Source organism: Physcomitrium patens, chromosome 25 (genome assembly GCF_059467195.1).
Source record: "Physcomitrium patens ecotype Gransden chromosome 25, ASM5946719v1, whole genome shotgun sequence".
NCBI lineage: Eukaryota > Viridiplantae > Streptophyta > Bryopsida > Funariales > Funariaceae > Physcomitrium > Physcomitrium patens.
In genome coordinates this window covers 1,513,873-1,585,961 of record NC_143434.1, presented here as the reverse complement: position 1 = coordinate 1,585,961, position 72,089 = coordinate 1,513,873, and the positions used below count along the sequence as shown (strand labels likewise).

General features: G+C 35.2%; 3 protein-coding genes across 6 annotated transcripts; all 3 read left to right on the top strand.

Annotated features, from left to right (window-relative positions):
- The first annotated feature begins 29,041 nt into the window (after positions 1-29,041).
- LOC112278256 (uncharacterized) lies at positions 29,042-32,363 on the top strand. Of its 2 annotated transcripts, none has more exons than XM_073531859.2 (6): positions 29,042-29,248; positions 29,869-29,983; positions 30,370-30,477; positions 30,786-30,938; positions 31,457-31,662; positions 31,907-32,363. In XM_073531859.2, exons 1-6 carry the CDS (start codon positions 29,061-29,063, stop codon positions 32,097-32,099), a joined length of 963 nt encoding a protein of 320 aa, XP_073387960.2. In that variant the 5' UTR covers positions 29,042-29,060; the 3' UTR covers positions 32,100-32,363. The 2 variants fall into 2 exon arrangements, with proteins under 2 accessions (XP_073387960.2, XP_090103503.1); XM_090247377.1 differs by having other exon boundaries at positions 30,355-30,477.
- A 933-nt stretch (positions 32,364-33,296) lies between these two features.
- LOC112278311 (uncharacterized) lies at positions 33,297-43,860 on the top strand. Its single transcript, XM_073531892.2, has 24 exons — positions 33,297-33,665; positions 34,143-34,444; positions 34,641-34,921; positions 35,241-35,416; positions 35,664-35,834; positions 35,938-36,048; positions 36,225-36,302; positions 36,483-36,676; positions 36,814-36,874; positions 37,146-37,220; positions 37,454-37,531; positions 37,785-37,847; positions 38,063-38,146; positions 38,592-38,767; positions 39,034-39,073; positions 39,413-39,556; positions 40,076-40,195; positions 40,368-40,586; positions 40,735-40,908; positions 41,093-41,317; positions 41,547-42,033; positions 42,344-42,558; positions 42,950-43,100; positions 43,274-43,860. The coding sequence occupies exons 3-24, from the start codon at positions 34,756-34,758 to the stop codon at positions 43,417-43,419; spliced, it is 3,354 nt and encodes a 1,117-aa protein (XP_073387993.1). The 5' UTR covers positions 33,297-33,665; positions 34,143-34,444; positions 34,641-34,755; the 3' UTR covers positions 43,420-43,860.
- Positions 43,861-62,732: 18,872 nt separating this feature from the next.
- Positions 62,733-67,425, top strand: LOC112278521 (synaptotagmin-5). Of its 3 annotated transcripts, none has more exons than XM_024512130.3 (12): positions 62,733-63,091; positions 63,667-64,188; positions 64,295-64,402; positions 64,723-64,773; positions 64,959-65,079; positions 65,278-65,399; positions 65,589-65,690; positions 65,831-65,905; positions 66,067-66,149; positions 66,294-66,489; positions 66,718-66,819; positions 66,964-67,425. In XM_024512130.3, the coding sequence occupies exons 2-12, from the start codon at positions 63,682-63,684 to the stop codon at positions 67,267-67,269; spliced, it is 1,773 nt and encodes a 590-aa protein (XP_024367898.1). In that variant the 5' UTR covers positions 62,733-63,091; positions 63,667-63,681; the 3' UTR covers positions 67,270-67,425. The 3 variants fall into 3 exon arrangements, with proteins under 3 accessions (XP_024367898.1, XP_024367896.1, XP_024367897.1); XM_024512128.3 differs by lacking the exon at positions 62,733-63,091 and adding an exon at positions 63,095-63,200; XM_024512129.3 differs by lacking the exon at positions 62,733-63,091 and adding an exon at positions 63,096-63,463.
- The last annotated feature ends 4,664 nt before the right edge of the window (positions 67,426-72,089 follow it).

The following is a 72,089-nucleotide window of genomic DNA, read 5'->3' as shown; positions in this document are numbered from 1 at the left end:
TATATAAGACAATGAATATTTCAAGCAAAAGACAAATGCCACCTCTTCCTATAAAAGTCAATAATAATCAAGAATTCAAAGTAGAAGAAGTCTTAGATTCTAGGCAGCCCTAAAATAGATTAGAATATCTTATTCATTGGCATGAATATGATATTAGTGAATGCACATAGAAGCCAATAAAAAATCTTGCAAATAAAATAAAGAAAGTTGAGGCTTTTTATCAATAATATTTGTCAAAAGTAAAATAAATAATAGTAAATCTTTGTTATAAAAAAAATAAGATTCAAAGAAGATAGCATTCTATCTTATATTCTTGTTTGTAAATTTTGTGATACTAAAGAGATAGAGAACCAATAACCAATAAATTCAATTTAAGAGCTTTTACTTATTGATTTACTAGATATGACATTGTGATTGTTACAACCTTCAAGACTATATAGTCCACATAAAAATCCTTAAGAATGAAATATTCTTCTTTAAATATGATATATTTTTCTTTAAATATGATAAGATATAATGTGCTTGATATCACGACCTTGGAAGAGACTCTTGATGTTTGGTGATTTTATTAGAGGTAGGAATGACTCTTGATAGTGTTTTAAATATTTTATTTGAAAAATATTATAAATACTTTAACAACGATCAAATAATAAGGTGGTCTTCTTGTCTAGATATGAGACACTATCAATAAATAAGAAGACCTATCAACCATCTTTGAAGAGAACAAAGATTAGAATATGTGGCAAACACAACTTGTTGCATTTTAGATTTCTTCAATATATATATTGATTGCTCCTTCTGGAATTCATCCCTAGAAGGAGAGATAATATATATATATATATATATATATATATATATATATATATATATATATATATATTTATTCTAAGATTTATTTAAATGATTAAATATAAATAAATAAAAATAAATTTATTTTATAATAATTATTAAAAAAACTACTTAGAAGTTTTATAGATGCTACTTTGACTTTACATGCATTTGTAGTTAATTGGTAGGTTAGAAACTTGATCAATAAGTTAACCACATGTTAGTAGCTTATGGAATAAGGTAATTATGAAATGCACATATAAAAAACTTATCTTACAAGTTAAGGTATGTATCTTACAAAGTCAATATATTGTTGTGATGTACTTAAATTAAGTGCATCAAAGTCAATTGGAAGGTGATTAATTTCACTTATAGAAGACAAAGAACAAAATGCTTATAAATTTATAAATTTCAATGAGATTTATGTCACGGACATATACATTTATCTCAATAGTTATTTATATGATTAAGTAGAAGTAGGTAAATATAGAATAATTTCATAAAGTATTTTAGAGAAGCTTCTAAGAAGCTTCATAGATACAGTTTTGACTTTAGATAATTTTGTAGGTTAGAAACTTGGTCAAAAACGTAACCATGTATTGGTAGCTTGTAGAACAAGTTATCTCCATATAGTAGCTTGTGGAACAAGTTATCTCCATATAATAGCTTGTGGAATAAGCCAACTACGTGGCACATACATAGATAACTTACCTTGCAAGATAAGACATGTGGCTAGCAAAGTCAACACATGTTGGAGGTCCTAAAGGACATTGCCACGTAGCTCTTAGTTAGATAGTATATATAGAGGCAAGAATAAAGCCTTCTTTACTCTTGTCAATGCCTTTCTAGTCTTAGTCTTATTTCAAGACTTTCTAGTCTTCTTGTTTTTGGCAATAGCCATTCTGGTTAATATTACATCATCTTTTGAGTGACTTCTAGTTTTCTTCAGTGATAGAAGAGTGGATTGAGGATTCTCTTTCTTCGAGATTCATGTCCTTGACAATTTAGAATAAGAGGTTTTTGGATTGAATGGATTATTTAAATTTGAGAGTATTGTCTTTTAAGATAGATATCTAACTATATAGTAGTTTAAAGTGGGTATTGGGAGAAGATTAGAATGTAGATTTTGGAAGCAAGTAGGATTGCTAGAGTTTTTGGGAGGGGAGATTCAATACTAATTTGGAATTTATATGCCATTACTTATATTTTATTTTTTTATGATGATATTTAGAGGAAAGCTAGATGTAGTTGTGAGCTTTTCAATAAGTCTTAGTATGTAAAAAATAAAGCTATGACAAGGAAGTTCAAAGCAAATTTGTAAGAGGAAGGTTGCTGGATATTTTGAAAAGAAAATTTTAAGAATAATTTGGAATTTTGTATGCTATTTATTAGATTTATTTATTTATTTATTATTCTCAATGAATTAAATATTATCTAAATTGAGTTAATAAAAAATAATTTATAAATATTTTAGTGAAAGGAGGTTAAGATTTGAGATTAGAATTAGAAATTAGGTGCATTTTAATACAATAAAGAAATTAATCTATAAATTGTACCTAACCTTTGGAGTGCTTTTAATATTTGATTTTATTTGAGACAATATTGTGCCTCCTTGTAACCTACTTGTGATCAAGGACTATATGTTCTCATAAGGAGGCTTTACCTTTTGACAAAAATTTGGTACTTCTATCAAGAGTATTTTAAAGGCAATTGAGAATACAAGTAGAACACAATAGAGTTATAGAGCTAAGATATAAACTTAGAATATGAAGATGAGTTTAATAATTAAAAGGAGAGAAGTAAGAGATTTTTGATATTCAAAGATGATGGATGACTTTAGAGAGGCTGGTGCAAGTAGCATTAGCAAAGTAAGTATCAATGATTTGCTCTTGACTTTGAATATGTTCATAGAGAGATAGCAAAATGTACTATGTTTGATGCCATTCACTCCATCAAACCTCTCATATTTGTTCTATAAAACCTTCCAAGCTCTACTACTTGTGATGCCATTTATTCTATTGGATCTAGTGACATCTACTCCAATCCAAGAGACATGTAAGACTCTTTTTAAAGACATCCTTAAGGAGTTGATTAGAAGCATGAGAGAATTAAAACTAAAGGTAAGTGAATTAAAGAAGAACCAAAAGGGTATTTCTTTGTATGTATTAATGGGATCAAAGAGACTTATTAAGAAGTGCATATATTATAATAGTTCCAAGAATGAAACAAAATAATGCTCTAATTATGTTTAAGACTTTAAAATAAGAGTTATATTTTTCAAAGAAAGCACAATTAGGCTCATTGCTATAGAATAACCTTTGGAATTCTATTTTAAAAGAGGAGGTATGAAAAAGCTTATATAAGACTTTGTTGGAAGAGTAAGTAGATTCCATGTGAGAGAGACCAAGTCTTATCTCATTGAGATAGAAATTAAAGGCATAGTTGCTATCTTAAGGCTTCTAAGAGAGGCTTTGGTTAGAGGTGCAAAAGCCATTAGAAAGGCAAGAAGTTAGAATGATTCAATTGATGCTATTAGTATCAAAGTTTTTTTAGGTAATAATAAAAATTTGAAAGAACAAGATGCCATTGTAGAAGAAAAGTGGACTAGATCATCTTAAAAAGATGTGGTGGTATCAAGAATATAAATCTCAACAAAAAAAATCCTCTATACACTCTTGTGTCACTAAAAAGAATTAAAAAATCACTCAAAGATGATATGATATTAAATTTGAATGGTGATTGCCAAAGATAAGAACACTAGAAAGTCTTCAAGCAAGACTAACGACTATAAGGCATTGACAAGAGTAAAGAAGGCTTCAATCTTGCCTCCATATATACTTTTAACTAAGAACTATGTAGGAATGTCTAATATGACTTCTAAAACATGTTGACTTTGGAAGACACATATCTTAACTTCTAAGGAAAGTTTTTTATATGTACACTACATAGTTAGCTTATTCTACAAGCTATCAATACGTAGTTAATTTATTAACCAAGTTTCTATCCTATCAATCAACTACAAATACATGTAAAGTCAAAGTAGCATATATAAAGCTTCTAAGAAGATTTTTTTAAAGAAATTATAAAATTAATCTACTTTTATTTATTTTTATCTACTTCTACTTAAATAAACTTCTATTATAAAATAAGATGAGGGATCTAAAGAGAGAATAGAACCTTTATTATGAGTTGCATAAGATTCCACCTATATGGTCTCTATTGTAGCTAAAAAAAATTATTTTTTGATACATCGTCCTCTTTAGGAACCATTCTTCTCATTTTTTGATTGCATTGCTTCTTTAGATAATATTGAGAAATGTACTTGAATTCTCTATAATATAGGTATAAATCTTCTTAACAAAAATGAATCTTTTTTTGCTTAATAAGAATTTTAAAACATAATATATTAATTTATATTGATTCTTACCTTCATAAATTAATTTTTGAAAACCACAAAGCCATCGTCTCTGCTTGACTTGTTCTTCTCTAATCAAATCTTTATTCTTGATGACTTTTAAATAATAAATTGTTATATGAAATGGCTTGAACAATAAATTATTTTAAAGATTTTGCTTTTGATATTGTCAATAATAAATCTTTAATGTTATCCTTCAATCCATATAAAAATTGATTGATAAGGGCTTTATCATTCCAATCCATGTTGCAAGGAAGATTTTGAAATTTAGTAGCATATATGATAGTTAACTGTGATCTTTATTACAAAAAATAAAGCTTGAACTTTGTTACTCTTTTTTAATCATTTTTTCTAGATGTGGCCATAAATACTTCTAAAAATGAATTCAAATTGTAAAAGAGTCAAGAATCTTTTTCTATTAAAGGTACAAACAAAGAGAGTGTACTTCTAGATAGAAATTCATCTATAAATCCAACTTGAATGAATCCATTGAGGTATTGGAAGAGATACAACTTTGAATAGACCTTGACTTCTTATAAAAATCTTTAAAATTTTGATCTTATTCCATCAAACTTCTTAAGCATACTAATCATTGTCCCTTTTATACTTATAGAAGAAAAATTTCTTAGATTTGGTTGTGAGGTCGATCTACTTGTTTTCTTTAATTGTACAACTCCTTGACATGGACTCTGAACTTCTTCCATAGGTGTAGAATTAATGTTTCTTTAGTTGGTACTAGTAATGCCTAAAATTTCTATCTTAAGAATATTAATAAGTTTGTGAAAATTTTCAATAGTTGTAAATCTATTTTTACTTTTTTCAAGAGTAATATCTATAATTTTTTCTTTCATTTTGAATAATTTGAAAAATCTATAAGTTAAATTAAAAAAAGATAATCCACAACTTCTAATGTCAAATGAATTTTTTTAAAATAAGAATAATTTCTTCTTTTTTAAAAAAAATATTATTAAAAATTAAATAATTCATTTAAAAATAAATAATCTAAAATTTTTAAAATATAAAAATAGAAGTGACGTAATCTACTTATTTTTTAAATATAACAAAAATAATGAACTAGAAATCTTGTCAAACTATCAAAGACATGAACCTCAAAGAACTAAATTGTTAATATATTCTTGTATCACTTAAAAAGACTAAAAAATTACTCAAAGATGATGCAGTACTAAACTAGAATGACTATTGCCAAAGACAATAAGACTAAAAAGACTTGAAATAAGAAGGATTTATTCTTGCTTCTATATATATTCTTAACTAAGAGTTATATGGCAATGTCCTATAGGACCTCCAAAACATGTCGATTTTATAAGATACATATCTTAACTTGCAAGGCAAGTTTTCTATATATGTGCCACATAATGAGGTTTTTTTGTAAACTATTAATACATGGTTAATTTGTCGACTAAGTTTTTAACCTATTGTCAAGGACAAAGACTCGATGAGGAAAAATATACACCAAAAGGCTATCTCGATATAATAAGTCAAAATATAAACAAGTAGGTATATTAAAAGGAAACTGGAATGGCTATTGCCACAAGACAAGAAACTAAAGACTCTTGAACCTGGACTAGAAGCAAGAAAGGAGTTGACAAGAGTGAAGAAGCCTTCACTCTTGTCTCTATATATACTATCTAACTAGGGGCTACGTGGCGACGTTCTATAGGACCTCCAATATGTGTTGACTTTGTAGGACACATGCCTTGACTTACAAGGCAAGTTTTTCTACGTGTGGGCCACATAGTTAGCTTGATCTTCAAGCTAACAACATGTGTGGCACATGGCCAACTTGTTGACCACGTTTCTAATCCAAAAAGTCAATTAAAGACACCTATGAAGTCAAAGCAGCGTCTAGGAAGTTTCTAGGAAGCTTCTATATTAAATATTATATAATTAACTTACTTTTATCTACTTTTACTTACTTCTACCTATTTCTATATGTAATTATTAGCTTACATGATTATGGCTGTGACATTACCCCCCCTTCTAGAGACGAGTTCCACGAGGAGCGGTCATCATATGTTGAGGAAATCTATGATGCGACGAATTGTATTCGCCACATACTCTGATCTCTGTTCTCTTCGAAGATGATTGATAGGGCCTCTCAACCATCGGTAGTGTCCCATACCAGGGCGGGAAGACCACCCAGTTATTTGATCATTATTGAGGCCTTTATAACTTCCTTCGAATAGAATATTCGGAACACCATCAGGAGTTGTTCCTACCTCTAGCAAAATCACCAAACATCGGGAGTCCCTTCCCAAATCATGATACCAAACGCGTTGTATCTCACCATCTGTTCGAGGAAGAACATGTCGTTCTTGAAGATCTTCATCTCGATTGCGTCGTCTTGAAGGTTGTGACAATCATAATGTCTCGTCCGGCAGGTCATCAAACGAAGGTTCTTGGATTGAATCCGCTGGTTGTTGGCTCTCCATCTAATTAGCATCACAAATGTAAAGAAGTTACAAACAAGGATAGGAAATTGAATGTTATCTTGCCTCAATCTTGTCTCTTTTATAAGAGAGATTTTCATCTTGGTTTTGATGGATGTCGATGATGAAAAACTTTGACTTTAGCTGATGTATTTGCTAGATTCCTGGATGGCTCCCATGTGCGTTCACTAATATCATATCCGCGCCAATGAACAAGATATTCCAGCTTATTTCGGCGCCGCCTTGAGTCTAATATCTCTTCCACCTCAAATTCTTCATTATTATCTACTTCTATAGGAGGCGATGGCATTTGTCTTCTTCCTTGTATATCCACTGTCTTATATGGTTTAAGAAGAGATACGTGGAATACAGGATGGATCTTCATTGACTCCGGTAGATGTAACCGATATGCAACTGGGTTGATCTGTTCAGAAACAGAAAAGGGGCCAAGCCTACGATAGTCCAACTTGTCACAAGGTCGAGTAGTCTTGATATTGCGACGAAGTAGCCATACCTTATCACCCACGTTGATTTGTGGTTGCTCCTTACGATATAGATCTGCGTTTATTTTTTGTCGTTCTTGAGCTTCCTTCAATTGTATCTTCATTATTGCATGTAACTCTGACAACCGATTTGCCATATCTTCTGCTGCAGGATTATCAACTTTTGAAAAATCAAAAGTATCAAGTCGTGGATGATAGCCATAATTGGCAAAGAAAGGTGTTTGTTGCGTGGAAGAATGTACAGTATTATTATAAGCAAACTCTGCCAATGGCAGAAGGGTTGTTCAATCATCTTGTTGATAGTTGATAGTACACCTTAAATATTGCTCCAAGACTTGGTTTACGCGCTCTGTTTGTCCATCAGTTTGAGGATGGAAAGCCGAAGATAGCTTTATGTCCACTTTTAAAATCTTGAAAAGGGTCCTCCAAAATCTTGACACAAATTGAGTTCCCCTATCCGATATGATATCTTTAGGTAATCCATGATAGCGATAGATATTATCAATGAAAAGCTTAGCTGTTTCTTCACCTGTGATAGATTTTGTACATGGCACAAAATGTGCCATCTTGGTGAAACGATCTACTATCACAAATATAGAATCATAAGATCTTGAGCTTGGAAGATCTGTGATGAAATCCATAGAAACAGAAGACCATGGTTGTTCTGGTATAGGTAATGGCTGAAGAAGTCCGTAAGGTCGATGACGAGGAATTTTTGATCTTGAACAAATATCACATGATTGTACAAAGTCTTTGACTGACTTCCACATTTGTGGCCACCAAAAATCTCTTGATATGAGTTCCAAAGTCTTATTATATCCAAAGTGCCCTGCTGCTGGAAAGTCATGACGTGCTTGAAGAACACGTAAACGTGCTTCTCCTTCTGGAACATATAGGCGTCCTTCAAAATATAATAGATTATTCTTGAACTCAAACTTAGAAGGATCATGAGACTCGGAAGAATTATTCTCGATATCATAAACAAGAGGGTCTGAGGACATACTGGACTGGATTTGCTTGAGAAAAGTTGAATCAACAGTCAATGTTGATTTCATTGCTCGGAGATGAAATTGCTCCGGTTTCAAGAGGACCGTTCTTTGTTGCTCAAAAGCTGCATCTCCTTCTTTTGGTGCAAAATAAGAACGTCTAGATAGGGCATCGGATAAACCTTGTTGTTTTCCTGGCCGATAAGTGATAATGAACTCGAATCTTGACAAAGACATACTCCAACGAGCTTGACGACGATTCAACATGCGTGCTGACATGAAATACTCGAGGTTCTTGTGATCTGTATACACAGTGACTAGACTAGAAGCGCCTTCTAGATAATGACGCCATTCTTGAAAGGAATCCACGATCGCAAGAAGTTCTTTATCATGGATCTCCTAATTGATCTCGGCTGCTGAGAATTTTCTTGAATGAAAAGCTATTGGATGGAGTTTGTCATCTGTTCCCATTTGTGATAAAACTACACCCAAGGCAAAATCTGATGCATCTGTTTCCATAAAAAATGCCTTGGAAAAGTCAACACGATATAAGACTGGTGCAGAGACAAACGATGTCTTCAAGGCTTCAAATGCTGCTTCCGCTTCTTGATTCCATTGAAATTTATCTTTATTAGTCAAGCGTGTAAGTGGAGCTGCAACTCGTGAAAAATCTTTGATGAAGATCCTATAGTAATTGGCAAATCCCAAGAAACATTGGACATCTCTTACCGTCCTTGGAATCTTCCAATCCACGATTATTTGGACTTTCTTGGAATCCATCATGAGACCATCATTTGAAATGATGTATCCTAAAAAGTCAACTTGAGTAGTGTGAAATACACACTTTTCCATCTTGGCGTACAATCCTGCATCTCTAAGTTTTTGTAATACTTGACGAACATGTATTTCATGTTCTTCGACGTTCTTGGAATAGATCAGGATATCGTCTAGATAGCAGACGACAAAATTGTCTAAGAATTCACGAAATATATCATTCATGAGATGTTAAAAAGCAGCTGGTGCATTCGTGAGTCCAAAGGGCATGACATTATATTCGAAATGTCCATACCTGGTTCGAAACGCAGTCTTCCATTCATCTCCTTCTTTGATCCGTACTAGATTATATGCTCCTCTTAGATCTATTTTTGTATAGATCTTAGCTTGATTCAACTGGTCAAGGAGTCCTGATATCAAAGGTAATGGATACCTGTTCTTGATTGTGATCTTGTTGAGTCCTCGATAATCAACACACATTCGTAAAGATCCATCTTTTTTCTTTACGAATAGAATTGGAGCTCCTGCTGGAGATTTTGAATGGCGTATGAAATTCTTCGCTAAATTCTCGTCAATATATGTCTTGAGTTCAGCCATCTCATCTTGCGATAAACTGTAAATTGGTCCAAATGGTGGCTGAGTTCCTTCCTTGAGGTCGATTGAACAATCATATGGGCGATGCTCAAGAAGAATATCTGCATTTTTTTTCTCAAAAATGTCTTGATACTCCTGATATTGACTTGGAATGCCACTTGAAGTCTTTACGTTTTCAGAAATAGGTGCAGCATAAATAGCAAAAGTTGATCCTTCTTTTGCTGCGTGTATAAATGCTTTTGCACCTATCAGTACGGGTTTTACTGTACTAGACTTATAATTTTTTACTTGGTTCGTAGAACTATTAATAACGCTTTTGGAAAAGTCAAGTTTACGCGAATTCCAATCTATTCGAGGGTTATATTTTTCTAGCCAGGATAAACCTAAAATAACTGGATTAGATGGGGATTTAATTATGTTAAAAGCTATGTAGCTATCATGACCGTCTATTATTACTTTTATAGGATGAGTTTCATGAGTGACATCTCCAGAAGACAAGGGACGACCATCTATGACTTCTACATGTACTGGTTTAGGTTTCTGTACAAAGGGTATTTTACGACTTTTAACAAATTGTTCATCTAAAAAACATGCTGAGGCTCCCGAATCTAATAAAGCAGAGGCTTTGTAATTCTTAGGTCCTAAATATAAGTCTATTATAAAACAAGGAGAGGGTTTTGAGGAGAGGATAGGACCTTCATTAGGAATTGTACAAGGTTCCAGCTGCATGGTCCCTATTATAGCTGGACGAATCCGTTTTCCGACATGTTGTCTTCTTTGACCGTCGTATCCCTCATTTTATAGTTGCGTCGTTTCTTTGGACAATGTTGAGCAGTGTGCTTAGGTTCTCCGCAATATAAACATAATCCTTCTTGACGACGACGAATCTTTTCTTGCTCAGTTAGGGGTTTAAAACGTACCGCGTCAATTTGCATGTCTTCTACTTCCGAATGTACGTTTGGCAAAGATGTTGATGTTGCCATTGAGTAATAACGTTGAGGTTCCCGTGAATGATTCTCAGATCGAAATTCAAAAAGTCGATTATCACATTTTACCGCAAAATCGATTGCTTGACTCAAAGTTTGAGGATCGGGTAAGTTGAGCATCAATTTCTTTACTTCGTATTGCAATCCATAAAGAAATTGACTGATGAGTGCAGCATCATCTCACTTGATGTCAATTGCAAGTTGTCGAAATTGTGAAGCATATACTGTTACTGAGCGATTTCCTTGTCGCAGAATTCGGATCTTATTTGTTGCAACACGAGTTGCATCGTGTTCACCATACATAGATCGAAACTCTGCCAAAAAAGCTTCCAAATTGTCCAATATTGGATTTCGTTGTTCAAAAAAAGACGAAAACCACGATAATGCAGAACCAGAAAGTAGAGTGCCAATAAACCTGACTTGTGATCCTGGAGTTGGATAGCTTTGCGGTTGAAGTTCAATTGCCAATTGTACTTGATTGATGAACCCTCGAAACTTTGATCTCGTACCATCAAATTTCTCAGGTAAGGCAATTCTTGGTTCTCTAGTGCTTATAGAGTGTTGTACAATTGGAGAAGGAACGTGATTTGTTGTAGATGTTGAAGCAGCTCCGATCATCTCTATATCTCCACTTTCTGCTATTCTTGTTCTTTCATGTGTTGGTGAATTGAGTTGATGCATCGCAAGCATTAACTCCCTCATTTGCTCTTGCATTTGTGCCATTGCACTCTTCATTTTAACAAGTTCTGCCATAATGACACTAAGAAGAAAAATTTGTTTGATATTGCTCAAGACAAAAGAAAAGAAAGACTTGATAACAAAGAAGATACTAAGAACAATATCAGTTTAGAAGTGGGTAATCTGCAAACTTCTATTACGCTTATGTCTTGTCAAGAGAAAGGGGTAATCCACTCTTACTCAAGAAAAAACAAAGCTCTGATATTGTAAGTGTACTCTTGTCAATCTGTCAAGGACAAAGACTCGATGAGGAAAAATATACACCAAAAGGCTATCTCGATATAATAAGTCAAAATATAAACAAGTAGGTATATTAAAAGGAAACTGGAATGGCTATTGCCACAAGACAAGAAACTAAAGACTCTTGAACCTGGACTAGAAGCAAGAAAGGAGTTGACAAGAGTGAAGAAGCCTTCACTCTTGTCTCTATATATACTATCTAACTAGGGGCTACGTGGCGACGTTCTATAGGACCTCCAATATGTGTTGACTTTGTAGGACACATGCCTTGACTTACAAGGTAAGTTTTTCTACGTGTGGGCCACATAGTTAGCTTGATCTTCAAGCTAACAACATGTGTGGCACATGGCCAACTTGTTGTCCACGTTTCTAATCCAAAAAGTCAATTAAAGACACCTGTGAAGTCAAAGCAGCATCTAAGAAGTTTCTAGGAAGCTTCTATATTATATATTATATAATTAACTTACTTTTATCTACTTTTACTTACTTCTACCTATTTCTATATGTAATTATTAGCTTACATGATTATGGCTGTGACACCTATCAATCAACTATAAATACATGTAAAGTCAATATAAAGTCTATGAAGCTTTTAGGAAGATTTTTTAAAAAATATTATGAAATAAATTTATTTTCATTTATTTCTACTTAATTTTATAAAAAAGTATTAGAATAAATATATATATCTATGACAAGAAAAACAACCAACATCTAAAAGATATTAGGAGAATTTTTTGTAATTAGTAAGTTCCATTCTTTTTAAATTTTGTGTACTTGTTAATTTCTTGTTGATTGAAGTCTAAATGAAGTTTTGATTAAGATCAATGGTTAAATTAATATCTATTTAAGTTTTCCATAGCTAATTGATTAAGATTTATTTGGAATATTTTTGAGATTATTTAAGATTTGATTATGATTGGTTTAGGATCTAATTAAAGTTTGATTAAAGTTTCATTAGGATTGATTTAGGATTTAAGATTTTATTAAGATTTCATTAGAATTAATTTAAGGTTTAAGATTTTTTTAGAATTTCATTAGGATTTGTCTAGAATTTGGAATTTTGTTAGAATTTAGGATTTGATTAAGATTTTATTACAATATAGGATTTGATTCAAATTTGGTTAAGATTTAGAATTTTATTATAATTTTATTAGGATTTGACTTAAGATTTGATTAAAAATCATTAAGATTTTAATTAGAATTTAATCAAGATTTAATTTTGATTTATTTAGGATTTATTTAAGATTTTTAATTTTAATAATTTTTTAAGATTATTTATTATTTTTTTAAAATTTTTTATTTTTAATATTATTTTTTTTTGAGGTTTTATTTTTTATATTTCTTTAGGATATATTTATAATTTTCTTTAAAATTAAATTATGGCTTATTTGTATTTTTTTTATAAATTATTTTGAAAAAGAATTGAATTAATTAAAATTTGATTAATATTGTTAAAAATTACTTAAATTTTATTTAAGAGTATATTAGATTTGGGAGGATTTTGTTATTACATTTCTACTTACCTTCTATAGTTAGATATTCAATGCATTTTCACATAAGAATACATATAATGCAATAGCATCAATTTTGTTAAGCAATTTTTTATGGAAACAAATGCATTAGACTTTGCTTTGGATATCATATTGTAATAAATAAGAGTAGATGATAAACTCCACCTAGTATTTTTTTATTCAAGAAAATTTTTAATAACTGAGATTAAATATAAAATCTATGACAAATAACTTTTTGCAATTATGGATTCATTTTAAAAATGGCATCATTACTTAAAAGGTACTTTTAATCTAGCCACCGTATATAAAAATGACAAGAACCTTGAATATTTCATATTAGCACATATTTTGAATTGTTATCAAGTGTATTTGAGCACATTATTATCAAGATTAGAATTCAAGATCACTTATTAATGAAGAAAATAATAAGATTTGTCAAATGCCTTTTTTAGACAATCTTATTTTGTACTTAAAAAAAAAGTGGTTTTTGACCAATAATGGATAATTCTCTTGAATCAAAAGCAATATCATCTTCAAGCAATGAAATCAATACTAATTGTTAATTCAACTTTTTTTGAGTAAATTCAATCAAGTATGTCCTTTGATTCTCTTTTTTGTGATAATAAGATAAATATTTTAAAATATCATAATACTTATAAGATTGAATTCAAGAATAATCTATTATATATTAAGAGGCACTTATACATTCCAAAGACAAATTTTGATTATGTATTCTTTAAGTTCTTCCTAACTTCTTAGTAATAGAACATTTTAGATACAATAAGACTTTGGACCTAATATCTAGAGATTTTTGGTGGCTTCAAATGTAGAAGGCAATCAAAGACTTTGTATAATCATACAACATTTATTCAAGATTAAAAACTCCTTGTTATTGATCTTACAAACTTTTTTAATTATTAATTATTTCTCAACAATCATGGTCTTTCGTTTCTATGGATTTTATCATGGAGCTTTCAATTATCTTATTGGTAGTTGATAGTATATATCAAATATAGTTCTAATTATATATACAATGATAAAGATATAATTAATTGAAACTCAAGAATGACAAAAAATCAATGCCAATACCTATCATAAAGAACAATCTCAATTCTATGTTGGTGATAAGATATAATTATTGCATTGGTGATAAAGATTAATTACTATTTTTTCATGTAAAAAATTAGATTATTATAGACTTAGACTATTTCTTATATATGAATAAGTCAATGTACTTACTTATTAAATATATTTATTAGAATCTATAAAAATTTATTTTATATTTAAGTGACTTTTCTTGAATCATATAAGATAGTGAATATCTCAAGAAGAATATAAATACTACTACCTCTTATAGAAGTAGATAATAATCAAAAATTTAAGGTAGAAGAAGTTTTAGATTCAAAGAGGTGGCAACTTAGGTTAGAATATCTTGTTCATTGGTGCAAATATAATATTACTGAACGTTGTCGTGTTGTAACACGAGTATACCGTGAAAATATAAAGAAAGAGGACTTTTATTAATATTCAATTATCTCGAATATTGGGAGCAACGACCAATTCCAATACAAATACTGGGAGGTCAGGGTCAGTCACCCTGTTACAGTCAGCCAGGGCATACTGAAATACTCCATTCGATTTCAATAACGGGAGTCAGCAGGAAGGAGAAGGACCAATTCAACGACAAATGAGCTTGGTTCAAAGAGCCAATTGGATCCAATTTCAAGACATCCAATCCAGGTTACTACGGGCCTCTTACTCAATATGAGACCTGACTAAGTCGGGCAACCCAATGCGGTCCAATTACGGGAACATCCAGGTCTTACTACGGGTCTCTTAGCCAATATGAGACTTGAATTGGTCGAGCGACTCAATGTTGTCCCAATTACGGGGCTCCGATTCTGTTTCAGGTTATCTTGTTCTCTGTGCCATTTCAAGGAACATTATTTTCAATAAAAAGATCTCTTAAAGGTAAAAACGGAGGAGAAAGCTCTGACGGCAGAGCCAATTTCGGATCCAAGACGGAAGATTGAAGAAATTCAGTGGCTAGGGTTTGAAAGAGGGGAGAATTAGGATTAAAGGGGAAGATAGGTTAAGAAATAGGGGGGGAGAGAATAAGTTTTTGGAAGTTTTTGAAGGATCGGGGAGTTAGCTTCATGCTTCGGGAAGGGGAAAAAAGACAGAGAATTGGATTTTTTTTCTTCATAGGATTTTGGAAAGACTGAGGCAATCGTTGCTGAAGTCAGTGTTGTAATGGTGAATCGAGATTTTTAATGAAGTGGGTGTGATTACTCTTGACTGTTTTGTGAAATCGAGTTACGTCTGTAATGAAGAATTAAAAGGATGTCTATAGGATTGAGTATGCGGAGTGAATGAAATTTATTGGATTAATCTAACGAGACAGTCAGTGGATACAAGATCGTGAGTATAAAGCGGTATCGAAGCTTAGCAGTTTGGGTTGTTCGGGGTTCTCTGTAACGTCTAGAGACCTATCGGCTAGGGCAAAAAGGACTTCGACAAGCAGTCGAAGGACATCCGTATAGATTTATGGTGTATTCTTGCAGTCATTTATATTCCAACAGTCAATAACCGATAGACTGCTTGAATATTGGCGAATCTCCATACTACCTTTGTCACGGACACAGAATACAGACTTGATATCTATCAAGAAGTTCAAGAAGAACTGGCAAAAACTAAATTAATCAGATGAATACAAGAACAACACCAAAGAGATGAGCTAGAGCTCCAAGAGATGTGTTGTCGAGACTGAAGAACTCTTCAGCCTCGATTCCAATATATACTCCTATTTAGGAAGCTTCTCAAGCAACTTCTACCAATTAGGAAGCTTCTAGAAGGTTCTAGAAACTTGCTTCTAGAAGGTTCTAGAAACTTATCTCTAGAAGGTTCTAAGGATTATGTTCCTAACATCTTCTACCAACTAAGAAGCTTCTAGAAGGTTCCAGAGACTTGTTTCTAGAAGGTTCTAGAAGCTTGTCTCTAGAAGGTTCTAGAAACTTATCTCTAGAAGGTTCTAAGGACTATGTCCCTAACATCACCCCCTCCTTTAGCTTCGAGGTCTCTGAGAAGCAATGTTGTTGTCAATCAGTACCAACGCAAGAAAATGAAGATATGTCGCATAACGTCTGCTATGAACTCCAACTGTTGTTCACAAGGTAAGTGGTTCATCGACCCTTGAAGCCAACAGTAGTGGCCCACTCCTTCAACTTCTGACCAAGCATGAACTTTCGTGTCTTCATTGTGAAATTGTCCTGCAAATATGCCTTCTGGTTGACCATCGTAAGCAGGTTCGGACTCAAATACAATCACCAGTGATCAGTTACTTGGTATCCTCCATCGTCGTCGTGGTGCAGGTGGTTCTTCATCTCGGGGTCGCCTTTGTGAACTAGTTGGTTAAGATAATCTGACTAGCATAGTATCTATCTCTTGGCTATCCATATCAGAAGACCAAACTATGGCTACTGAAAAAATACTATTTTATCTTGGAGAAAATAACTACATCAACTACGAATTTTGATGGTACTCTCTCCCTTTCTTATATTCTTGGGTGAGCAAGCTTCAGAAAGAAGCTATTGTTGAACCGGCTTAGATTTATGAGGATGTTGTTGATGAAACTCCTATATCTTTTGCGGCGCATTGGTGAGATTTTCAGCTGGCTCCCACGTTCGCTCATTAATGTCGTAGCCGCACCAATGAATAAGATACTCCAACTTGCCCCACCTTCGCCGAGAATCCAGCACCTTTTCAACCTCGTATTCCTCGTGGTTCTCGATCTCAATACTAGGTGGTGGACATTGCACTCTTCCAGGAAAAGATGACTCTCGATAAGGCTCCAACAAAGAAACATGAAAGACTGGATGTACCTTCATAGAAGCTGGTAATTCCAGACGGTACGCCACTGGATTGATTTGCTTTTGGATGATAAATGGTCCCAATCTTCGATAGTCCAATTTATCACATGGTCGCTTGGTCTTGATATTCCGTCGAAGAAGCCATGCTTTATCACCAATTTTGAAAGTAGGTGCTTGATTCCGAAATCTATCTGCAGACGCCTTGTAGGATTCTTGAGCGGATTGTAATTGAAGCTTCAACGTATTTTGAAGCTCTGATAGTTGTTTTGCAAATCCTTCAGCTGCTGGATTGTTATTTGTTAATGGACTCAATAAATCAAGCTTTGGATGATACCCATAGTTGGAAAAGAATGGCGTGTATTGAGTCGACGCATGGAGGGTGTTGTTATATGCAAACTTGGCTAGCGGCAGATATGTGGTCCAATTGTCTTGCTGATAGTTGATGCTACATTGTAAGTATTGTTCTAAGACTTAGTTCACCCGTTCCGTTTGACCGTCAGTTTGAGGATGAAAAGCCAAAGAAAGCTTGATATCCACCTTCAGTATCTCAAAGAGAGATCTCCAAAACTTTGATACGAATTGGGTTCCTCGATCTTATACGATATCATCTGGTAGTCCATGATATCAATACACATTATTGAGAAAGAGCCTTGCTGTGACTTCACTAGATGATGTCTTCTTGCAAGGGACAAAGTACATCATTTTTGTAAGCCGATCTACCATGACAAAGATGCTATCAAATGAGTTCGATGATGGCAGGTCCGTAATGAAGTCCATGGAAATTGAAGACCATGGACGACGTGGAATCGGTAATGGCTGTAGGAGTCCATAAGGGCGATGCCGAGGATTCTTGGATCTTGAACAGATGTCGCAAGAGAGGACAAAATCTTTCACATCCTTCCACATTTGGGGCCACCAAAAATCTCAAGAAATAAGCTCCAAGGTCTTGTTGAATCCAAAATGTCCCGCAGCTGGAAAATCGTGGCGAGATTGAAGAACTCGGAGTCGTGCTGGTCTCTTTGGGATATATAACCGCTCTTCAAAATATAAAAGATCTCCCTCCACCTTGAACTTGTCATCATTGGCACGCTGCTTAATATCAATGGCTACTGAATCTTCAATGGTTACGGCACGTACCTGATTCAGGAAGTCAGCATCAATTGGCATAATAGTAGTGCAAAGCTGAAATTGCTCTAGCTTCAATAATGTCGTACATTGTTGATCAAACGCTCCTTCTCCAGCCTTTGGTACAAGATACGACCTCCTCGATAAGGCATCAGATAGACCTTGCTGCTTTCCAGGTCAATAAGTGATAACAAAATCGAACCTAGATAGCAACATACTCCATCGAGCTTGACGTCGATTTAGAACTCGAGCCGACATGAAATACTCCAAATTCTTGTGATCTGTGTATACGGTCACTGGATGTGCAGCTCCTTCAAGAAAGTGACGCCATTCTTGGAAAGAATCCACAATAGCAAGAAGTTCCTTATCGTGGATCTTATAATTGATTTCAGCAGCAGAGAACTTTCGAGAATAGAATGCAACCGGATGGAGCTTCTTGTCTTCTCCCATTTGTGAAAGTACAGCTTCCAAAGCAAAATCCGAAGCCTTTGTAAAGTCTGGATGTACTAAGATTGGAGCCGTAGTAAATGCGGTCTTCAGGTTTTGAAACTCCTTCTCTGCTAGAGGTCCCCATTCCAGCTTATCCTTGCATGTCAACCAAGTGAGAGGAGCAGCAACTTGAGAGTAATTCTTGATAAAGATCCGATAGAAGTTGGCAAAACCAAGAAAGCATTGTACGTCTCTAACCGTCTTCGGAACCTCTCAGGACATGATTGCTTCCACCTTCTTGGGGTCCATCTTCAAGCCTTCCGTAGTCGCAACGAATCCGAGAAACTCCATCTCTATTTAGTGAAATAAATACTTCTCCAACTTGGCATATAGTCCTCGCTCGCATAGTTTCTCTAATACCAAACGAACGTGTTTTTCATGCTCTTCCTCATTTTTGGAGAATATCAAAATATCATCCAAATAGATGACAACAAAATCGTCAAGGTACTCTCAAAAAATGTCATTCATCATATGTTGAAAGACCGCTGGAGTATTAGTAAGACCAAAGTGACATTATATTCAAAATGGCCATACCTTGTACGGAACGCTATCTTCCACTCATCTCCTTCCTTGATTCGTATGAGGTTGTAAGCTCTCCTTATATCAATTTTTGTAAAGATCCTTGCATGTCCAAGTTGTTCTAAGAGACCAGAAATCAAGGGTAACGAGTAATGATTCTTCTTTGTTACCTTGTTGAGGCCTCGATAGTCCACGTACATCCGCAACGAGCCATCTTTCTTCTTCACAAATAAGATGGGTGCTCCAGCTGACGATTTTGAATGACGGATGAAGTTCTTGGCTAGATTCTTGTCGATGTACTTCCGCAACTCCGCTAATTCCATCTGCGATAGATTGTAGATTGGGCCAAAAGGCGGTTGTGCTCCTTCCTGTAAGTCTATGGCGCAATCATATGGTCTGTGTTCCAGTAGCATGTCGGCATTTTTCTTTTGAAACACGTCTTTAAAATCTTTATATTGCTCCGGTATATTTGTTGTCGAGATCTTCTCCCCGATAGTTGGAGCTGCATAAATGACAAATGGTGTGCCTCCCTTAGATAATCTTATAAACGCTCTTGCTCCAATAAATAAGGATTTCTCTATTTGGGGTTTTCTACTAGGCTTGCTCTTGGGTGATTTTGTGGGAAAGGTCATCTTCTGCGACTTCCAATCTATGGATGGGTTATGCTTTTTCAACCAAGAAAGACCCAGAATAATAAGATTTGATGGGGTTCTAATAATATTGAAAATAATATGACTACTATGGTCCTTAAACGTCACTTCTATGGGTTCTGATTCATGGGTGACACTACCAGAAAATAAAGGTTGTCCATCTATGACCTCAACGTGAACAGGTTGGGATTTTTGTACTAAAGGGATCTTATGACACTTTGCAAATTCTTCGTCTAAGAAATAAGCAGATGCTCCTGAATCTAATAATGCTAAGGTTCTCAGTTTTTGAGGGCCAATAAGCAAAGGGATTGTAAAACAAAGGGCAGGTTGAGCGGAAAGAAAGGAACATGGTTGTTGTTGCGATATTTCATTGTCCAGCCGCACGATTCCTATTGTGGCTGGGCATCCTCATTTTCCTGAATAAATGCGCCCCTAGTCTTGATAGTACGTCGATTTTGCTTCTTGGGGCAGTATCCAACTTTGTGGCCTTCTTCACTACAATACAAGCATAGACCTTCCTCCAACGTTCAAGACCACTTTTTTTCTTCAAGAGTAAGAGATTTGACACGTACCGCATCAATTTGCATGTCTTCTACCTCTGAATGTGAAGTCACGCTGCTTGCCGACATAGTTCGGGTGTGGCAAACCGTATGTTGTCTTGAACGTTGGTCTTGGCGACGTTGGAATAGGCGATTATCGCACTTCACAGCTTGGCTAATAGCTTCGTTGAGCGTTTGCGGATCAGGAAGAGTTAACAGCAAATCCTTCACATCGTCCCTTAAACCCCAATAGAATTGACTCATCAACGCTTCTTCGTCCCAATTGATGTCACATGCTAATTGCCTGAAGTCCGATGCATAGACTAATGTAGAACGCATCTCTTGTCGTAGTGACCGGATCTTTGTTGTAGCCCATCGAACCTTTTCCTGTTCACCAAATGCTTCCGCAAATGCCTCCAAAAAGGTTTCAAAGTTATTTAGTATGGACGATCGTTTCTCAAATAAAGGAGAAAACCATGATAGAGCTTGTCCTGTAAGTAAGGTTCCAACAAGCCCAACACATGACTCCTCCGTTGGATAGCGTTCGAGCTGTAAGGCTGTTATTAACCTGATTTGGTTGACGAATCCTCGAAACTAGGAACGCGTACCATCGAACTTGTCCGGAAGGCTAACTTGGAATTCTTTATGTTGTAGAACCAGCGGTGCTTGTCGAACCTGAGGTAAAATTGCTTCTCCAAGTGTAGAAGTTTGAGGCTGGTGCAACCTAGATTATGCCATCCCAGATGCTCCATCATTATGAAGCCTTGCCACGACTCCTTCAATCTCTGCAGTTCTTTGCGATAACGTAGCGAGGGCATTCATGATAGCATCTAACTTGGACTCTGAACTTTCCGTCATACTAATGTCTTGGCCCCCGACCATTCTAAGAGAAGGACAGAAATGATTCTACAAAAAGATAATATTGGTTTAGAGGAAGGTACTCCGCAACCTCTAAAATGCCTTAAGAGCTTCAAAAAAAGGGGTAATCCACTCTCTCCAAGAAGAATAAGACTCCAATATTGTAACAAAAGAAGCATCAGTTTAGAGGAGGGTAATCCACAACCTCTAAAGTGCTAGTACACTTCCAAGCAGAGGGGTAATCCACACTCTAACAAAGAAGAAACTAGCTCTGATATCTGAGGTGAGTGAAGTCTCGACAAACTCTCACGGACACAGAATACAGACTTGATATCTACCAAGAAGTTCAAGAAGAATTGGCAAGAACTAGATTAATCAGATGAATACAAGAACAACACCAAAGAGGTGAGCTAGAGCTCCAAGAGATGTGTTGTCGAGACTGAAGAACTCTTCAGCCTCGATTCCAATATATACTCCTATTTAGGAAGCTTCTCAAGCAACTTCTACCAACTATGAAGCTTCTAGAAGGTTCCAGAGACTTGCTTCTAGAAGGTTCTAGAAACTTATCTCTAGAAGGTTCTAAGGACTATGTCCCTAACATCTTCTACCAACTAAGAAGCTTCTAGAAGGTTCCAGAGACTTCCTTCTAGAAGGTTCCAGAGACTTGCTTCTAGAAGGTTCTAGAAGCTTGTCTCTAGAAGGTTCTAGAAACTTATCTCTAGAAGGTTCTAAGGACTATGTCCCTAACAACCTTCTACAGCCAGACGCCCGGCGCGTTCTCGAGCAAGAAAGCACGTAATACGACATAAGTGGTGAACCCGACGTGAAACTTGAGGTGGAAGGTATTAGATTTTGTTTGATTTTATTTTTATTTTTATGGAAAACGAAAATAAAAATTTTGAAGGATTTTTGGGAGGAGTTTCTAGTGGAGGTTCTTCTAAAGGACAAGGTATGCACATGGATCCGTCTATTGCTAGTATGTTTTAAGCCTTCTCATTATCAATACAGCAACAGTAAAGCAATGATCAAAAGGAAGCTTTGGCAACCAAAGCATTGCAAGCAGTGGTCAATAAAATTGATCAATTTGATGGGAGGAATATTTCAAGGTATTTAAGATGTTATGTTCGTGAAATGGAATTAAATCGGGTTTCTGAGAAGAAAATGGTTGAATTATTTGGACTTGCCACGATACCGGAGATAAGAGACCATATTACATCGATTACGGATCGTTATGGGAATTCATGGGAGGTTTTTTTTACATGCATTGAAAGACGAATATTTCTTAGAAGATGCTGATCGCGTTACTAAGAAGTTGTTTCTGGAATGGATTGAACGGCCTAATAAGAATTTGCAAGCAACAAAGCTACTAAGGGAATTTGAGAGGCAGTACTCTCAATTATCGAAGGTAGAAAAATTGACATTGGAGCCGAACAAAGTTGATCTATTTCTTCAAGTTGTTGATGGAGAATTGCAAGGGAAATTAGAACTCCTTCTTGAAGACAAAGAAGAAGATGAAGGATTGACAACAAAGTGGAAGAACGTTGAAGATGCGGTGGGGTTGCTTACAAAAAGAGAAAGGAGGAAGGATAGGAGCAATATTCCGAAAACAGTACAAGCACCCAAAGCTCCAGTACGTACAACACCACTAACAATGCCTACAGTTCAACCTTCGACATCCTTATTAAAGAAAGCAGATATGGGGATGGAAGAAATTATACGAGGAATGCGAGATCTTCAAATCAAATTGGCAAGACTTGAAGAGAATACTTCTACAAATAATTCGAAGAATGCTTCAAAACAAGGATATGTACAAAGATGCATTTGATGTGATGACGCTTCATACACTAGAAAAGATTGCAATGAATTTAATAATATGATACGACAGGGAATTATTTGCTGGAAAGATGGGAAGAAAGCATTGAAAGATAGGGAGGATCTTCTTCAAACCAATTTTGGCAAGGGAAGAATGACAGCATTGGTTCAAGATTACCTAAAAGAGCATGAAACAGCAGCACGAGAAAGTGCAAGTTATGGTGCTAGAATAGATGATGAAATTGGTGGAAGTATGGAAACTAGTGAGTTTTGGGCTTCTGCCATTTCTACAATGCAAGAAGGGAAATTACCTCGAGAAGCGTTATTGAGGATTGCAGCTACAATACGAGGTAGAACAGGTTGGGGGGATCTTATTGAGTCTCTTTCAGTTCATGCATATATTGCTAAGAGCCAACATGAAGCTTTGATGGAAGAAAAGAGACGAGGAAATTTTGATGATACTAGAGAAGGAAATTCTTCTAAGAGGCAAACTCGAGGAGACAAGGCTCGGGAGACAGCTTCATAAGAATTGCCTATAAAGGATACCTCAGCATCATTGGGAGAAAAAACAGAGACAAAAGATAAGGGCAAATCAATTGCTTATAAGCTACTTTCTGACATTGAAGCGGCAACAAATTTGAAAGGGGTGTTGGAAGAATGTATATTAAACGCTAAGGTGGAATTCACATTGAAAGAAGTCTTGGGAATTGCAAAGAAGGAGTTTCATGATGTTATCATTGACAGCATTAAGCGAAAGAGGTAATTAATGGGCGAAATTGAAATGAGTCATGTTATTGATGCAAGAATATATAAAGATGAAGAAGAGGTCATTATTGGTTACAAGCAACCAACAAATGAAAAGAATGGGTATAATCAACGAGTACGTTTTGAAGATTATAGTGATAAGGAAAATGAAACCTTGAGCCATTATACTTGAAAGCATTAGGCAAGGGCAACTATTGAGATATTGGTGAAAGTAGGAGATATAGAAGAACCAATTGTTGCTTTAGTCGACTATGGTTCTGAAATAAATCTCATGTCTAAAGTTCTTTATAAGAAGCAAAAATGGCCAATTGATATGGAACATGGATGGGTAATACAAGAAGCTAATAATACACATGGCGAATTATATGGAGCTTGTCCAGATGTCAAAATTCGGATTGGGGATGTTGCGACGGAGCAACATTTCTTTGTTCAAGATACAACGTCTTATCCATTGATTTTAAGACAACCTTATATTACGGCAACACGGATGGAAACAAAAGTACTTGACGATGGTTCTGCTTATGCAAGGGTACATAGCAAAGATGGAAGGAAAGTTGTACAATTTCTAACAGTACCTCCTAACCATGAACGAAATCGAGATAGGTTGAGGGAGAAACCATTGCCAAAGATTGTTGAAGGATTTAAGGATTTTGAGGAGGTACCACTATAAAGCAAGATTATGGAGGTACAAAAGAGGAGGTACTCTCGCGAGGTGAAGATACCTTTGATGCGAGTTTTATTGGTATTTTGGAGAATAGAAATATTATGTATAAGAAAGTTGATGATTTTAAAAGAAAGAAAAGAAAAAGATTACATAATATTGAAGGAGAATTATGCAAGTTAGGTACATTGCAAGATGATGAGAGGATTTTAGGTGTTTATGAAGAAAATGGACTGGAAGATTCTTTGGAATTGATTACATTTATTGGGTTAGGAGATAATGATAAGATTGTTGACATTCATTCAAGAGAGGTTTATACCATACTTGAATCTTTTCAAGCACCAAAAGTCATTATAGAGACGAGATATAAAACGGCAGATAAGAAGGTAAAGCTTGTTGCCGGACCATTACCAGAAGATTTTAAAGAACAAATGGGAGAAGCATCAAAAGAAGCAAGTTTAAGAGATCCAATGAGTATTGGACATTGATTTACTAAAGAGACTTTTGAAGAATTGAAGATTGGTTCTGATGGTTCTTTATTGCCGGAGGAAATTACTTGCTTCAAAAAGATGTTGGCTAAACAAGGTAGATCGTTTGCCTTCGAATCTTATGAAATTGGGTGTGTGGATCCGAATATTATAACACCTATGGTTATCTTCACTGTACCGCATGTACCTTGGAATCTAAGACCGATTCCAGTACCGAGGGCACATTTACCTAAATTAGTGGAACTATTAAAAGAAAAGATAAAGATGAAAATATTGGAACCCTCATTTGCGCTATATTATAGTCGATGGTTTACGGTACCTAAGAAGAATGGGTCACTACGTTTTATTCAAGATATGCAACCGGTGAATGCAGTAACTGTCAGGAATGCAGGAATTGGACCTATTGTAGATGAATTTGTTAAGGCGTTTGCTGGAAGAGCGATCTATTCAATGGGTGACTTGTATTCAGGTTATGATCAATTTCAACTTGCCAAAGGAAGTAGAGATATGACAACAATGAGGACACCACTTGGATTGGTTAGAATGTGCACTCTTCCTCAAGGCGCGACCAACTCAATTGCACATATGATGAATGGAATGAATAAGGTATTGAGAGATTTTATTTTGGAAAAGACTATGCCTTTTCTGGATGATGTTCCTATAAAAGGGTGCAGAGAAGGAGACAAGGATAAAACTTTAGATACGAGGGGGTGTTGCAAATATGTTGTTGATCATATACAAGATTGTGAAAAGATTTTAACTCGGCTTGGAGAAGTTTATCTTACATTATCAGGTATGAAGTCCGTATTTGGAGTACGAGAGGTTGTGATTGTTGGACATTTATGTGGATCTTACGGAAGAAAACCAGATCCGACTAAAGTTGATGCAATTGGAAGGATGAAAGAGGATTGTAATTCTTTAATAGAGGTTCACAGGTTTTTAGGTGCATGTATATTTTATCGAATCTGGATCCCTCATTATGCTCACATAGCGGATCCATTATATGAACTGTTACGCAAGGGTTACCGATTTAAATGGGAAGAAAGGCATATTCAGGCAATGCAAAGATTGAAGAAATTATTGATGTCACCTCCAATATTGAGGAAGGTTGATTATAAGTGCAATAGACTAGTGATTCTTACTGTGGACGCTAGTCCAATTGCCATTGGATGGACTGTGGGTCAAGATGATTCCAGTGGGAATAGATTTGCAGTTCGATTTGGAGCTAAAGTTTTAAGTATTCGTCAGCGTGCATATTTGCAAGTCAAAAGAGAACTTTGGGGAGTTGTTTCGGCTATGAAAGCTGAAAAGGACTATTTGATTGGGGCAGTAGTAGTAATTGAAACAGATTGCTTGCCATTGCTTGGAATGATTATTAACTATTCAACGCCAGATATTGCAATGTTGAGATGGATTGCTTATATTAAGTCACTAAATCCAAAATTTAAGCATGTTATTGGGAAGGACAATTTAGTAGCAGACATGCTATCTTGAACAAGATACGAGAGGGATGACGAAATGGTTGAAGACATTGATGACGTCGGATTGAAATTCTATTCAATATCAAATCTCAACAGGGAAGACAAGCTATTTCTTGAAGAATCTTATGAAGGAGAATTATTGGATATTGGTCATTACTTGAATACCTTGACTAAGTAGGGAAATTGGTCTACAGAAAAATTCAAACAAATAAGAAAAAAAGCATATGGATTTTTACTTCGAGATGGATTCTTATGGAAGAGATCGAAGAAAAGAATTGGGATGCGACAACAAGTGATAGGTAAAAAGGAAGAAAAACTAAAATTATTAAAGGAGTTAAAATTAAGAGTATATATAGAGGCAAGAGTGAAGCCTTCCTCACTCATGTCAACTCCTTTCTTGCTTCTAGTCTAGTTTCAAAGATCTCTCATTTTCTTGTCTTTGGCAATAGCTATTCTAGTTTCTTATTAATTTACATATTTTATTATTATTATTTTGTCATCTTTTTTTGAAAAAAGTCTTACTTGTTTTTTGTACTTTTATTCAATATATGTCCTTAATACCTTAAAATACTCCTAAAAAAATATTAGTATACTTTAATTAATTCCAAATAAACCTTATAAAATCCTTTAAAATTTTATTTAAATCCAAATTAAATCCTTATTAATATTAAAAAAATACTTTAAAAAATCATAAAAGTAATATTTAAAAATACTTAAAAGAATCATAAAAATATATAAATAAGATTATACAAAAATCATGAAGAATTATTTGAGAAATTCTAATTTTATTTTAGCTACATGAAGAAATTTCAACTTAATCTTAATTGAATTCTAATTAAATCGTAAGAAAATTCTTTAAAATTCCAATTAAATTTTAAGCAAGATTTTAAAATCTACAAAGAAATCTTATTAAATTTTAACAAATCTTTGAAAAAATCCTAAAAAAATCTAATTAAATCTAAATTAAATTTTGAAGAAAATTCAAAATTTTAATAAATAAAGATATAATTATTGATTTATGGATTTGCAAATATTTATTTGTAGATTTGCTTCAAATCTTATACAGACTACAAAACTATAATTGCTTTTTATTCCATAAAAAATAGAATCATTCAAAATAATCCTAAGTTTGCAAAGCTCTAACAAATTTGTTATTCTTTCAAATCTCTCATAACTAATGTTTAAATAAAGCTTATAAAGTTTACTCTCCAATTCTTCTCTTTGATCAACATAAAAAAAAAACTTCTATATATTATAGGTATGCAATTTTATGCCTTACAATCTAATTTCAACCTTAATTCCCAATTGGTCCTCTATGAGTATTGATGTAAGGTTTTTTAAGATAATTTTGGTGAAAGCAACTTTTTATTTTCACTGAAAGATTCTTATAATATTATTTTTGCTAATCTACCTTGTTTTGTCTTACTAATTGTCTTATAAACAAAGTAGAAGTTATTTTTTATTTTTTATTTATAAAAAAGTAAAATTAGCATTAAATTATTTTATAATCTTTTAAATTAATTAATTTTTATCTATAATTTTAAAATAAAATTTAAATATATATGAAATAAATTTCATCTTTAATGTAATTTTTATCATCCTACTAAAAAATATTAATTATACTTTAAAAATCAAATTATTATTTTTATTTAAAAAAATATTAAAATTTTAAAAGTAAAATAACATAAAAATGTTTATTTTGAATCAATCAATGTAATCCCAATTATATTAATAGGTGTAACTTATTGAAACAATGTTCACAATTTTAATGTTCATTAAAATACAGCATTTAAAGTAAGATTTTTAACTAAAATATTCTTAGAGTTTAAATTTTATTTCAAATATATCTGTATTTAGTGAAATAATATTCTTTTTTTTAAAAAATTTACTGTGATTCTTAAATTATTTCCTTATTATTATCATTATTAAATATTTAAATAGACAAAAAAAATCTTTTTGATTTGTTTTTTTTGTTAGATGGAAAGTGTAACCACAGTGAACATTTGTATTGTAAAGTTAACAATTATTAATTAAAATGTTGTAAAAGATGTGTTTCATAAAAAATAAAAATAAATCATAGTAGTTGATTTTGGTATTAAAAAAATCATCATCTGTTTCAGATGATATATCTTTTATAATTAAAATATTATTTATAAAGAATCTTAGAAACTGCAAAACGATTTTCATGTATTCATTTATTGGAATTTTTTTTATCATTAATCTCTTCAACACTTTGTCAAAAACATACAAGTTATTGTAATCAAAAAATGACTTAAAAAATTAAGTAATCTTTTTTTAATTGAAACCATGTAAAATTTTCTTTTCTATAATAAAAAAAGAGTTATGAATTTTAATATCAGTTGTTTATTTACATGCCTAACTGTAGCATATTATGTTTACAATATATCCACTGCGGCCAACTAATATACGTAAATGGTTTTCAATATTATACTATCACCGAGTGGTTATCTAGTTAGTGCAGAATCATCCAGTCATGGATTGGTAAGTTACCAATCATTCGAATTGTAATATATATACATATATATATATATACACATATATATATACACATATATATATATATATATATATATATCTACGAGGATCCGAAGCTGACAGCTAGATGGACATGGAGGTGGCCACGTAGGCAGACGATAGTTGAACCTGTGGAAGGAATGCGCGGGCTTGGGTTCATCTTCACAAAAGTTGGAGCAGCCACAAAAGGAGAGGAAGAGCAAAGCAGGAGCAGTGGCTGGCTGCAGCTCGGGCTGCTTCAGCTATGGCACCCCCGCGCCTACTCTCGCTGCCTACTCCACTGCTGCTCAATTGCGCCTCGGAGTCGCGACCATGTCTCGGGCGAAACACTACTGCAGGGTCCAGATCCGAGGAGAAGCGTCGAGTGCGGTTCGATAGAACTGTGGCCGACACATCACGGCCCACGGAGCTTGGATTGCGCTCTTGTAGCAAGTAAGTGTATGGCTCTCTTGTTGGATTCGTGTGAGGTTTCGGATGGAAATGTCGGCAAGCCACTTGTGATTATTAATTTTCGATAATCTGGTCTAGCAATCTTTTTCAATGGTGACATAGGCTGCACAATTATCGGATGACTTGCTATGGCGACATTTAGATTCTTTTTTTCTTTTTTTCTTTTTTTCACACAAAATTTCGTGGAGTAATGAAGTCATGTTTTAGTGACCGTATTTATGTTCAAAAGAAGCCGGCACTTCGAGTCGCTGTCGAGATTTTTGAGGAGGTAGTTGTGATGAGCTGTGCGTCGAATTTTTTCTAACGTTGTGATCAACTTTCATGAAGTAGCTACGAGCATTTGTGAAGAAATTGATCTGTAGCGAATTGATTTTGAAATTGGTATTTATTATTTTCAATCCTCTTGTGTGGGAAATCTCTTCTTGGAGAATTTAATGGAATGTGAAACCTACATTTCCTAGCCTCAGGTTTTCGTGAATCGCGCATGCGCTAATTTTGAACTCGAATCTTTTTTCAAGGTGTGCTTAGCTTGTGTCGATTCCTACCGACAACGGTTCTGTGCCTTCCTAACCATTCTCAGTGCTCGTGGTGCTGCTGTCAAGGAAGTTGAGAGCATGTATCGTCTTTGCTGATCATGAATCTGGCTATGGGCCATCATCATCATCTTCTTCGTCACGAAACCAATACCCTGACAATGAGAATGAGGAGAATGATAAGGTATCTAACTTGTCGTTTTCTGATTCAACATGATCTAGATGAACAGTAAAGAGGTCTTCTCCTCATCTTCATTGCTCTGAACTAACTTGGGGCTCTTCCACTTGCTTCTGTTATGAATTGTAGTTTGTATTGTAGAGATCGTGTCTGGATGTCAATGCCTTGAATTGATTAATTAATTTTTTATTTTGTCGAGGTTGCAGTAATTGACTAAATGAATTAGTTAGTAAGGTAAGAAATAAATAGTGTACGGATAAAGGTTGGTTTGCCGAGCTTTTTATATTTTCACTTAGAGTTTCGGTGGAAATACGATAGCATTTAATATACTGTTTTACTTCTCGAAGTTGAGATAAGTGATCAGGGATATTTTAAAGAATCTTATGGCACAGGCAGATGATGACTCTTCAAAGATTGGCAAGGAAGACGAAGCTTTAATGTCTGATGAGGAACGACTTGCGGAGGAGCAAGCAAGAAGACGGCGAGAGGAATTAGTACGAGTGAGTGCTCCCATCGAGGTGGCCTAATGCAAATACTGAATTGTAGGTTTTAGTCGTAGAGAATGTTTTCATTTGTACTAGTCATGATGCACTTGCACGCCTTCATATGTCAGTAAGGTTTTACTGCGGCCATGGTGAGAAATATTGGTTTGGCATGCCTTGAAGAATTTATATCACAGTAATATTATTCCAGTCGTTTATCATGACTATCTACTACAGCCCATTCATTTTGAGGGGCTTCTGGAGGGGGCTACGATAGCCATCGATTTTGGACATGCACACTATCTGATTCTATATCTGTGGAATAGCAAGCGTTGGAAGAAGCCAGAATCAAGAAGGAAGTTGAAACATTATTCAAGTTGAGCCAGCAAGCTTATGGCCGTGGTGTTTATGATAAGAGTGTTGAAATGTTGGAAGATGCTCTTACAAAAGTTCCAGGTGGCACTAATCTTGGTGGCGAGGTGAGATTGCGTTCGAAAAAAATGCTGATAAAGGGCCATTGTAACCCAGTTAAGGGACTCGTCAGAAAGTTTATTATCTTCACGTACAATTCAAGACAATAGAATTTTTGAGCGGGTCTGTCTGAACTTGTTTTATACACCCGTTTGTTATATTATCAGTACCTTTGATCCGGAGCTTTTAAATGCGGTGTGCGGCTGAGAGGATAATATCTAGTGTAGAATTTTGTTAGGGTTATGGATCTAGTTTACCTGTTATTTTCCAGGTAGACATCGTTATCGTACGAACCTTCTTTTCCCAAAATCTTGCGTAATTTTGTTGACTCTACCCTCGTAGGTCAGATGTATCTTCTGTATCTATAACATCTCTAGTAAGATGATCTCCATTCACCGAATCGCGTAACATTGTTGAGCTGATGTAAGAGTTTTTTTCTTGTGATGTTGTAGATAGTTTAAAATTCATTCTTGTGGACTAAATATGATCGTGTTTGTTTTTTGTTTTTTCGGTCCCAAATAATCAGATGCAGCTTTGGCTGGCTTTGGCATACGATGCAATGGGTCGACATGCGGATTGTATTGCTGTGTACAAGCGTTTGGAGAGCTCTCATCCTAACAAGAACCTTCGAAAGCAGGCTGCTGATTTACGATTCATTGCCGAGGCGCCCAAGCTGAAAATTTCACAGGATGAAATGGTCAAAATCCCTTTGATGGAAAAGGACTTCGATAGGTACACTTTCTGAGCAGAATTGCCTAATGTTTGTAAATTGCACCGGGTTCTTAAGTTTTTGTCTAATGATATCTTGAGTCGGTAATACGCCCATATTTTCTGGGAGCTTCTCATATGAGCTTAGTGATAGCAAAATTGTGTATTCCCTGTGATTGATTAGAGACGAAGGAAATGGAACCTTTGTATAATGAATATAACAGCAGGATTAACTCAGCTGATCAGTCCATACCTGCTATGCATACAGGAAAGCTAAGAGATGGAGCCAGCTTGTGAAAGAGAAAAGGAGAAAGCCTATGAAAAAATCAGCTCAATCTAAGGACTATCTAGAAGATTGGTTGGTATGGAAGCCTCCTCGTTGGGAAAAAAGTCCGTACTTTTGGGTAGCTATAACAGTTTGGCTTACTTTGGTTGGGTTTTCACTCATTTTTCAAAACTGATCCATTTCTTCATTTTAGATGGCATGTGGATTCTTGTAGTATGATAATTACTCGACTAATGAAGCCCTCATCAAGGAGGTTGTACAAAATGGAAGTCTCAAGTTTGGTAGAGCCAACCTGCAATAGATTTGAAGGATGTTGTGAACATTGTAGACTGAAGTCCATGCATGTAAGTATTGCATTTTACATCGTGGCTAAGCAAAATCTGTAACAATTTTTTCCCACACATGGACTGGGGCTTAACAAAGGCATGTTTCAATGTGATCAGTGAAGTAAGTTGGTTTGTGATACCAACATTATTGTTTAGCAAGCTTTAAGTAAAATTGGATACATGTACACACATTATAATTTTTGTTGCAAGATTTAGTTAATAATATAAAACAGTTATATATTTCTTTCTGAATTGAAAGTGTCAAAACTGAATTTACTCAAATTGCGTGTGATTATATATATATATATATATATATATATACATAAATAAATTATAAAGAATTGAAGATTAAAAGATATTTTTAGTAATTAATTTTGAATTATAAAATAATAAAAAAATATGAAAACATAACACGAATAGGTTTACTTTATTATTTTATTATTTTATTACTTATTACTTATTACTTTAGGGACCTAATAGAAATAATTTGTATTACATTTAAAACTTATTTTTATTTTAACTTTCTTAGTTTTTTTTTGGTATGAAAGACTTTAATCTTTTTAAACTTTAGAAGTTATAAGACAAAAGAACATGATTTTTAGAATGAGAGTCACAAAAAGGCTTAAACCAATATTGCTATTTTTAAAACTTTAAAGAAATTAGGTGCATTTGTAATTAAAAAAATTCACTCAATTAATTTTGGTTTAAATTTTTAAAATAATATCTCATTAAAGATAATTATATTTTCAATCTTAATCTTTTGTCAAATTATTGGTAGAAATATTTCTAGTGCAATCCACTTATGTTATTAGCAACAATAAAAAAATGTAATTGATTTTTAATTTAAAATTTTCAGATATTTTTTTTATAGTTTATTATTTTTTTCTATATATTTTTTCTTATTTATCATTTAAAAAATAAGATTTAAAAAATATTAAAAAAATTATCAAATTTTACTATATTTTATAACAACTTGCAATTTCCAACCAAGTTGAAAACAATTAAGAATAAATATCCCTCCTTCATGGCTCCACTTTCCATGTAAAATCTGCACGAACATATACTCCATTAAATTTTAAAAACAATACAAAGCTGTATTATCGAAGCTTCGACTCCCTATGACACACGAAATTTAGGTTTGCAAGTAGAATTTTGCGATCATTTTTAGAACAAGAATTGATCGTGTTTCGGTTATTGACAACGTTTGTCATGCGAGAGAGACAATGGAGATGGATTCCTTGCACAAAAATATTAGCATTGTCGTGATGGGGTGACGAGGTCGTTCAGTGGGTTGATAGCAATGTTCGGCATCGATGTCTATTGATACTGCGAGTTTGACTTTCCGCACACATACCACAGCTGCTCATGCAACTCTTTCACGTGAATTTCTGCGACCTAATTTGCGAGCTTTGAAGGTACGCTTAAAGGTTATCCTTGTGAGGTGATCGTTTATTTCTTTGGAAGTGAAACAATGCAATGTGTTTCTAGCCGAGAGTGGTACCGAGATCAACGTGGAGCAAGCATGCATGAATTCTTGATAGATCTTGTGAATAGAGAATGGAAATTATGCTATAATTTGATGCACAATCTTAGTGCGCAATCATCGTGAAAATTTTACTCGTGAGATCTTCAAGGAGTTCATGTAGACGCGTATAGCAGGTGTATCGTGCTGAATTGCTTGGTTTCTGGTTTGCAACTTAGCCTGGATTTATCTCACAACCATCAAGATTCTTTCCTTTTTCTCGTGCTCTCCGTGGAGTGCTTACCTTGCTGCTGGTGTGCCGTTCACTATTAGATATGAAGGTTCATGACGGAGGTCAACTTATACCTGAGCTGAGATCTTAGCAGTTTAGACGCCTAAGCTGTTGTTACTTGCTGGAATATGAGCCCAGAGTTGCTGCATTCTGGTGATGAGGCCGAGCTGTGGAAGTCGGATCGATACCAATCGGGGAGCATTTATGCAACATAACTAACAAGTTGAAGGAACAAGCTGTTTCATCTCTCTAGCTGCGTCGTTTGCCAAACGTGAGAATATTTGCAATCTCCGTAAAAGAAGGGAAAAGGCCGAGCTCTGCGGAGCAACAGAGGTTGAACATGTCCCCTGCTGGACTGACACCTTTGAAGAGATCTAGTGTTGCCCGCTTCGCTTTCTTACTGCGGGTGCTTATCATACATGCGGGTTTCCTCGACGCAGGTCAGCCAGATATTGATGGTGTATTGCATAGCCTTGAGAATAGCGTATCTTAGTGTGCCTTCATTATCAAAGCCACATCCAACCTCTCCTAAGATTCAAAAAGTCTTGTTTCAGAAACTCGTTTGATCCTTGAATTGTCCACATAGTGTCATTTTAAATTTGAAGTGCAGCTAATAAGACTCAGGTCAGTCTACAGGTGTGCTGTGCGAGGTGAATTACAAAAGAATTAGAGTTGCATTTTTTTCCCTTTGCATCACTTGCAAAGGAGTGTTGGTCCAACAAGGTATTCGACAGAAAGATCGAGAGACACAATGGAGGCTATGGTGGAGTTACCTTCGGTGGTCCAAGTCCAAATCGCACATTGGCTTAGCGAAACTGCTAGTACCCAAGAGGCTTCCGTGCGGAACGCCACCACGCACTTGCAAGCTGCGCAAAATTCGCCGAAATTCGCCTTATACCTGCTCATGCTTTCTGCCGGTAAGACTTTTTCATTGAATCGTGCGACTGTGACTGTCTGCAGAAATGTGTGAAGTTTGGCGATGTTGAATGGCATGAGGCCACTAGGTAGATATTCTGTCTACCCTGGCACTTGTGAGCATTGGTGGCTATCACTTACAAAGCTCGACAACGAGGTCTTCAACATTGAGCTCAGAACTGATTGAACGACGTTCAGCACTCCAACAGACAACTGAATGACCATTGAGCTAGTCTTGAACTCTTGGTCCTGGCAGTACATTGGTGTGAACACATGGAGAAAAGCATCAGTCATGAAATCGGCTGTTCGCTTCTGTGGCAGGGGCTCCCGAGAAAGGGCAGAGAATAGCTGCAGCGACATACTTGAAGAATTTTTTGATATCCCACTGGAGTGAAGAGAATTCAATGTCCGTCACAGAGAAGCTGGAATTTCGGAACCGGCTCATGGGTACTCTGTTGCGCGTCGACGGTCTTGTCCTGAAGCTCTTGTCAGAAGCTGTAAGTCAGCTTGTGTTAATTGATTTCGTGTCATATGTTCGGTTAATCTCGATGATCAGTTACCTCACGTCTTTCTTGACATTCTCTCATAGCAGTCATTTGTAACCTCCCTAGCGATTCCACAAGTGAAGCGGGAAATATGTATTGGTAAAAGCAAGTGGAGTCTGACTTCATTTCTGTTGTCGGAGGAAGCTTTTTATTTTACTAGTACCTCAAACGGGACAGTTTCCATGCTTTGTTGCTGCAGTTCCGAGTGGTAGCGGTCAATGACTTTGCAAAGAACATGACATGGCCAGAACTTGTTCCTGCTTTTAAAGCAGCGATACAGAGTAGCAATTTGCTGAATACAGCAGGGGATGCTGAACTGAGAACTCTGAATGTCCTTATCGGAGTCCAAACCATCACCAAACCTTTCCAGGTATAAGACGACCGTCGTAAATAAATACCCAAGATCGTGATTCGATGGCTGCCGTTTCTGTAGCTGGAATTGGATTTGACGAGGTAGGTGGGCTGGTTTGCAGTACTTTTTGAACCCGACTGTAGCTCATGAGCCTGTTCCTGAACAACTCGAGCTCATTGCGAACGAGCTCCTTTCACCTCTGCATGGGATCTTTCACCATCTTGTACAGCAGGTAAGACTGTCAAAGCTCAATACCAAAGGTGCAACAGGTCCACCAAGCCATTTCTCTAGATTAAAAAAAAAAAAAAAAAATTATTAAATTTGGAGGAGGTTGAGAAAGTTGACTTTTGCCATTGAAAATGCAATTCTTTTCTATCTATTTCGATGTAAGTGGCTGGATTTGTGCAGGTTGTTGCATCAAAAGAGAAAGGTTATGCACAGCATGATAACATTCTCCATGTCTTGTGCAAGGCCATGCATCTTGCTGTAAGTTCTTCCAACCGGCGCCTGTTCTTACTTCTTCCTAACCAATAATCTAAGTCGAATATTCACTTGTAGTTATATGGCTTCTATCCTTGACATAAGGTTCTGTATCGGCACAACAGTGTTTCTGTCTATTAGTGCTCTTTGTGCTGGATTACTGAATATTTATCTGGACCTTGGCAGTTGAAATCGCACATGCCATCGGCTTTACTTGCAACTCTGGGGCAGTGGTTTTATGATTTTATGCTTCTGCTCGAGGTAGTGGCTCTAGAGAGGACAATGGACCTACCAGAACAACTTTCTAGGCTCAAGACCTGGAAGCGCGTTCTTCAGATCTGCTGTAACCTTATCTCCCGACATAGAAAACACGTGGACAAGTAAGTTAAGATTTATTTGACATTTCTTTCTCGTTCTACGCACAAGAATGACTGTTAAGTATTGAAGATACCAACTTGTTAGCATAGTTGGTGTCATTCTCCTTGAATAAATGAGAACTGATAATTTCTTTTTGTAGGCTTCTACCTGCGATGTCTAATGCAGCATTGAAAATTGTTGGAAGAAGCGCAAGTGCTAAGGTGAGTTGTATCCATGGTCAAGTTGAATGCTGCTTCTTCTGAACAAACACTAATATATTTATTTATATAATCTCAACCCTGAAATTTCCATTTTGTGAGACAGTATTGGTAATACTTGGAATCCTCCAGTTATGATTACGTTTGATGTATAATGGGAGATTTAACATTGCAGAATTTATATATATATATATATATATATATATATATATATATATATATTTATTTATAATGCAAGTGTCAGTTGTTTTGGTTCTTGGTGTGAGATTTTCAGGATCTTCATCTGATGCAGCATCGTATTGTGTCATTAGCATTTGATCTGGTGGCCAACATTCTTGAGACTGGTCCTGTAAGTTCTTTTACTTGTTGACACCAATCAGTGGCATTGACATTGAAACGCATATCATTTATGAAAAACTGAAACAGCCACTGCAACAGACGTATTACACTTCTATTTCTTTTCTTTTCTTCTTTCTTCCATTAGAACACATTTACCGAAGTGTACCAAAATTGCTCGTGACCCAAAGCTTTTTCTCATCGGATCACAAATGATTTTTTAAAAAAATTTGGGTGGACTTGTAGGGTTGGAGATTAATGGCCCCCCACTTTTCAAACTTGCTGGAAACTGCCATTTTCCCGGCCCTCATAATGACGGAAAAGGTAAATGCATCGTCTGTGGTTCATGTTCTCTTCGCTGACGTTTATGCAAGGCCTGTGTTTTCTACATCTGATCAAATTTCACGACAATATGTTAGTCACTAAAATTACTTTTTGTCCTGAATGGAGGCAGTCATGGTCAGTGAAATTATAGAATGGGATTCAGCTGTTCTGGCATCCTCAGAAATATTTTGAAAAATATTCATAGGTGCAACTCATATTGTAACTTTTTGTGAGCTGTTTCGTAATAATGCAGGACTTGATCGAATGGGGGGAAGACGAGGATGAATATCTGAGGAAAAACCTCCCTTCGGACATGGTATTTTTAATCTATTCACCTGATGTTGGAAATAATAATATTACAACACAATTAATGTTTATTTTCAATTCTATGAAATTATTTTAGGGATCTAATCACAGATATTTCTTTGTGACTGGTTGTTGGTTTTGGAAGTAGTGTAAAGTTTTGTGTGTGTCCATCAAATTGCTGCCTGTGTGACGTACAAAATAACTTTTATCTAAACCTTCAATCAGGATGAAGCAAGTGGATGGAAAGAAGATCTGCTGACCCCTCGACAAAGTGCCTTGAATCTGCTGAGCCTCATCGCTACTGCTAAAGTATAATTACAATTTTACTACATTTATTAACCCAGCTTCTGGAATCCTTTCTTCCACACGGGATGTAATTTTTCTACAGTCTTTATTTTCCTTGTAAGAAGTTATCACCTCTTTGAAAAATAATTTGGAGGAATGAGTTCGGACCAGTGGAGTTTGTTCAAATCTTACATTGAAATAGTATTACCATTAGCAGTGGCTTCACTGGAGGGTCTGACCTGAAAACATCTATTCAATTTGCTGGTAAACTCCTTGGTCAAGCATGCACAGCTATGTTCGTTTTCTGGGACAGTAGTATAACATTGCTTTGCTTCTCAATGACGATGATTATCGACTCAGGAACACCTCAATATTATTTATGGTACTGTGACATGATAAAATTTCTAAGATCAAGACAGTGAAGCTGTGGAAAATACACTTGTTGAAAATGGGGTTTGAGATCCAACAGGGCCCTCCAACTGCGGGTGGGACGAAGAAGGGCGCTGCAATGAAACGGAAAAAGGGAGGCAAAGGCAAAGGCAAGGATTGGTCAGGCACTGCTGGTGAGATTCTAGTGATGCCATTTCTTTCGCAGTTCCATATGCCAGCAGACGGAAGCGACCCCCGATCAGAAGATGTCATGAAGTATGGACTCAGATTTTGCCTTGTTTATTTTACGCAATACCAATTACATGAAGTATTTTCTTCTGTCATGATTATCTATTTGCTCTCTTCAGAACTTTGGCACTGTTCTCGTCGCTTTTATTAACTTAGCAACATGTCAATCGTAATGTATCCAACGGTATGGTTCAGAGTATCTCATGCTGTGTTATGCATATGTGGAAGATGAAACTGTTTGGTATTGCTACTTATACTAGTCAAAGAAAATTATGTTCCATTGTCGTGTGCAGATATTATGCTGTCATGATGGCTTACGGTAGCCTTCAGCAGGTAACCTGCACAAAAAAATCTATGAAAAGAAATGGGGGGGGGGGGGGGGGGATATCGTGAGATTGTTGAGTCAATCCTTCTAACATAATGGAAATAGTCCTGTTACTTCAGCGGTAATATACACACACACTACCACAACAAAAATCTCATACCAGGAAATGACGTGGCTCAAATGTTTCGATGCATTCTTAATAAATATAATTAAAACCTCAAGTACAAAGTTTCTGAGATTGAATGCTGAAGAGAGCTGTATCAGATTCTAAGCACTTCGGAAAATGGTGGCATTCAACTGCACCTAATGTTATCCTTCATGAAACTATCCTTCATGAATTCTTGCAGTATCTGAAGAAGCAGCCAACTGAGAAGGTGGCTCTGCTGTTACAAACAAGGGTTCTTCCATTATATTCAATGGTGGCACCTACGCCATACGTCTTAGCCAACGCTAATTGGCTTCTTGGAGAGCTAGCTAATTTCTTGCCCGATGTGAGATGCTCTCCGTTGATGGCAATGTCTTTACATTGGTTGTCACTTATAGGAGAGTTTCAAGAAGGTTTCTGATTAGTCATTAAACAGTAGATCTCAAACTTTTAGAGTGATGAAATGTACATAAGGTATCAGTGTGCAATATTTAGTGGCCGTGTATCTTTCTTCGTTTCATTACTATACAGCTTGCTTGAGAGCTGCAATTTATAGTAAAGAAAGTGGTATATTTTTGTGGAGATTTCCAAGAATACTTCTTACTTTCTTACTTTCTTTCTTTCTTTCTTTCTTTCTTTCTTTCGTTTGTGGTTTTCTTTGATTTGGTTAAGAGTGCGACAAAATGGTCATGATGAGGCAGGAGATTCCAGTTGTGTTTCTTGTGGTTATATTTAAGTAACATGCTAGCGTGAATTCAGGGTAGTGTTAGAGACCGTGAAGAAGTAGCTCAGTCTATTCAAGACCATCCTCTTCTTTATCTGCCAAATTGTTAGTATCTGATCAGATTCAATCGTCGAGTACCAGGAGCTGTGTGAAGAGGTGTATAATGCTCTACTGAAAGCCCTACTAGCACCCAATGCTGGCGGTGTGTCTTGGAGACCTGTCCGAGCATCTGCTGCAGGAGCCCTTTCATCCCTCCTTCAGGTTTCACTAGTTTATTTTTCTATGAATGTCGTATTGATCTTCACCAGGAAGGAATCACGGTATTGTGACAAGATCAATGGTAATTGTACCAATCTACGAAGGATTACAATGTTACTAAATATAGAAAATTCTATATTTACATGTTGGAGGACATTCTTCTTGCATTTTTCAGGACGGTTATAAGCCCTCTCAATGGCTACCTTTACTCCAAGCCACTGTAACAGGAGCGCGTATGCCAGAAGAGAGTGAGGCTTCGCTGTCGTTGCAGCTCTTAGCAACAGCTGCAGATGCTGGAGACGATTGTGTTGCACCCCATGTTCCGGCTATTACTGCTGCAGTTCAAGTGGAAATCGTTAAACATATTCCCCCTTATCCTGAACCCTGGCCCCAAGTAAGGAGCTTAGGCCCAACAATATAGCAAACGTAATTACATTGGCATCTAAATTAAATTCAAATTTCCTTCGTCGAAACAAGTTTCATGTAGTCACACTTGTAAGAGTAGTCACTTATTCATAAGACGGTCTTATCGTATGATGCAGGTGGTTGAGCTCGGGTTTACGGCTGTTGCCTCGCTCGCTCAGACCTGGGACGGTGCTGAACCTGACGAGGATGAGGATGGAGGGAAAGCTCTCACCAGCTGGAAGATGGGTTGTGAAACAGTTGCATTTACACTTGCTGAGCTTTTGCAGCGAGCGTGGTTGACACCTGTGCAGGTAGACTCATGATTTCTTATTAAACTCTACATTTTAACAAAGAGATGAAAATGGCTCTGGTATAGGTTGTAAAAGGGCTGAGGTGATCACTGGTGATGTACTAAAATAAGACCTTAATGTGTTGCAAGTCGAATTCAATCTGATTTTATTGTCGGGTTTTTTACCTCATGTTCTCGTCGTACAGGATGGATGCTCTCCCCAATCTACACCTCCATCATCATGCTTAAGTGATGCTTCTGTGCTTCTCGCTGCAATCTTGCGATATACTCGAGACTCAACGTCAGCTGCAACCATGAAAATAGAGGCACTACTACATGTCTGGGCAAACTTGGTAGCAGATTGGAACGCCTGGGAGGAAGAGGAGGATGAGTCGGTTTTTGACTCTATAGAAGAAGCAGTGGCTTTGCAGGTATGTTTGAACTCATGTTTCATGCTCATCATGACGTAATCAAAGGCCTCTTCTAATCACGCATGGAACTCATGCACAGTAACAAACCGGGCCCAACAAGTTTTTCAACGTGCAATGCAGAATCATAGCCTTTTATTAGTCTTTACCAATATGTCAATTGCTTGAAGTGGCTATATTTCTTTATCCTTTTGCCAACCTCAAATTAAAGATGTAATGCTTTTATTTGCAGGGAAGGTGTCCGATGCTGCACTTCACTATGGCTGAAGCTCTTCCTACTTCGGCACACCAAGAGCCTAAGCGATCTGTTCTTGAGTGTTTAGTGACGTTCATCACATCTGCAATTGAGTCTGCGTATCCAGCGGCCTGCTGGCGTGCTTGTCGTTGCGCACATGCGCTGTTACATGCAACACAGCTTTCATTTGAGGGAGAGGCAATCTCAAACCAACTCATACCTCGGTTGTGCGAGATTGCTACTCGACGACTTAAGCAGCTGACTAGCGTAATTGTACCTTTGGCGAAACCGCTTATCCTTGTCATTACCATGTGCTTTATTGTTTCACCCGAGCAGGTCGAAAAAATCTTGTCCTCTGAGGATGATACCAGTCTCGAGAATGGTGCAAGTCAAGGCTTGCTCATGTATGCCGAGTCACTGGCTAGCCTAGCCGAAAGTGAAGCTGATCCAGGCCTTTCCTTGGAATCAGAGATGAAGCTGGCTGGTTAGTTGATTTCTCGTAATCTATTTGTCCTTCTTCCTATAAAGAATCTGGATCTGGTAGCACACTTCAGACGAATTTGTCACCCCACGACTGAATTTGATTTAAAGAGCTAGGAAAGTGGGCGAGCGTTTGGTCCACAAATAACATATGTATACCCTTCATACGATGCTGGTCAAGGTTTACTAGTTGTCTCGGGTGCTGTTTTGAATTCCATTTCACGTCAAATAGCACTTGACATGCACCTGTAGAAGTTGGATTGAACACATCAGAACCTATTCTTGAAAAATTTGTGGAATCGTTGGGGTCGCAGTGATTGGTTTGCTGAGGGTGATAGAGCACTTCATCAGTAAGGAGCTGCTGAAGAACCAGAAAGGACAGCAAGCAGCCAATCACTGTCTGCGTTCTTTGCTCGAATCCATGGTTGATCTCAAGGAGCTTGTAGAATCTCCAGATACCTCAAGTGACACATCTGATACAAGTGAATCCGGTTCTGGCAGCGAAAGTGGTGGCGATGGTAGTATAGATGTAAGTTGTAATTCACAACGCCGTATGACAGTTTTGAACTTGCTATTTCACAAGGTACACGACACGTCAATTGTTCGGAAAGGGATGCAGGCTTCATTTCTCTGCACTTGAATGTGAGTAAATAGATGAACATACGGCGTTAAAAAAATTGCTTCCAAATACAACAGCGTAGATTTTCCAATCGCCTTGACACCACCGAGGTCTTTCTTTGATGTGATTTAACATCTTCGTATTTCAGTTCCTCCTGTCCGTGCCTAAATAATCCTTGTTCAGTTACGAATGGATCGTACGTGGCCTGTGACTCTAGTCAATGTGTTGCGGCAACTGTAGAACTAACCTAGATCAATTATGGGAGCTGCTTTATATCACTTGCTTATTATAATTCGAGCAGGGTTCTAGCTGCGGTGTTTCTAACGACGAGCGCGAGGAAAACGTCGAGGAGTATCTGGAACGATATGCAGCGACAGCGCGTGAGCTGCAAGATGAAGCTAATGAGGAGGCTGAAAATGGCCAAGATGAGGATGGCCATGAAATTGAACTTGGTACACATTTCAATCATTTTTATTTCTAATCAGTGCTTCCCCAAGGTCAACATGAACTAGAAAAGAAGACTTTGGATTCCAATGCGCATGAACCGGAAGCTGGACGTTGACGAAATATTTGATGCTTACATAGAACCGTGATGGAAGACTAATATTACTATTGTTGGTGACAGGTGTGCTAGCGTTGGTTGACTATGAGAAAGAAGTATTGGCATGCCTTAAACAACATAGCAAGACGCTTTGCTGCGCTCAAACCATTCCCAAAGACCTACTCACCAGATTTAGCGAAAAGCACCCAGAGGCAATGGCTTATTTGTAGTCAGTAAGTACTTGGTAGTCGTAGAGTTCCAATTCCGGAAAGCTGGTCTGACTTATCTAACCTATTAGATGGTACCCACCTGATAATCCCCCTCAAGAATCGATGATTGTTAGAAAGAATGTCAATGCATCATTCTAATGTGGATGATTCTTTTTGATAGTAAATCGGTATATGTAGAGATACTCTCATGGCGCAAAGCTTTATTTGGGTTGTAAAACTCATACTTGCGAAAAACAACCTATGTCTACATTAAATGCAGACTTATTGGTTCTTATTTTTAAAATTTACACATTGAAAGTAACAATTTTTCAAAAACATTAGTATGATTCATTTCTAATTGGTTAGACTTACAGGTCATATTTTGCCAATTCTTATGTAAGTTCGCAAGTTATAGAATTATTTTTAAATCTAATAAACATATTCATATATTATTTTTAAAAATGTTTAATTAGACGCACTTTATATTCAGAGGACAAGGTGAGAGATCACAACTTTAAACAGTTTTGATTGGATGAAATCAAAAAGTCTCTTTATATTAGTTTTATACTTAGAAAATTAAGTCTAAATGTCCTAAGAAGAAAAAATGAAATGAAATGCACTCTTTTCCTACCAAATATGAATAGTGTTGTCCTCTAAAATTTCTGTTGGACCCATGTCAAAGAGTTGGTTTTTGAAAAGATTAAAGTTTTGTCAAAAAATGCTTAAAATAACCATCAATAAATAAATAAAAATTAAGCCTTTTATACATCTTATAACTATTTAAATCAAATGTTTATACATGTTTAGACTTATTATTAAAAAAAATAAAAAATAAAAAATAAAAAATCAACACATAGTTTAATGTTTTTTAAATTATTTTTTAGCTGAAACAAATTATTTTTAAATTTTAATATAATGAAGGATAAAATAAAATAAAATAAAATAAAATAAATATGTTCAAATAAATAAGTATGTTAAGGCAAGTTATGGTAGCTTGATATTTAAATTTTATAATTGAATCCTACTTATTCAAGAAAGATTAAGAATGGCATGTAGGAAAAGGTGAAAGTTAGAAACTTTTATATTACTATTAGAATATATATTGATTTATCTAATATGCTAAAAATTGTTGCTGCCCAAGTTTGCTTTAAAAAAACACTATTTTTTTTGTAAATTGAAATATAATAATGTTTTAATTAGAGAAAATATACATTTTTGAGGAATAATAGTTTATTAAATATAATAATCAAATTTGACATTATGGAATAGAAGTTTACTAATGATTTAAAATCAAATAAGCATAAATAGATAAATAAATATGCTTTCATAATTAGTAAGAGTTTAAAAAATGTATACATACTTTTATAAAACTAATGTGTATATATATATATATATATATATATCTATATATATATTATAATAAATAAATTCTGTATTTAGACATTTTTTTAAATAATAAATAAAAAGTAATAATTGATTTACTTTATGTCGATGTAATTATACTGGAATTGGTTTTATTTGGATAAAATAACATAAGTTAATAACTTCTATAACAAAGTGTAAGGTACTACTTAAATAATACTTAAATTTTTTATATATTTGTTTTTAAATTTATACATCAATTTTAATACATTTTTTGAGTTAAAGCATTGTATTTTATCTTTCTATTATTCATTAATTTTTGTCATTTGTTTTGAATATAAATTTAAAACTTAGATAAAAGACTTATTATATTCTATTTTTTAAAAATTAATTGATTTGTTTGTTAATTAATTCGGAATAGAATTTTTTTACTTCGAAACTTTACTTATTTTATTGTATTATTTTTTACAACTTATAAATCATTCTATTGTGCCTATAAATGCAACAAAAGTAGGAAATTAAGATAGAAGATGTTTTACGGAAAGAGTTGCTTAGAACAACATTCCTATTTTTAAAAATATTTAGACAAACAACTCTTTAAAAACAAAATTTATAAATTCCAAACCTTTTGTACATTAATAAATCCCTTTTAAATATATTTTTTGCATTTCTATGTGTATGTGTATGTATGTATATATATATATATTTATATGTATCATAACTAGTATACATAAACAAATAAAAAATGTTAATTGATTTTTTGTAAAAAATATATAAAAAATAATAGAAAAATAATAAAATATTATTAATAAGAATAACTTTAAAGTTTCTAATTTATAAATTTAATAGATATATATTATTTTTTATTTAAAATTAGAAAACTTATAATTCTAATTTATTATTTTAAAAAGAAGGTTTGGCATATGTTTATTTTTATAATAAAATAATATTATATTAAGAAATTTATAAAATAAGTATAAATAAAATTTTATTTATTTTTTATCGTAATTTTATTGAAATTTCTTAGATTTTTATTTATAGTATATTTTATTCACAAGAAACACTAAAAATATTTTAATAGTAATAAAAAAATATAAATACAATATTACTTGCTAAAATTACGTATATTGACATGTTAAGCCAATTTTTATAGAAATTTTATCATTAAATTATACAAAATTTCAAAAAATGGTAGAATGGTATGCATGAGAATAGAATGTAAGATAATTACTTGAATTAAGAAGAAAATAAGCTACAAAAATATTATCTAATAATTTTTTTTTAATAAAAATTATATCACTTGCAAATTATTTAATTATGAACTTAGAAAATATTCCTGAGAGAATAAATATTATCAAATCATTTTAGGTAGATTAATATTTCAATGATGTATATATTTAAAATTCTATAATATTTCTAAAATTAAAGCTTTAAAAATAATAAATATATATCTATTATATAAAATAACTTACATATAAGATAAAGAGATAAAAATGCATTTTGATTGCCTATTGAAAAAAAATCTAAGAACTTGAGAAACACAAAGTGGTTGGATTGGAGTTTTATCAAGAACCAAGTTATTGGAATCCAATAATGGATTCTTCACTTGCCATATTGATTAAGATACTAATACAAGATATTGTGGTTGCTTATTTTTGTACCCATTGTTGTTCTCTATTTTCAATCAAAATCCAAACATTCAATTTTTGCAAAAAAAAGAAGTGTAGCGTGCTAAGATCTATCTAGATCTAGAGATCAGATTTATTTGCAACAATAATTAAGTATTCATTTTCTTCAATAGGAAGTGCAAAAAATACTTCTACAATAGACTAAAGTCCACAAAACTATCATTGGAAATATTATTTTAGAAGTAATAGAAGAAAGATCTTCACAACATCTCAATAAAGAAGAAGAAGAAGAAGAAGAAGAAGAAGCAGGAAAAGACTACAAACAAGCCATACTTCAGGTCCATTATGAAAGCATTGTTAGAGATGATTCAAAAAAAGAATATAGAGAAGATAGAAATGTGCGCTACAACTAGTAAGGTAGAGTTGCAAGAGATAAAAGAGTTAATCAAATAAACCAAGGAAATTATATTATTGGCCACAAAATGTATTGTGCATGTGATTTTTGCTACAAATCCTTGATCATTATTTTTTTTATAATTTTCTAAGCTTATGAATATTTACGTTACAAAGATCAATTATATGCTAGAAAGACAACAATAAATGAAATTATGATTCTTTTACGCATAAATTTGAACAAGTAAGAGGGCCAATATGGCATATTGAGCTTGACAAAGAAATCGCCACATTTCTAAAGTTGATTAAGCAAGAAGTTTGTTGCCATTTTTATAATCCATTGCTATGTCTCTCATCACGTAATTTGTTGTGTTGGACTTGTTTTCCTACAACATGGCTACATTGTCTCGTTACACACTTTTGAACAAGTATATTGTCTGCAAGTGACAAGATAATTCTTTGGATTCAACAATACAATAAAGTATGAGCCTTTATTCTTTGATACTTATACTTTCAAGTTGCACATAATATGTTTTCAATATGTGGATGGCACATCACGTATTGTGATGGAGTTCATAGTGTGGAAGAAAAATTGTGAAAATTCACGTTTTTTTAAATGTTGAATATAATTATATTAATTTTATCTATAAAAATTATTTCTTCTTAAAATAATTTAACTTTCTATGATTCTAAGATGGACTTAATGTTCACAAGGTGTCTTAAATCTAAATACAAATTATTTTGGTGGACTATACTAAACATTCTTTAGGCTCACAAGTATGAGTTAATATTTTACGGCCATTGTATAAAAAAACGTTGTAAATACAAACATCAATTGCAATTGATGCAACATACAAAAAAATTATGATCTTACAAAAAAATTTAAATTAAAGCCCATAAAAAATATATATGTTCTTAGATCCTTATGATATTTTACAACCTACAAAAGTTATCTATTTTCTCTTAAAACTATGTTTCTAGTCAAATCCTTTATGGTTGAGGAGCTTATATAAAATAAAAAGATCAAAGATTTCTTTGGAGAAATAAATACACAAATCTCTTAGAACAATGCCCTATCCCAAGGACTTTCTTCTATATAAATTATTATACAATTGTTACTACTACTTCAACCAACACAATTTATAAATATGTGAAGTCTTCTAATTGATAAGTCATATATATTCTTGAACATGTAGAAATTTATATCAAAATCAATGTGGAGATCTTAAACCATTAGAACATATTTTGAAATCTTTTTTTGATAATACTCTTGCTAAAGAATGCTATCTATTCCACTTAATATCATACACTATTTGTAGCATTTAAATAGAGTATTGGTTATTGAAAAATAGAATGAAATATGAGATTTTAGTGAATGTTGTTTTGGTTTGAATTAAATATATGTGTTGATCTTATTTTATTTTATTTATTTTTAAATTTTAAGCATCTTTCTTGAAAATAAAATTATTTTTTCAACATTTAAAAAAATAATAGTAATTAAATGGTTATCTTAGAATTTACTAAGCAGATTATGTAGAATATATTGTGAAAAATTTGAAGCTTTAAGTATAATAGAACTGTCTTATTTGAACTAAATCTAAATTATTTAGCATCCTATTATTAAAATTGATAATAGATAACATACTATTCCTTTGTTGCAATTTTATTCAAATTCTTAGGATGTATTGAAAGAAAATTTTTAAATTTATAGAATCAAACAAAAGAAATGTATCAACTTATTTTTGATTATGCTGAAGTATATTACATTGCTTCATACTACAACTTGTATTATATATCAAGGTGTCACGGCCATAATCATGTAAGCTAATAATTACATATAGAAATAGGTAGAAGTAAGTAAAAGTAGATAAAAGTAAGTTAATTCTATAATATTTAATATAGAAGCTTCCTAGAAACTTCCTAGATGCTGCTTTGACTTCATAGGTGTCTTTAATTGACTTTTTGGATTAGAAACGTGGTCAACAAGTTGGCCATGTGCCACACATGTTGATAGCTTGAAGATCAAGCTAACTATGTGGCCCACACGTAGAAAAACTTGCCTTGTAAGTCAAGGCATGTGTCCTACAAAGTCAACACATATTGGAGGTCCTATAGAACGTCGCCACGTAGCCCTTAGTTAGATAGTATATATAGAGACAAGAGTGACGGCTTCTTCATTCTTGTCAACTCCTTTCTTGCTTCTAGTCCAGGTTCAAGAGTCTTTAGTTTCTTGTCTTGTGGCAATAGCCATTCCAGTTTCCTTTTAATATACCTACTTGATAATATTTTGACTCATTATATCGAGATAGCCTTTTTGTGTATATTTTCCCTCATCGAGTCTTTGTCCTTGACAGATTGACAAGAGTACACTTATAATATCAGAGCTTTGTTTTTTCTTGAGTAAGAGTGGATTATCCCTTTCTCTTGACAAGACATAAACGTATTAGAAGTTTGCGGATTACCCACTTCTAAACTGATATTGTTCTTAGTATCTTCTTTGTTATCAAGTCTTTCTTTGCCTTTGTCTTGAGCAATATCAAACAAATTTTTCTTCTTAGTGTCATTATGGCAGAGCTTGTTGAAATGAAGAATGCAATGGCACAAATGCAAGAGCAAATGAGGGAGTTAATGCTTGCGATGCATCAACTCAATTCACCAACACAGGAAAGAACAAAAATAGCAGAAAGTGGGGATATAGAGATGATCGGAGCTGCTTCAACATTTACAACAAATCACGTTCCTTCTCCAATTGTACAACACCCTATAAGCACTAGAGAACGAAGAATTGCCTTACCTGAGAAATTTGATGGTACGAGATCAAAGTTTCGAGGGTTCATCAATCAAGTACAATTGGCAATTGAACTTCAACCGCAAAGCTATCCAACTCCAGGATCACAAGTCAGGTTTATTGGCACTCTACTTTCTGGTTCTGCATTATTATGGTTTTCGTCTTTTCTTGAACAACGAAATCCAATATTGGACAATTTGGAAGCTTTTTTGGCGGAGTTTCGATCTATGTATGGTGAATACGATGCAACTCGTGTTGCAACAAATAAGATCCAAATTCTATGACAAGGAAATCGCTCAGTAACAGTGTATGCTTCACAATTTCGACAACTTGCAATTGACATCAAGTGGGATGATGCTGCACTCATCAGTCAATTTCTTTATGGATTGCAATACGAAGTAAAGAAATTGATGCTCAACTTACCTGATCCTCAAACTTTGAGTCAAGCAATCGATTTTGCGGTAAAATGTGATAATCGACTTTTCGAATTTCGATCCGAGAATCATTCACGGGAACCTCAACGTTATTACTCAATGACAACATCAACATCTTTGCCAAATGTACATTTGGAAGTAGAAGACATGCAAATTGACGCGGTACGTTTTAAACCTCTAACTGAGCAAGAAAAGATTCGTCGTCGTCAAGAAGGATTATATTTACATTGCGGAGAACCTAAGCCCACTGCTCAACATTGTCCAAAGAAACGACGCAACTATAAAATGAGGGGTACGACGGTCAAAGAAGACAACATGTCGAAAAACGGATTCGTCCAGCTACAATAGGGATCGTGCAGCTGGAACCTTGTACAATTCCTAATGAAGGTCCTATCCTCTCCTCAGAACCCTCTCCTTGTTTTATAATAGACTTATATTTAGGACCTAAGAATTACAAAGCCTCTGCTTTATTAGATTCGGGAGCCTCAGCATGTTTTTTAGATGAACAATTTGTTAAAAGTCGTAAAATATCCTTTGTATAGAAACCTAAACCAGTACATGTAGAAGTCATAGATGGTCGTCCCTTGTCTTCTAGAGATGTCACTCATGAAACTCATCCTATAAAAGTAACAATAAACGGTCATGATAGCTACATAGCTTTTAACATAATTAAATCCCCGTCCAATCCAGTTATTTTAGGTTTATCCTGGCTAGAAAAATATAACCCTCGAATAGATTGGAATTCGCGTAAACTTGACTTTTCCCAGAGCGTTATTAATAGTTCTACCAACCAAGTAAAAAATTATAAGTCTAGTATAGTAAAACCCGTACTGATAGGTGCAAAAGCATTTATACACGCAGCAAAAGAAGGATCAACTTTTGCTATTTATGCTGCACCTATTTCTGAAAATGTAAAGACTTCAAGTGGCATTCCAAGTCAATATCAGGAGTATCAAGACGTTTTTGAGAAAAAGAATACAGATATTCTTCCTGAGCATCGCCCATATAATTGTTCAATCGACCTCAAGGAAGGAACTCAGCCACCATTTGGACCAATTTACAGTTTATCGCAAGATGAGATGGCTGAACTCAAGACATATATTGACGAGAATTTAGCGAAGAATTTCATACGCCATTCAAAATCTCCAACAGGAGCTCCAATTCTATTCGTAAAGAAAAAAGATGGATCTTTATGAATGTGTGTTGATTATCGAGGACTCAACAAGATCACAATCAAGAACAGGTATCCATTACCTTTGATATCAGGACTCCTTGACCAGTTGAATCAAGCTAAGATCTATACAAAAATAGATCTAAGAGGAGCATATAATCTAGTACGGATCAAAGAAGGAGATGAATGGAAGACTGCGTTTCGAACCAGGTATGGACATTTCGAATATAATGTCATGCCCTTTAGACTCACGAATGCACCAGCTGCTTTTCAACATGTCATGAATGATGTATTTCGTGAATTCTTAGACAATTTTGTCGTCTGCTATCTAGACGATATCCTGATCTATTCTAAGAATGTCGAAGAACATGAAATACATGTTCGTCAAGTATTACAAAAACTTAGAGATGCAGGATTGTACGCCAAGATGGAAAAGTGTGTATTTCACACTACTCAAGTTGACTTTTTAGGATACATCATTTCAAATGATGGTCTTATGATGGATTCTAAGAAAGTCCAAACAATCATGGATTGGAAGATTCCAAGGACAGTAAGAGATGTCCAATGTTTCTTGGGATTTGCCAATTACTATCGGATCTTCATCAAAGATTTCTCACGAATTGCAGCTCCACTTACACGCTTGACTAGTAAAGATAAATTCCAATGGAATCAAGAAGCGGAAGCAGCATTTGAAGCCTTGAAGACATCGTTTGTCTCTGCATTAGTCTTATATCGTGTTGACTTTTCCAAGGCATTTTTTATGGAAACAGATGCATCAGATTTTGCCTTGGGTGCAGTTTTATCACAAATGGGAACAGATGACAAACTTCATCCGATAGCTTTTCATTCAAGAAAATTCTCAGCAGCTGAGATCAATTATGAGATCCACGATAAAGAACTTCTTGCGATCGTGGATTCCTTTCAAGAATGGCGTCATTATCTAGAAGGCGCTTCTAGTCCAGTCACTGTGTATACAGATCACAAGAACCTCGAGTATTTCATGTCAGCACGCATGTTGAATCGTCGTCAAGCTCGTTGGAGTATGTCTTTGTCAAGATTCGAATTCATTATCACTTATCGGCCAGGAAAACAACAAGGTTTATCCGATGTCCTATCTAGACGTTCTTATTTTGCACCAAAAGAAGGAGATGCAGCTTTTGAGCAACAAAGAACGGTCCTCTTGAAACCGGAGCAATTTCATCTCCGAGCAATGAAATCAACATTCATGATTGATTCAACTTTTCTCAAGCAAATCCAGTCCAGTATGTCCTAAGAACCCTCTTGTTTATGATATCGAGAATAAATCTTCCAAGTCTCATGATCCTTCTAAGTTCGAGTTCAAGAATAATCTATTATATTTTGAAGGACGCCTATATGTTCCAGAAGGAGAAGCACGTTTACGTGTTCTTCAAGCACGTCATGACTTTCCAGCAGCAGGGCACTTTGGATATAATAAGACTTTGGAACTCATATCAAGAGATTTTTGGTGGCCACAAATGTGGAAGTCAGTCAAAGACTTTGTACAATCATGTGATATTTGTTCAAGATCAAAAATTCCTCGTCATCGACCTTACGGACTTCTTCAGCCATTACCTATCCCAGAACAACCATGGTCTTCTGTTTCTATGGATTTCATCACAGATCTTCCAAGCTCAAGATCTTATGATTCTATATTTGTGATAGTAGATCGTTTCACCAAGATGGCACATTTTGTGCCATGTACAAAATCTATCACAGGTGAAGAAACAGCTAAGCTTTTCATTGATAATATCTATCGCTATTATGGATTACCTAAAGATATCATATCAGATAGGAGAACTCAATTTGTGTCAAGATTTTGGAGGACCCTTTTCAAGCTTTTAAAAGTGGACATAAAGCTATCTTCGGCTTTCCATCCTCAAACTGATGGACAAACAAAGCGCTTAAACCAAGTCTTGGAGCAATATTTAAGGTGTACTATCAACTATCAACAAGATAATTGGACAACCTTTCTGCCATTGGCAGAGTTTGCTTATAATAATACTGTACATTCTTCCACGCAACAAACACCTTTCTTTGCCAATTATGGCTATCATCCACGACTTGATACTTTTGATTTTTCAAAAGTTGATAATCCTGCAGCAGAAGATATGGCAAATCGGTTGTCAGAGTTACATGCAATAATGAAGACGCAATTGAAGGAAGCTCAAGAACGACAAAAAATAAACGCAAATCTATATCGTAAGGAGCAACTACAAATCAACGTGGGTGATAAGGTATGGCTACTTCGTCGCAATATCAAGACTACTCGACCTTGTGACAAGTTAGACTATTGTAGACTTGGCCCCTTTTCTGTTTCTGAACAGATCAACCCAGTTGCATATCGGTTACATCTACCGGAGTCAATGAAGATCCATCCTGTATTCCACGTGTCTCCTCTTGAACCATATAAGACAGTGGATATACAAAAAAGAAGACAAATGCCACCGCCTTCTATAGAAGTAGATAATAATGAAGAATTTGAGGTGGAAGAGATATTAGACTCAAGGCAGCGCCGAAATAAGCTGGAATATCTTGTTCATTGGCGCGGATATGATATTAGTGAACGCACATGGGAGCCATCCAGGAATCTAGGAAATGCATCAGCTAAAGTCAAAGTTTTTCATCAACGACATCCATCAAAACCAAGATGAAAATCTCTCTTATAAAAGAGACAAGATTGAGGCAAGATAACATTCAATTTCCTATTCTTGTTTGTAACTTCTTTGCATTTGTGACGCTAATTAGATGGAGAGCCAACAACCAGCGGATTCAACTCAAGAACCTTCGTTTGTTGACCTGCCGGACGAGACATTATGATTGTCACAACCTTCAAGATGACGCAATCGAGATGAAGATCTTCAAGAACGACATGTTCTTCCTCGAATAGATGGTGAGATACAACGCGTTTGGTATCACGATTTGGGAAGGGACTCTCGATGTTTGGTGATTTTGTTAGAGGTAGGAACAACTCTTGATGGTGTTCCGAATATTCTATTCGAAGGAAGTTACGAAGGCCTCAACAATGATCAAATAACTGGGTGGTCTTCCCGCCCTGGTATGGGACACTACCGATGGTTGAGAGGCCCTATCAATCATCTTCGAAGAGAACAGAGATCAGAGTATGTGGCGAATACAATTCGTCGCATCATAGATTTCCTCAACATATGATGACCGCTCCTCGTGGAACTCGTCTCTAGAAGGGAGGGTAATGTCACGGCCATAATCATGTAAGCTAATAATTACATATAGAAATAGGTAGAAGTAAGTAAAAGTAGATAAAAGTAAGTTAATTCTATAATATTTAATATAGAAGCTTCCTAGAAACTTTCTAGACGCTGCTTTGACTTCATAGGTGTCTTTAATTGACTTTTTGGATTAGAAACGTGGTCAACAAGTTGGCCATGTGCCACACATGTTGTTAGCTTGAAGATCAAGCTAACTATGTAGCCCACACGTAGAAAAACTTGCCTTGTAAGTCAAGGCATGTCTCCTACAAAGTCAACACATATTGGAGGTCCTATAGAACGTCGCCACGTAGCCCCTAGTTAGATAGTATATATAGAGACAAGAGTGAAGGCTTCTTCACTCTTGTCAACTCCTTTCTTGCTTCTAGTCCAGGTTCAAGAGTCTTTAGTTTCTTGTCTTGTAGCAATAGCCATTTCAGTTTCTTTTTAATATACCTACTTGATAATATTTTGACTTATTATATCGAGATAGCCTTTTTGTGTATATTTTCCCTCATCGAGTCTTTGTCCTTGACACAAGGACATGAATCATAAATAATAAAAATCTCAATACTCTTTTGGATCACTTAAAAAGAGTGGATACTTACTCAAAAGTAGTATAGTATTAAAACTAGAATGGTAATTACCAAAGACAAAAAGACTAGAAACTCTTGAAACAAGATTAAAAGAAAAAAAAGGCCTTGAGAAGAGTGAAGAAGGCCTCACTCTTGTTTTTATAAATATTATTTAACTAAGAGCTACATGGTGATATTCTATATGACTTTTGACATGTGTCCAACTTAAAAAAGACATGTCCAACTTATAGATAAATTTCTGGCATATGCTCCATATAGCCAACTTATACTACAAGTTACCAATACATGCAACATGTAGCAAATTTATTGGCCAAGTTTCTAATTTATCAATCAACTATAAATATATATAATATCAAATCTATGCCTATGAAGCTTTTAAGAAGCTACTCCACAAGATACTATCAAATCTACCTATATTTATCTTCTATCTAATATTACTTATTTAAATAATTATATATTTAATTTATTTCTATATTATTTTATTTAACTATTAACTAATTTATAAGACATTTAAAATTCTAAAGATAAAATAAGATCAATATTTGTGATTATATTTGATATATTTCTTTACATTTTGCTACAACTAAGTAATATAATACATATTAATAGCAACATAGCTATGCTTCAAGTTTATATAATATTATTGATATTTTGATTAGCAAACATTTGAATTAGCATATGACATAGTTAATATTATGATACAAAATGCTATCTTTTCTATATCCTTTTTTGCAATTGGTATTAGCCAATAACCACTTCAAAGATCCAATTTGCTAAAGATGGTTGCACCTCAAAGTTGATCAAAAAGATCATCTTCATGTGGAAGTGGATATGCATTCTTAACAATTCGCTTATTGAGGCCTTGATAGTCTATGCAAAGCCAAAGTCCACCATCCTTCTTGAATACAAATAATACGGGTATTCTCTATAGAAATGTGCTTTTGCAAATGAGGTTCTTCTCCAAGAGTTCGTCCAATGTCTTTCGGAGCTCTTCAAGTTTATTTGCTGCTAAGTGATAAATTGGCTGACTTGCTAGTTTGGCTTCTAACAATAGTTCTATTTGAAAAGAGGCACCTCCATCAAGAAGCACACCACTAGATAGATTCATTGGGAAGACATTCAAATATTCTTGTATGAGTTTTTCTGCCTATTTACTCTTTTGGCTCTCTTGCCCACCACTTAAGCAAGACTTAGAATCACCATATACATTGGTGTCATATGGTATGATTTGCAATTTGGAAATACACTAGGTACCTAGCTGTAGAGAGTTTAGCTTTGGCTTATATATGATGTCTTATCTCCCAAAAATCCCTTTATCTTGGACAAAAGCTCAAATTATAATAAAATCCTTCAAAACATTTTCTTCCCACAAAGGATGTTCTTACCTTGAACTTTAAAAATTCATATTTCTTGATCCAACCGTTCAATTTTTTTCAAATTTCTATTTAATAAAGATTCTATTCTTAAGTTTTATCACAAAAAAAATGAACCATAAATCTATTACCGATCTTTTGGCATCTTTGAAATCCTAGCAGGTGCTCTAAATCCTAATCTATAAGTACCTATAAACTATTTTCCTTATATCTCAAAAATCCAACACTTAAATGCCATAAATCTTGTATATGAAGTTTATTAATATAAAAATATATATTTTTAATATATTTTAATAAAAATCTTGTCAAATTACACAAGATATAATTCAAAATACAACCACTAGCAATTCGGGTCACTTACTACTCCTTAAATTCCATATGCTGACTTCAACTTCCAATATCTCTTTCATCTCAACTTAGAATTCATCAAGCAGTATCTATTAGATATAGCCAAAAAAGAGCTTTCTTTTATTCTTGTTGCCGATTCTCTATTTATTTTTTTACACGTGCGTTATACTCAAAAGAGTGACAGCAGGTACAAAATCAACACCTTAACTTTGAGTGCCCATATCTCTTTCATATAAAATGCAAATCACACAAAATTTGTACCAAAACCATAGCCAAAAACTTAAAATTTTTCATCTTAGCTTTCAAAAACTCGAATGGCACGAAAGTATAACCCTAATCTCAAATAAGGTCTTGAACAACCTCCTTGAAGTCCATTGGACATGATTTTTAGCCAATAGAAATGGAGATTTTTATCATCCATCTCCATTCATCTACATAGATGTCCTAAATTCTTGTTTTACTACCAAAATCCCTCTCCAAGTCTTTTCTTTATAAGATTTATACAATATATGTCCTAAATATCATATAAAAAAATAAAATAAGACTTTAAGGGTCACTAATATCTAACAAAGGTGACTCTAAATATTTAAAAGTTACTTCTTATAAGATCAACTTCAAAAGTCACTATCAAAAGAAAATAAATTTATATAAATTCTAATAGAAGCACTTTTAAACAACCTCTTTTTGAGGTAGTAATCTATTCACATCTTATATTCAACAAAAATCCACTAATATGGCTTTCACCATGTTATTTAGTATATTATATATTAAATATATAAACACATTATTTTCACATGGTAGCCAAACCACAACATGATATCCACCTTTTTCAAACCTATGCATCCTATGATATGCACCAAGAAGAATCAAAGTTGTACTCAATATTACATTACCTTCTCAGCATTATCTTCTTCTTGATCCAGTTTTTTTCTTCTTCATTTGTAAATAAATCCATATCTTTTCCATTACCTTCACTCATTATATCAAGATTCTATTGCTTAAAAAAATTTATACATTTTTTTACAATTAGAACTTTAAGGTGAATTTCATTAAATTCTTTTAATACATCTGTAACATTATCTAGAATATTTACAACCACATAAGGCCTAAACCAACGTTTTGAAAAAATTTGTAAGGTATTATGTTGGTAATCTAAATTTTTGTTATAAACAAGTACCCAATCACTTTCATGAATTTTTTGTGACATTAATCGATGCCGCTTATCAAATCTATCTTTATTCTTTAAGCATGCTTCTTTCAACTTCACAATTGTCTTTTCTATATCTTCAAGCTTCCTCTCTAATTAACGAATTTGAAGTACAAGAAGTTCTTCTTTAAACATATTGTCTTGCCAAAATAAAACATTCCAAGTAAATATTTGTTCTTCAATTGGCATAATAGGCTTTTGTCCTTGTATCAATTTTGTTGGCATATATCCAACCTTTGAACTATGAGTAGTTCAGTCAGTATATAGAAAAAATGGTAATAATCTTGGCCATTCTTTTGTACTTCCTTTGTAGGCTTTAACAATCCCTTTAACTATTACAGGATGACCTCGTTCACTTTTAGCTGTTGTAAGTGCAACCTTAATTCTACATCTTTCAAAAAAAATTCTTGCTTCATGTGCATCTAATTCTCCATGATCACTAATAATCTTTTCAATACATCTGTATCTACAAACCACATCTTTCAATAGAAATCTATAAATCCCTTTAGTAGATTTTGTTTGTAGAACTCTCCTTTCTACTTGATTAGATAAATCTTCTTGTGCCAAAATCAAGTACCGCAATTGTCATATTTTCATAGGCATAGTAATTAGATCTACAATCTATTTATAATGTATTATAAGAAGATATGTGGGATGCAACTCATCTCTAGGTTGAATCTCCAAATGCATTTGACTAATTTGGCATAATTCTACAAATTTTACGACATTTCTATACATATTACACCACCAATATCTTTCTTTAAGGTTGTTAAAAGTGACATAAATACCTATGTTACTCACCCACAAACTATCATGAAATTTCCAAATCAATTGTCCATGCATTTTTTTTCTCGCAAATCACTCTTTGTGATATATCACTATCCATTTTGCACTACTTCTACAAGTAATCACCTTGTAAAAGGTCGTTATAAGCTTACTGTCTAATCTGCTTAAAATAAATATCATTCTACTATAGTTGCTTTGATAATGTACTCAAGTAGTGTCAAATATCTATCTATTCTTCTTCATATAATTCTTCCATAAATATTTTTAGATATTCATTCTCTCCTTGATGTATTCTAAAATAGAAGGTAGTACCTATATCTTTAGTATCATCAATCAAATCTTCTTCTTATTCATATCTAGCCTAGGATAGCATATCTGCCACTAGATTATTTTTGCTTGCTATGTGCTTGAATTCAAGATTCAAGGATTTGATGTATGCAATCCATCTTAGCATGGCAATATTAAGGATATTATAATTGGTGATCATTCCTAGTAGTAACAAACAATCTGTTTCGACTATCACTAGTACTCTAATTAAATAACCTCTTTCAATCTTCATAGTTGTAACTATTCTCCACGACTCCTATTTTACTTCTAGATAGTTTTTGTCATTCACTTAATACTTTGGCTCCAAATCTTACAACAAATATTTTTCCTTCCTCATCATCTTTTGTTAAAAGTCCAATCAATAGCTATTGGACTTGTATCTATAGTAAGTATTATAACTTTGTCACCTTCATAACTTATCTTTTGTAGTTTATTGTGGAGACTAGACTACAAGGCCGAATTAAAAGACAAGGCAAAAATCGCTACTATTAGTAGTGTCATTTCAAACCTAATCAAAGAAGCATAATAGAAGGAAGCTACACATTAGAATGTTTACTTTAAGATGGTTAGCAATCGGCTAAAGGAAGACAATATACAGTATGAAGATTATAGTCTTAGTAATGGCTTGCTCTATTTCAAGAAGCAAATTTATGTACTTGACAATGCTATACTCTAGATGCGCATATTTGAAGAAGGACATGACATCCTAATATCTGGACATCTAAGGCAAGAGAAGATTGTAGAATGGATCTCAAGGACATGGTTTTGAGTAAGTTTGATTTGAGATGTTTGAGCTTTTGTGCACTTCTACAAGCCATGTCAATGTAATAAAGCACGCAATGTAGCATCTTTTAAACTATTACAGTTAATTTCTCTCCCTATAGTACGTTGGAAGCAGATGTCTATAGATCTCATTATGTATATGCCGTAGACACCTCATAATCACATTGCGGTTGCCATCTTTGTGAATTGATTCTTAAAACAACTTCACTTGGCTACAATGTGCTTAGATATTGATGCCCCAATGCTTACACAGATGTTTTTTAATATTATCTTTCATTGCTATAGATTATCTTATATCATTGTTTCAAATCGAGATCTATGCTTCAAAAGAAGTTTTTGACAAGTTTTATTCAAGCTACTAGATGCACGACTTGCCATGTATATAATCTTCTATCTCCAAATATATGGACAAACAGAGCGTGCAAAACACATTTTGGAAGATATGCTGCACGCATTTGTGGTAGTTCATCATAATGATTGAGATGAATACTTGATGTCTTTGGAGTTTGTTGACAATGATAGTATTCAAGCAAGTATCAATCATTCACCATTTTTCTTTAATACAAGTCAGCATCCAACTATGTTAGTGACTCTCTATCGTTTTGTCAACACCAACAACCCGACAACAAAAGAATTTACACAACAACTTACAATAGCCTTACAAGAGACATGGCATCGCCTCTTTATTGCACAAAATTGACAATTGAAAAGTAATATGTAGATAACCATTGGCAATACAAGATCTTCCAAGAAGGTGATCAAGTATTACTCTTCAATGCCAATTTGCCACTTGCTACATTAATCCAAATATGTAAACTAGTACCTCAATGGCTTGAACCTTTTTGCATTTCTGAGGTGATTTTTGATGTTGCATTCTACCTCAAGCTTCTGCCACATATTCAAACCCATCCAATCTTCCATGTTTTGCAACTGAAAGAATTTCATGCCAAACCAAAGTACTTTTTGGATCAACACCAACTACTACCACTACCAATTGAAGTTGATAACCAATAAGAATATGGAGTGGACAGCATTTTGGAGCATTGCTATCTTTGCCATGGCAATGGACATCTATAATTTTAATACAAAGTTCTTTAGAAAGGTTATTCCATCTACAATGCAATGTGGAAACCTATACAAAACCTCACTCATTGCCAAGAGACAATTTTGAGATACCATTAAGAGTAAAACGAGGAAATTTTGCATTAGTAGAAAGAAATTAACTATAATAAGGTATAGACAAGATAATTATATTATTCACACATAAGAATAGATAGTTGAAAATACGGAAGTTTCTAGAATTAGAACTAAATTAATTGACTATGTAGGATTTGCGGAATAATAGTCTAAAAAGAGTTTAAGGCAGTTATATAAATAAGGCCTACCATAGAATCTTCTAGAAAATATATAAAGCAATTATCTAGATAGAGCCTACCATAGAACCTTCTAAAAAGAATTTAGGACAATTACTTAAGTAGGATCAATCATCTACAAACATTTTAGAAAGTCCAGAGTCATAAAACAAAGTATAAATAGGACTAGCCATGGTTTTTTGGACATCTAGTCAAGTATGGCTTTGGACCTTTTCTCTAAGTAAAGTTTGGTTTTGCATCTTCATTTTCAGTTCTGTTCTATTCTATTTTTGTTTGCTCAGATTTGTCTTTTGTATCCTATTCTGTTGACTTCTATTTAGTTTTGGTTCTGGTCTATTTTATCTTACTTTGTAATTTGGCTTTAAGTTGTTGTGGATTAGAAGGGTCTAAGATTTTGAAGATAGATCAGTCCTGTTTCAGCAAGGGTCTTAAAAAAAGTAATTTGAAGTAATGGCAGAGTAGCATGTAAAATTGAGAAGCTCAAATGACGAGATGTTTGAAGTAAATGAGATAGTAGTTGAAGCACTTGGCAAGCAAATGCAAAGATTTGACTTATAGGTAATGAAAAACATAATAAAAGATATGGACAAAGATATGATGATCTTGTTGCCAAATATGTCGAGTATAAAGCAACTACGAAAGAAATTTAAGATACAATTCAAAAGATCATATAACCATTGAGTTTAAGAGATAGAACATGAAGGAAAAACAAGCTATGATTTCACCATTTATTATACAATATAACTAACATAAATTGTTCCATTGATATACATATACTTTTTCTTTTTTTCTTTTTTTCTTTTTTTCTTTGGTCAATATTTCTTTAGGAGTGATCAATTTATGACTTACCAACCACAAATTAAACTTTCATAGCTTTTTTGTGGCTATCAATATGGGTTTCTTTTATATATATATATATATATATATATGATTAGTTAGTTAGTAGTAACCAGTGTATTGAATGTGAAGAATAGAAGAATTTAATTAATTTTTTTTTTCTTCTTCTTATTGGGAGAAATCTGATTCTTTACTCTTTGGTCAAAAACATCCTCCTTGATGTGTTTGTAGTATATTCCAAGCATTTATTTCTTTCTTTCTTTCTTTTCAATGTGTATTCTCCTTTGCTCTACAGCCCAAGCCTAATATTGCAATACTTAATAACCCTACATCTTCAAAGCAATACCTTAAGTGTACACCCTTAGTCTCCACATCTTATAACCTCATCCCTAAACCCTGATACTAATAATCAGCACATGCTTAGTCAAATCACAGTCACACGTGGCACAGAGGATCTTCCACCACGTAGGATCTTAAAAGCGCCACGTCAGATGGCAATGCTGCGTGGAGGGGAGAAAAAGGACCCCACGGTCGAAGTGGCGGGACACTTGGCGTGCGAATGCAAAGATTCGCGACCACGTGGCGATCGCGACGTGGTGTCAACGTCGCGCAAATCCGGAGCCCCGCCCTCACCATGCCGTACAGGCGCGCCTACTTCGTCACGGAGCGATGGCGACGACGATAACGACACTGGGGAAAAAGGGCGGGGAAGGGAAGGATCGAGCGAGGGGGATATTTACCGCGCCACGCAATCCCACCCTTCCCGCTTTGTTAAGATCCTGCTGCTGGCTTTAATGCGGTTTTGGTTTTGGGCATGGTTTTGGTTTGTTGCCGATTTCCTGCAACCGGAGGGGAGGCTAGTGCTGACGACGCCACCATTCATTACCTCCACCGAGTTTGCGCCAAGTGGCCATCGCGTTCCAAGACGCGCCACCTGCACCACCCACCCCCTTCCCTCGCCATTCGCGGCCTGCACTGCACGTTGTTTTGGCCCCTCTGGCTTCATTTTCTGCTTTCTTGCGAAGGTTTTATGTGATGCGAGGTTAGTTTCGCCAATTTGGAGCAGCTGATGCTTTCAGTTGTGAATCATTTGTTCGCGCCGCTGGTTTCGTTTTTATTTTATTTTCCTCTTATTTTTAATGTTTCTTTTTGTAAGTTTTCTTTTTTTCTTTTTTTTTGAGGTTTTTTCAGCGTCCGTGGCTCGAAGAGTAGATTAAGTTTACAATCCGTGAGCTCGAGTCTTTGAGAATGCACTGATTAGTTGAGGATGCGTGCAATGCATCTGCGCCATTGCATTGCTGTTTTCAGTTTTGATTTCTAGTTTTGGTGGTTGTGAAAGAGGGGATGTTTGGTTATGCGGGGGCTTGACTTTGCTAGATCAAAATTGGAAGGACAGTAAGACCTTTTGAGTTAGGTATGATTTGGTGCAAAATGGAAGCTATGACCTTTTCTGGACTTTGGTTTCACTGCTGAGTCGTTACTTGTGGAGTTTCAAAGTTGATATTGTGATTGAATGCTTCGGCTGCTCATTGACCGTTTTCTTGGATCACACATTCCGATTGGGCATGGAATTTGACGGTTTCATTCACCATCCTGGCGTTCTTGGTCGTTTTGTAGATTAACCACAACCAAATGGCGCAACCATATAGCACATCCTATGAAGCCGACGAAGGCCTAAGGCGCAGAACTGCGGGACAGGGAGAGATTGACTACGGCACCACTCCCGTGGTCGGCAGAGTAGCCGGACGTTACGAGGGGTACGACACAGCTCCTATTAGGAGGCAATACGATGAATCCAAATCTACTACATCAACGTCTGCACCACCTGCAGAACAGTACCGGAAGAATCCGAACACGGAAAATGAGCGGTTGGCAGATGAATCCGCGAGAAGGGAAGATGACGACTCCAAAACTAGCAATTCTGGCAGCATGGGCGTTGTCGGTATGCTGAAAAATCCTCGTAATCGAATGTATCTCGCTACCTTGGTTGCAGCCACGCCGTTCATGATCTCTTTCACTTTTTATGTGAGCCAATTCTCCTTCTTCGGACAGTTCGTGATCGGCATTTGCTGCGGTTTATGTCTACAAGGAGTGTACATGTTGTACAGTTTGCACCGGAAGCATCAACGCAAGCGCAAGGTACGCAGATATTTTCGAATTAATCACTTGGCCGAATAACATTCATTCTGTATACCTTGGCAATGGATTACCAATTCATGACGGATGAATGACAATGATTTTGCAGACTCTGCAAGTAGCGCAAATGGCGATTCTGGAGGAGAACCAGCTCAAAATTCTTTTACCCACGCAGGAGGCTTTCCCCCGATGGATCTCCTTCACCGACTTTGAAAAGGTAACCATTCGTGCACTACAAATTCCTCTGTGTTGGTAACTTATCCGATAATAGGAGTTTCAGAGCCACACATAATATCCGTCCTGCAAGATTATTATTATAATGAACCGTCGAAGTCAGGTGTGTGAAATATGATAGAGATCTGAATGTCATTGAATAATTAGTCCATTGTAGGTTTGTTTCTCGTTACCAACCTGAAACTCAACTTTAAATGTACGAGAACTTCTAAAATGTGGGAGGGAAGATTATAGAATTTGTTGGAGGATTTTGCTTTGATGTATGCACACTTAATTAATCATCCATGGTTGATGGGACAACAGGTGGAATGGCTGAACGACACTTTGACCAAGTTATGGCCGTATATTGATCAGGTTTGTGCAAGATTAATTCTGCAGCATGACCCTGGGTTATTTTTAGTGTGAAAATATTCTCTTCTTGCTTCAGTTGTATGCAACAGGATCTGCTTGTTATGAACTAGTATTTTTCCGAATTCGCCACTTAATTTTTCCGATCAGTTAAACCCGTTACTCTGTATTGTGTCGCTTGCTTACCACAGGCAGCTTCAAGCCTGATCAAAGAGAAGGTTCAGCCTATTTTGGACCAATATGCTATGGGAATCATTCAGAAGCTCGAGCTCAAGCAGGTTGCATTCGGCAACAAAGCTCCGCAAGTTACAGGTGCTGCCATGCTTTTCTATTCTTTACACAAGCTTTAGCTGTCTGTATTGAGAAAAGCACTTGCACTTTATTTGCTTTGTAAGATGAAACTGCTATCCAATTAGAGATGTGGTTGTACATATTATGCGCAGCCGTTGTAATTCATCTCCGTATTCAGTACTTACTGGTTAGCTATACTGTTTAACTGGAATGATGTAGGAGTCAGGCTCTCGGAAGGTTTGGAAGACGAGACTGTCTTGGAGATCAAGATCCTCTGGGAGACCTCTCAAGAGGGTGTGGTCCTGTCTGTTGATTTCCCCGGTCCAAACTACACAGTGAAGGTTTGATCCGCAATGTCTTGAGCATTTTGTGTTTGAGATGGCCTGAGGTGACCGATTCTTGGAAATGCTAGTGAGAAACAACTTGATTCTTTTACAAAACTTATCGATGTAAAGCAGCAAGACTCTACTGTAGAATCGCCATAACTTGCTCGATTTAGTTAAATTATATTCAATATAAATGGTGTGCAGCTCAAGAACTGGTTTCTGGAAGGAACTGCGAAGCTTATATTCAAGCCCTTGACAGGCACCATTCCTGGATTTGGAGCCGTCTTAGTGTCACTAACGGAGCCAGTAAGACTTCACAGTTCAATTCTCCATTCGATGGTTGTTATAATTAACCTAGTTATAATTTGCATAATGTTAAAGGAATTTATTACAGAGTAGATGGCGGTTGATTTTTGGCTTTTAATTTTATATCGTCATCTAAGCAGCCAGAGTTCGACTTCGATTTGAAATTCCTGGGTGGAGATGTTGGAATGGTTCCAGGAGTGGAGAAGATGATTGACGTGAGTCCTCGCACTTCAAGCTCATGTTTAGCAGACATATTGTTTTTTGAGCCTTCTTTGAAAAGAAACAATCTTTAATACATGTAAATATGTCCCCAGTTATGATAGATACATTTACTTGCGGCGCTCTGAACTTGTTTGGTTTTATGTCTTTCATACAGAACTCTATCAGGACAGCTTTGATGGACTCTCTGGTATGGCCAAGTCGCATTGTGGTTCCTATGATCCCCGGTGGTGATTTCAGGTATATGTCAAATTACTTTTACAATTTATATTCATGTATCCATCCTCGTCTGAATAATTTTGTTGAATTTTCTGTTGCGATGAGTGACTTCTCAGCATGTCGGAGCTTTCATCATCAATTTGATTTCTGAATTGGGTGTTGCAGTTTCTTGGAGCTTCATCCAGTTGGGGAACTGGAAGTGAAATTGATCGAAGCTAAGAACATCAAGAACACCGACCTCATTGGCAAGGCAGATCCATTTGTAACCTTGTTTGTGCGCCAAACAAAGGACAAAGTGAAGCGCAGTACATCCAAGAGTAATACGCTACGCCCTGTCTGGAATGAGGACTTCAAGATAGAGGTAAAAAAATTTGGAAAAGAAAATTCCAAAAAACAATCAATTCCTCCTTGTGTTACTTCCCTGTGGCACTCATGATCTCATACACGCTCGAAGCGTCTTCTCGGTTTTCTCAGAACTTTACCTTCGAGATGTTATCTTCCTCTTGTTTAATAGTCTAGCATTTAACAAATCATCACAACTAAAATTGATCGTGAATCTGAAGTGCTGCTCTTATTGCGACTTTAAAAGGTGGAAGACCCAGAATCTCAGGCCTTGACACTGCGGCTCATGGACGATGAAAGTGTTCAGAAGTCGGAGTACATTGGAACCGTTCAGTTAGCCATCAAGGAGGTGAGATTACGCTGACCACTGCTCATCACCTAGACTTTCAAACCTCATTGAAAGACCTTTTTTTTTTTTTTTTTTTTTTTTTTTGTAGTCCCATAGTTGTGATGATCGCTTTGCGTAACCACCATCCGTCCGTGGCTCCTGCAGTTCGAGCCACACGTGAAGAAAGAGTTGTGGTGCGACGTCTTGGAGGACCCCGAGTCTCATGCGACGGACCAGATCCGGGGCAGTATCCACGTTATTGTGACCTACATCCCGTACACACGAGAGCAGGTTGAAGCGAAGCGCGGGTTCAACGAGACAGAGAAGAAGATCTACGAGGAGCACCGGCTCATTGCGGAGCAGATCAATCGCCCTCACAAGACCACCGGCGACGCCCCGAAGCAGCAAGGTAACATCACCCAGCACCCAGAGGAGCAACCGAGGCAGCCTGGCCCAGCAGCGGAGCTCTGATTTGTTTGAATTTTCCTATTGAAATCCTGCTGGCTGAAACTGCCCAAGCCTGGACAATAATACATACTAATAGTCCAGAGTTTGGCTCTACATCATCATGTAATTACTGTCGATTTTGTGAACTTGTTTTTATGGAAAGTGAAGATTGTTCAATAACTTGAACTTTGTTTCGAGGTCCGGATATTGAATTGGTTGGTTGAAATTATTTGCTCCAGCTTTTTCATGAAACTGCGTTGTCACAAACGTGTGAGTTTATTTTTGAAGAAGTAACCAAAAAAAGAAATAATATGTATGAGACTAGAACCAATTTTAATAACTCATGTTAAATCTCTCCACGACCTTAGCCGTAGATATCAACTTGAAAAAAAGGAGTGATACAATCGACCAGTCGTTAACCTACGAACCAACGGTTTTACCGAAATACGTGTTAAACAACTTTACCGACACATTCATTCACTGGTACCGATGTCCAAATAAAAACCCAAATGAAACCCAAAGTCCACAAGGACTGCAAAATTAAGGTGAACTTAGCCTGACATCATGAAAGTATTAGGATTTATTAAAGGAATATAAATACTCAACACAATCAATTCAAGGAGAAAGGTACGAAGACAGACATGCCTCCGCTATTGATTCTACACAGTGACACTACGGCAACTACGGATGTGAAAGCAATACAACAGCAAGAAGAAATGAAATGGTACTGGAAGCTCTACTATTGAGAAAGTAGTTGAAAGATACTCCATTAAACCAACCTTCGTGGTAACTTTGGATGGTTGAAGCCATTGTCATGTTTCAATGATCTGTGTGCAGGCTCCCACATCTGAGTACAGGGATAACGCAATCAACCCTGTTTTATATATAATCTTTGAACTGACTGATGCCACGGTTTTTGTTGGTTTTGTAAGCATCGTTGGAGACTTGCGATGAGCTCTTGTTCCTATTCACTGCTTAAGTTTCGACATCTATTTCAATTTCCTTTCATATTAATTTGACAATTGAGCTTAGGAGGAGACAACAGGACGCTATGGCATCCTCATCGTGAGAGATAGATGCGTTTCTTGCCTCTCTGCCCCTTTACAAGCCCATGTTCACGATCAGAATAGGGATGAGAGTGTGTATTGTGAAGCTCCGTGGGCAGATTTGAATTCATGGAAATAAAACAGATGTGCCCTCTGTTATATTACAATATGCAACACCGATGAGGCATTATGGAAAGATTCCAGCTTGCATGTCTTAATGTCTTCTAATTTTGGTCTACACTGCCAGTTCGTTGAAGTAATGTCGATGTAAAGGATAACTTAAAAGACTTTTTTCACATTCTATGGGCGATGCTACAACTTTCACAAAAATCTGCAAGATCTCAAAATCCAACAAGATAGCGATTTTGAATGATATGCGAAAGCCTGTTTATTTGTTAGGTTACACTACAATCCCCACAAGCATCATTACTCATCCAGGTGGATGTGAACCGCAATGGTGACCATCTGAAGCAGAGCAAGAGATCACAATGAGCGTAATGATCTATGGTCTCTGACCTAAATGTCTATGCACATGGACGACAAATATATATTAAAATAAAATAAAATTATATGTATATATATATATATATATATATATACATGCATGTATATATATTTGTGTGTGTTGAGCTGGAATCTAAATTACAATGTCATCTGCGTTGCAATCCAACACTTCCACCCTTGGCCATGACATATCGTAACGTCAGAATCTCCCACTTCTGGCATGGTATTGAGTGAGGGTTGCGAAGTGCAGCAAACTAAAGAAAGAGTAAAGTCTTCTTCGTCAGGAGATCGGCAATCTGCTGACGGGAAGGAACGTAGAGTAGCTTGAACCCACCAAGAGTTTCTATCTCTCAAACTGCATGGTATTGCACATCAATGTGTAGGGTGTGTTGATGCTGCACATCACTCTAAGACAAAGCGGTTGTCAGATTGACTCACTGTCGGAGAAGATTTTGGTCGGTGTTGGCTACGGATAGCCAATATCCGACCGAAGACAACAACTGTAAATAGTCTCTTCCATTGCCATCCAAGCAGCAAGGTACTCGGCAAGCATCAATGGTGGAGGTGGCAGTACAAGCTTACTCACGGCACGCCCATGAAATTGGGCATCCATTATGCATTAGGACTAACCTGTACGAGACTTACGGTCACTGCAATCGACAGCATAATCAGCATCACAACATCCACAATGGCGGTTGTTCTTCACCAATTAAAGACAGCGAATACCAAGATTTTTGGTACTCTTCGCGTTACGGAAAATCTTCTTGACTGCCGTGCATTAAGAACGAGTTGGCGCGCTTTAACATGAAACACTAGCATTCATCCCAACAAAAGCAACGTCGCTAGGTGAACCTGCAGCAACAAACTGTAAACCGCGGACGGCTTTTCCATTTGCAGAAAGCAGGATTTGTCTTCAACTGAAAGAATCAGATGGGTATTGGTCGGATTGTTAACGAGGATCCTGAGAGTGTGAAAATCCCTCAACACGCGCAATAAGTAATACTTCCGATCAATGAAAACGGTACGATTGTGACAATGGTCTGAGCTGCGCGCGTCCGACCTGGTGTGTCAGAAGTGTGGTCGGCGTTAACAAACACATCACCCGTTGCAGTCGTGATCTGTTCGACTCGCGCGGGGCAGTTGCGGAGGCGATATCGGCGTGGTCCACGAAGCAATTGACAACACTAAGTCCATTGTATCGAGCGGGATCAAAGTCGAACTGAAACTGAGAGAGAGGAGGTTACTGCGAGCCAGTCGGAAACCATGGCGGCGACGAGATCCTAATAATATGAAGGTGGTGCTCGCATTCAATGAAGCCCGCTATTCGATCGTGCATTGATCGGGCTTGGTCGTCGAGTCCAAGCGTGTCTAGATCTTCAACATCCGCCGCCGCGGAACCGAATCGCGGCGCAGATACTTTCGATGGGAAGTGTCGGTGCGGAGGAATCGATGCACGAGGCCATGACTAAGTCACCACTGGTAAGAGCCAATTAGTTGTCTTTATATTCAAATTTGTTGTGGACGAAGGTTTTATGGTCCACCACTTTGTGTGTCAAAAATAATTAAAACAAATTAAAATAAAATGATTTTAGTGTATATAGGGTGTTTGGTACTGCCACCACAACTTACCAATTTTTTTGTTATGTTTTTTATTTTTTTATTTTTTTATTTTTTAAATGCAATAAAATATAATTGTGCATATTTTCAACATTTTTTTTCTTCAAATTCTACAGAATAAATAATTGGAATGCTATTATAAAAAATAAAATAAAATAAAATAAAATAAAAAACTTTAAGAAATATGTGAAGTGGGTGGTGGGTTGTGGGTTGTGGGGGCACCAACAATATTAACAATAAATATTTATTCATAAGTAAATAAATAATATTTTTCAATAATCATATTCAAATACAAAATAAAAATAAAAACTTACAAGTTTGTTTTGATAAAATAAAATTTATGTATAATTTTTTTTAAAAATAAATCCACAATGATTTTATTTATTTCTTCCAAAATAAGTTTATGAATTTAAGAAGATTTCAGGGTACACTAGTATTCCTATTTTTTTAATTATTTGATAACCTTTGGATAAATAAATAGAATGCATCCTATATACTTTAACACCCTTTATATAATGAACATCTCTTTGACAACTACTTGTTAATGCATGCAAACACTCTTTCTTAATGCATCCAAAGTTTTATTTTACTAAATGCATAATATAATGTGCTTAGTAATAGTCATGTGGCCTAATGTTGTGCAGGTTCAAAGTATCATATTTTCATCAAACACATGGTTCATATCATCTTATTCAGTCTTGGTATAGATGAAGTTTCTTTTCTATTGAATGGTTAAAAATTTAGTTGCATGGCAAGTTTTGACTTCACAAGGTGTGTATCTTGTGAATGACAAATGCCATTAACATGGGCTCATGACCATGTACAATAAATTTTGTTAGCTTCACAATTAATTCAATAGAAAAAATTAGAAACACTTGTAGGGCCCTTCTTAGTATTGTGACTTAATAAACTCACGGATGGTAGTATCTTTCTTTATGAAGGTTTCATTAAATATAAAATATTCTTTGCTAATAAACTTGATCTCAGAATAAAACGATTCTGAAGTGTTTGTGCAATGTAAAGTATACCTGCAAAATGCAGGTGATTGATTATACATATGTACACACACACACACACAAAGATATATGTGTTAAATCTTTGACCAAATTATATTAGATAGTTATGTTATTTGTACTGATTTACTTGATTTTATATTTAACTTTGTCAGGCATTGGAAGTTTTCAACAATGGTGTCCAATGAGATAACATGATCTATTTTGAGATTTAGGACATGTATGATGTGTTTTTACAGGTGATTAACTCTATTTTTGGATTAAAGATGTTGGGAATAAATATGAATTGAACTAAAAATATTATTTAATTGATTTAATCTAATTGCTTCCAGTAATGAGAAATATATTGAATGAAAAAGAAAAGGGAGATAGAGAGTATTACAATTTGTAGAATATGGTCGAAAGATCCAAAAAATGGTATAAATCAAGTTAGTTTCTACACTCACTTTGAAGTGTAGTCTATTAATAGATATTTAATTAGAAGCAATAAAGGTACTATTTTTCATTGTTACTAAAATGAGGCCAACACTTCTAAATCTCACTAGGAAAAAAATATGGTTTTGATGATTTTTAGATGTTGCTTTGAACAGAGACTATCGGTATTTTTTTTTCAGTAGATTGACATAGTCAATAAGACTTGCACAATGTAATTAACATTGTTTTG

Bases quoted from the DNA above. Each gene is read 5' to 3' on its own strand.
- LOC112278256 (XM_090247377.1), top strand. From the start codon at position 29,061: ATGGCACCCCCGCGCCTACTCTCGCTGCCTACTCCACTGCTGCTCAAT. The intron at 30,939-31,456 runs GTGAGATTGCGT...CCAAATAATCAG, and splicing joins GCACTAATCTTGGTGGCGAG to ATGCAGCTTTGGCTGGCTTT. The intron at 31,663-31,906 runs GTACACTTTCTG...CTATGCATACAG, and splicing joins ATGGAAAAGGACTTCGATAG to GAAAGCTAAGAGATGGAGCC.
- LOC112278521 (XM_024512128.3), top strand. The intron at 65,691-65,830 runs GTAAGACTTCAC...TCATCTAAGCAG, and splicing joins TAGTGTCACTAACGGAGCCA to CCAGAGTTCGACTTCGATTT. The intron at 66,820-66,963 runs GTGAGATTACGC...TGGCTCCTGCAG, and splicing joins TTCAGTTAGCCATCAAGGAG to TTCGAGCCACACGTGAAGAA.
- LOC112278311 (XM_073531892.2), top strand. From the start codon at position 34,756: ATGGAGGCTATGGTGGAGTTACCTTCGGTGGTCCAAGTCCAAATCGCA. The intron at 36,677-36,813 runs GTAAGTTAAGAT...TTCTTTTTGTAG, and splicing joins CATAGAAAACACGTGGACAA to GCTTCTACCTGCGATGTCTA. The intron at 41,318-41,546 runs GTATGTTTGAAC...TTTTATTTGCAG, and splicing joins AAGAAGCAGTGGCTTTGCAG to GGAAGGTGTCCGATGCTGCA.